The sequence below is a fragment of the Coregonus clupeaformis genome, unplaced genomic scaffold (genome assembly GCF_020615455.1).
Source record: "Coregonus clupeaformis isolate EN_2021a unplaced genomic scaffold, ASM2061545v1 scaf0976, whole genome shotgun sequence".
Taxonomy (NCBI): Eukaryota; Metazoa; Chordata; class Actinopteri; order Salmoniformes; family Salmonidae; genus Coregonus; species Coregonus clupeaformis.
Genome location: NW_025534430.1, coordinates 1 through 53,777, shown reverse-complemented (window position 1 = coordinate 53,777; position 53,777 = coordinate 1). Strand labels below are relative to the sequence as shown.

Below are 53,777 nucleotides of genomic sequence, written 5' to 3'. Positions count from 1 at the left end.
TATATATATATACACATATATACATACATTTATCATAGGTACACCTCAACTGTGAGAGATGGAATCTAAAACAAAAATCCAGAAAATCACATTGTATGATTTTTAAGTAATTAATTTGCATTTTATTGCATGACATCAGTATTTGATACATCAGAAAAGAAGAACTTAATATTTGGTACAGAAACCTTTGTTTGTAATTACAGAGATCATATGTTTCCTGTAGGTCTTGACCAGGTTTGCACACACTGCAGCAGGGACTTTGGCCCACTCCTCCACACAGACCTTCTCCAGATCCTTCAGGTTTCGGGGCTGTCGCTGGGCAATACGGACTTTCAGCTCCCTCCAAAGATTTTCTATTGGGTTCAGGTCTGGAGACTGGCTAGGCCACTCCAGGACCTTGAGATGCTTCTTACGGAGCCACTCCTTAGTTGCCCTGGCTGTGTGTTTTGGGTCGTTGTCATGCTGGAAGACCCAGCCACGACCCATCTTCAATGCTCTTACTGAGGGAAGGAGGTTGTTGGCCAAGATCTCGCGATACATGGCCCATCCATCCTCCCCTCAATATGATGCAGTCGTCCTGTCCCCTTTGCAGAAAAGCATCCCCAAAGAATGATGTTTCCACCTCCATGCTTCATGGTTGGGATGGTGTTCTTGGGGTTGTACTCATCCTTCTTCTTCCTCCAAACACGGCGAGTGGAGTTTAGACAAAAAATCTCTATTTTTGTCTCATCAGACCACATGACCTTCTCCCATTCCTCCTCTGGATCATCCAGATGGTCATTGGCAAACTTCAGACAGGCCTGGACATGCGCTGGCTTGAGCAGGGGGACCTTGCGTGCGCTGCAGGATTTTAATCCATGACGGCGTAGTGTGTTACTAATGGTTTTCTTTGAGACTGTGGTCCCAGCTCTCTTCAGGTCATTGACCAGGTCCTGCCGTGTAGTTCTGGGCTGATCCCTCACCTTCCTCATAATCATTGATGCCCCACGAGGTGAGATCTTGCATGGAGCCCCAGACTGAGGGTGATTGACCGTCATCTTGAACTTCTTCCATTTTCTAATAATTGCGCCAACAGTTGTTGCCTTCTCACCAAGCTGCTTGCCTATTGTCCTGTATCCCATCCCAGCCTTGTGCAGGTCTACAATTTTATCCCTGATGTCCTTACACAGCTCTCTGGTCTTGGCCATTGTGGAGAGGTTGGAGTCTGTTTGATTGAGTGTGTGGACAGGTGTCTTTTATACAGGTAACGAGTTCAAACAGGTGCAGTTAATACAGGTAATGAGTGGAGAACAGGAGGGCTTCTTAAAGAAAAACTAACAGGTCTGTGAGAGCCGGAATTCTTACTGGTTGGTAGGTGATCAAATACTTAAAAATCATACAATGGGATTTTCTGGAATTTTGTTTTAGATTCCATCTCTCACAGTTGAAGTGTACCTATGATAAAAATTACAGACCTCTATATGCTTTGTAAGTAGGAAAACCTGCAAAATCCGCAGTGTATCAAATACTTGTTCTCCCCACTGTACATATACACATATATATACATACATACACACACACATACATACATACACACATATATACACATACTTACACATACATATATACATACTTACACATACACATACATATACACACATACACACACATACACACATACATACACATTCATATCCCTTAAAAAAGTATATATATTCCCCTTTATTACTTTCCAACCCCACCACCCTTTCCCTACTTGGAGTAAACTCGTGAACAACAATGCTTAGGCCTCTACTTCCAGCTTATACCTACTATCTACATTTTATGGACACAGTGTGTTAATGTTTGTGTTTCAGGTGCAGGTGAATTAGAGGGTGATGCCTCTGGAATTTATACACTGATTGAGTAGGTGAAGTTATGGAGAATGTACTCCTGTTAGAGAGACGTGAGAGAGAGACAGTTCCTCAGTTTAGAGTTCTTTAATGTTGATTGGAGATTAACAACGTTTGCAATTCTGTGCCATGTCACTCAGCTGTGATTATCCAACTAACTGTCCATTTATCCATACAAGATGTGGTCTGAAAATAATAAACATGAATACAATGGCATCAATACTAAGATAAGGCACATTCATTTAGCAATAACAAACAAGATATACAACTCTCATCTGTTATAATAATCCAACGACTGAAACGAAAATACAAGTAGCTAGCAACATCAGACTAACAATGACAGGCGAAAATGTAGCTAACAATGTTAGATAGCTAGCATAAAAACGAGATACATAATTCTGTAATAATGATGAAAATATTCTTCAACTATTGACAACTTTGTCAGTAAAACAGGGGAAAACATATACAGTGGCTTGCGAAAGTATTCACCACCCTTGGCATTTTTCCTATTTTGTTGCCTTACAACCTGGAATTAAAATTGAATTTTTGGGGGTTTGTATCATTTGATTTACACAACATGCCTACCACTTTGAAGATGCAAAATAATTTTTTTGTGAAACAAACAAGAAATAAGACAAAAAAACAGAAAACTTCAGCGTGCATAACTATTCAACCCTCCAAAGTCAATACTTTGTAGAGCCACCTTTTGCAGCAATTACAGCTGCAAGTCTCTTGGGGTATGTCTCTATAAGCTTGGCACATCTAGCCACTGGGATTTTTGCCCATTCTTCAAGGCAAAACTGCTCCAGCTCCTTCAAGTTGGATGGGTTCCGCTGGTGTACAGCAATCTTTAAGTCATACCACAGATTCTCAATTGGATTGAGGTCTGGGCTTTGACTAGGCCATTCCAAGACATTTAAATGTTTCCCCTTAAACCACTTGAGTGTTGCTTTAGCATTATGCTTAGGGTCCTGCTGGAAGGTGAACCTCCGTTCCAGTCACAAATCTCTGGAATAATGAAACAGGTTTCCCTCAAGAATTTCCCTGTATTTAGCGCCATCCATCATTCCTTCAATTCTGACCAGTTTCCCAGTCCCTGCCGATGAAAAACATCCCCAGAGCATGATGCTGCAACCACCATGCTTCACTGTGGGGATGGTGTTCTCGGGGTGACAAGAGGTGTTGGGTTTGCACCAGATATAGCGTTTTCCTTGATGGCCAAAAAGCTCCATTTTAGTCTCATCTGACCAGAGTACCTTCTTCCATATGTTTGAGGAGTCTCCCACATGCCTTTTGGCGAACACCAAATGGGTTTACTTATTTTTGTCTTTAAGCAATGGCTTTTATTCTGGCCACTCTTCCGTAAAGCCCAGCTCTGTGGAGTGTACGGCTTAAAGTGGTCCTATGGACAGATACTCCAATCTCCGCTGTGGAGCTTTGCAGCTCCTTCAGGGTTATCTTTGGTCTCTTTGTTGCCTCTCTGATTAATGCCCTCCTTGCCTGGTCAGTGAGTTTTGGTGGGCGGCCCTCTCTTGGCAGGTTTGTTGTGGTGCCATATTCTTTCAATTTTTTAATAATGGATTTAATGGTGCTCCGTGGGATGTTCAAAGATTGGATATTTTTTTATAACCCAACCCTGATCTGTACTTCTCCACAACTTTGTCCCTGATCTGTTTGGAGAGCCCTTTGGTCTTCATGGTGCCGCTTGCTTGGTGGTGCCCCTTGCTTAGTGGTGTTGCAGACTCTGGGGCCTTTCAGAACAGGTGTATATATACTGAGATCATGTGACAGATCATGTGACACTTAGATTGCACACAGGTGGACTTTATTTAACAAATTATGTGACTTCTGAAGGTAATTGGTTGCACCAGATCTTATTTAGGGGCTTCATAGCAAAGGGGGTGAATACAAATACACGCACCACTTTTCCGTTATATATTTTTTTGTTTTTTTTTAAATTTCATTTAAATTACAGTTGTAATGCAACAAAATAGGAAAAACGCCAAGGGGGATGAATACTTTTGCAAGGCACTGTACAGTACCAGTCAAAAGTTTGGACACACCTACTCATTCAAGGGTTTTTCTTTATTTTTACTATTTTCTACATTGTAGAATAATAGTGAAGACATCAAAACTACGAAATAACACATATGGAATCATGTAGTAACCAAAAAAGTGTTAAAAAATCAAAATATATGTTTTATTTTAGATTCTTCAAAGTAGCCACCCTTTGCCTTGATGACAGCTTTGCACACTCTTGGCATTCTCTCAACCAACTTCACCTGGAATGCTTTTCCAACAGTCTTGAAGGAGTTCCCACAATGAGCACTTGTTGGCTGCTTTTCCTTCATTTTGCAGTCCAACTCATCCCAAACCATCTCAATTGGGTTGAGGTCAGGTGATTGTGGAGGCCAGGTCATCTGATGCAGCACTCCATCACTCTCCTTATTGGTCAAATAGCCCTCACACAGCCTAGAGGTGTGTTGGGCCATTGTCCTGTTTAAAAACAAATGATAGTCCCACTAAGTGCAAACCGTATGGGATGGCATATTGCTGCAGAATGCTCTGGTAGCCATGCTGGTTAAATGTGCCTTGAATTCTAAATAAATCACTGACAGTGTCACCAGCAAAGCACCCCCACACCATCACACCTCCTCCTCCATGCTTCATGGTGGGAACCACACATGCAGAGATCATCCGTTCACCTACTCTGCGTCTCACAAAGACATGGCGGTTGGAACCAAAAATCTCAAATTTGGACTCATCAGACCAAAGGATAGATTTCCACTGGTCTAATGTCCATTGTTTGTGTTTCTTGGCCCAAGCAAGTTTGTTCTTCTTATTGGTGTCCTTTAGTAGTTTTTTCTTTGCAGCAATTCGACCATGAAGGCCTGATTCACACAGACTCCTCTGGACAGTTGATGTTGAGATGTGTCTGTTACTTGAACTCTGTGAAGCATTTATTTGGGCTGCAATTTCTGAGGCTGGTAACTCTAATGAACTTATCCTCTGCGGCAGAGGTAACTCTGGGTCTTCCTTTCCTGTGGCGGTCCTCATGAGAGGCAGTTTCATCATAGGGCTTGATGGTTTTTGCGACTGCACTTGAAGAAACGTTCAAAGTTCTTGAAATGTCCCGTATTGACTGACCTTCATGTCTTAAAGTATGATGGACTGTCATTTCTCTTTGCTTATTTGAGATGTTCTTGCCATAATATGGACTTGGTCGTTTACCAAATAGCGCTATCTTCTGTTCACCACCCCTACCTTGTCACAATACAACTGTTTGGCTCAAACGCATTAAGAAGGAAATAAATTCCACAAATTAACTTTTAACAAGGCACACCTGTTAATTTAAATGCATTCCAGGTGACTACCTCATGAAGATGGTTGAGAGAATGCCAAGAGTGTGCAAAGCTGTCATCAAGGCAAAGGGTGGCTACTTTGAAGAATCTCAAATATAAAATATATTTTGATTTGTTTAACACTTTTTTGGTTACTAAGTTTTATTTCATAGTTTTGATGTCTTCGCTATTTTTCTACAATGTAGAAAATAGTCAAAATAAAGAAAACCCCTGGAATGAGTAGGTGTGTCCAAACTTTTGACTGGTACTGTACCTTACTTACAGATTTGGAATTTACGCACATTGATGAATAAATTGGTCACAAAGGAAATAATGTCAAAAACTGAGATTTGTGTTCACATCAGTAGGTGGCGAGCTACACTTGGTAATGAACAAAAAAACTCTGCCAGCTTGTGATAGCTGTGACGTCATCACTGAGTTCTTAAAGGGACAGTATGAGTCACCTTCCCAACAGGCCAACGATGAAAACCACTTGATCCACAGTAAGTTCCCTTCCCTCCTTCCTCCACTTCTGTCTTTCCTGTAGACTTGGCAAGTAATAGCGAACGAACTGGGACCAAAAGTGATCGGCAAGGACTTGGCTTCAGTCACAGTCTGTTTCTTGAGTATGACCTTGAGAGCATTCTTCACTGATTTCACCTCTCTTTCCCACGTTCTACCAAAGTGAGGAGCGCTTGGTGGGTTGAACCGGAATGTTATCCTCTGTTCGGCCAACTGTTTCTTCAGGTGGGAGGCCATCGCTTTGAAAGTCTCTCACAGTTCTCGGTCTCCTCAAATGAAGTTCGTGCCATTGTCCAAAAGAAGCTCGAAAGGCATGCCTCGACGTGTAATGAAGCGTCTTAGAGACATCAGGAAGGCATCGACATCCAGGCTCTCAAGGAGGTCCAGGTGGGTGGAGTGGCTGGTAATGCATTTGTAGACAATGCCCCATCTCTTTTCTTTGCGATGTCCGATGTTTATGTTGAATGGTCTGAAACAATCCACTCCGGTAGAGTAGAAGGGTGGCTTGTACAATCGCAGACGATCAGGAGGTAGGCCTGCCATCTTTGGGACTTCAGGTTTGGCGCACCATCTTTGGCATTGCAAACAGGTATCTACGATGCAGTAATGCAAGAACCCTCTCTGAGCCTGGATGGAGGAGTGTCTCGTCGAAATCTTGAATGAGTAGCTTGGTCAGTGGACGATGCGGATCCAAGACGATGGGGTGCATAGCATCCATCTCCAAGTGCTCTGCTCTTCACAGTCTACCGCCAACTCTAAGGAGTCCTGAATCCTTATCATACTCAGGAGACAAGGGACCCAGACAACTGTTAGAAGGTATAGACCGGTTTGACATGAAGGCCTTGACCTCTTCAGAAAACGATTCCATCTGAGCTTGCTTCAGGAGGAGGTTCTCTGCGGCTATGTAGTCTGCTGCTTTGCTGGGTGAACTGGAGAGTGGATCGGCCGCCCCGTGTAGGGATCTAGTTGTTGCCTTCATCAGGTCTTTCCATGTATCAAACTTGCTGATATCTGGAAGCTGAGGACTGTAACTGACATACACATGTCCGCAGAAGGCTGATTTTTTCAGTTCACTGTCATCAGGCTCCAGGTCAGCAGAAGACATTGAAGGCCACTGATCTTCTGAGTGGTGGAGGATCTCAGGGCCTTGGTGCCATTGATGTGGTTGGGCCAGCTCTTTCAAGGTCTTGCCCCGAGTGATGTCATCTGCCGGGTTGTTCGAGGTATCCTGTGGCGTACTGCATTAGCATCGAACAGCCCCCGCGATATGCAACTTTTCAGGGAAGTCAGGAACCAATATACACAATCAGTTAGGAAAGCAAAGGCTAGCTTTTTCAAACAGAAATGTGCATCCTGTAGCACTAACTCCAAAAGGTTTTGGGACACTGTAAAGTCCATGGAGAATAAGAGCACCTCCTCCCAACTGCCCACTGCTAGGAAACACTGTCACCACCGATAAATCGAATAATCGAGAATTTCAACAAGCATTTTGCTACGGCTGGCCATGCTTTCCACCTGGCTACCACTATCCCAGCCACCAGCTCTGCACCCTCCACTGCAACTTGCCCATGCCCCCCCGCTTCTCCTTTACACAAATTTCAGACAGCTGATGTTCTGAAAGAGCTGAAAAATCTGGACCCCTACAAATCAGCTGGGCTAGACAATCTGGACCCTTTCTTTCTAAAATTAGCCGCCGAAATTGTCGCAACCCCTATTACTAGCATGTTCAACCTCTCTTTCGTAACGTCTGAGATCCCCAGAGATTGGAAAGCTGCTGCGGTCATCCCCCTCTTCAAAGGGGGTGACACTCTAGATCCAAACTGTTACAGACCTATATCCATCCTGCCCTGCCTTTCAAAAGTTTTTGAAAGCCAAATTAACAAACAGATCACCGACCATTTCGAATCCCAACGTACCTTCTCCGCTATGCAATCCGGTTTCCGAGCTGGTCATGGGTGCACCTCAGCCACGGTTAAGGTCCTAAACGATATTATAACCGCGATCGATAAAAGACAGTACTGCACAGCCGTCTTCATCGACCTGGCCAAGGCTTTCGACATTCTTATTGGCAGACTAAATAGCCTTGGTTTCTCAAATGACTGCCTCGCCTGGTTCACCAACTACTTCTCAGATAGAGTTCAATGTTCTTAAACACTAGTAAAACGAAATGCATGCTCTTCAACCGAATGCTGCTTGCATCCGCCCACCCGACTAGAATCACTACTCTTGGCGGGTCTGACCTAGAGTATGTGGACAACTACAAATACCTAGGTGTCTGGTTAGATTGTAAACTCTCCTTCCAGACTCACTTTAAGCATCTCCAAACAAAAATTAGATCTAGAATTGGCTTCCTATTTCGCAACAAAGCCTCCTTCACTCATGCTGCCAAACATGCCATCGTAAAACGGACTATCCTACCGATCCTTGACTTCGGCGATGTCATTTACAAAATAGCCTCCAACACTCTACTCAGCAAATTGGATGTAGTCTATCACAGTGCCATCCGTTTTGTCACCAAAGCCCCATATACTACCCACCACTGTGACCTGTACGCTCTTGTTGGCTGGCCCTCACTACATATTCGTCGCCAAACCCACTGGCTCCAGGTCATCTATAAATCACTGCTAGGCAAATCCCAGTCTTATCTTAGCTCACTGGTCACCATAGCAACACCCACCCGTAGTCTGCGCTCCAGCAGGTATATCTCACTGGTCATCCCCAAAGCCAACACCTCCTTTGGCCGCCATTCTTCCAGTTCTCTGCTGCCAATGACTGGAACGAACTGCAAAAATCTCTGAAGCTGGAGACTCTTATCTCCCTCACTAACTTTAGGCGTCAGTTGTCAGAGCAGCTTACTGATCACTGCACCTGTACACAGCCCATCTGTAATTAGCCCATCCAACTACCTCATCCCCATATTGTTATTTATTTTGCTAATTTGCACCCCAGTATCTCTATTTGCACATCATCTTTTGCACGTCTATCATTTCAGTGTTAATACGAAATTGTAACTATTTTGCACTATGGCCTATTTATTGCCTTACCTCCATAATTTACTACATTCGCACACACTGTATATATATTTTCTGTTGTATTTTTTACTTTATGTTTTGTTTACCCCATATGTAACTCTGTGTTGTTGTTTTTATCGCACTGCTTTGCTTTATCTTGGCCAGGTCGCAGTTGTAAATGAGAACTTGTTCTCAACTGGCTTACCTGGTTAAATAAAGGTGAAATAAACAAATAAATAAAAAATCACATACCTCCAGTTGGCTATATCCGTAAGATTCTAAATCTCTGCAACACAAGTTCCTACGAAGACCTTGTATCTACAAGATTCTGACTTGAGCCAATGAAGGACTGTGGTGGAATCGGACCAGAGGATGACTTGTCCGATGAGCAGGGTGAGTTCTGCTTGGAGGACACTGGCCAGCTGAGCCCCAGTGAGTGCAGCGCTTAGCTCCAAGCATGGCATCGACAGCTGCTTCTTTGGTGAAACGCGAGACCTGGCCAGAACAAAGGAAATGTGTACCTGGTTCTGGTCATCCACAGTCCGCATGTAGGCAACAAAGCCATATGCTGTCTCTGATGCATCACAGAATATGTGGAGGTCTCTGGTCGACTTTGGATTGTCAGCATATGGTGGTGCGTAAATTCTGGGGAGTTTCATCTGGACAAGGTCAGGAATCTCTTGTTCCCAGACAAGCCATCTATCCAGCAGGCTCTGAGGCTGAATGGGGTCGTCCCAACCTATCCCTCTTTACACAGGTTCTGGACAAGTACCTTGGCTCGGGTTGTGAAAGGCGCGATGTTGCCTAGCGGGTCGTATTGACGGGCGAGCATGCTGTAGATATTCCTCATTGTAGGTTTAGAGCGCTCCACAGTGCGGTACTTGTATCTCAAGGAGTCTCTGAGGCAGTTCCTGGAGATCTGTGCTACTTTGGGAAATCCACAGTTTGCTGCTTTCCGATCTGGCCTCAGGCGGTAGGTGCTCGATGACAGCTGGTACATTGCTAGCCCCCTGGCGTATCTCAAAGCCTCCGATATGGAGCAACGGAGGCAATCCATTAAGGAGGTTTCTTGCTTCATCGGCAGAGGGGATGCTTCGAAAGGCAGTTGTCCATGTAGAATGACTCCTCAACTGACTTCACAAGCTCTTGGTTGGCTCCTACGTTGTCCTGAATGTGTCGCTGCAGAGCGTAGATGGCGCAACAGGGACTACAAGTCGTGCCGAATGGCAAGACCTGCTACTCATAGATGCTCGGTTCTTCAGTTCTATTCGTGTTCCACCAGATGAAGCGTAGCACCGGTTTGTCAGCTGGTAAGAGGCGGATCTGATGAAACATGCCTTTGATGTCACCACTTACAGCTATGGCATGTTGACAGAATCTGAGGAGGACACCGAGCAGGGATGGTCCCAAGGTCGGTCCAGGGAGGAGAAGGTCATTGAGCGACTGTCCTTTATGCTGGAACAAACAGTTAAACACAATCCTATCATTTCATTTGTGATGCACAATATGGTGGGGTATAAACCAGGACTCAGTAGATTGTTCAGCTACCTCGGGTGGCACCAGTGACACGTAGCCTGCCGTCTGCAGCTTCTTGATCTCCTGGCAGTACACCTCAGCGCGTTTTGGGTCTTTGGCGAGACTTTGCTCCATGCTACGGAGGCTTTGCAATACAGCTTCCTTTGGAGCATGGAGAGTTCTATTTTTGTTTCATCAGACCCCCACAGCATGATGCTGCCAACCCCGTGCTTCACGGTTGGGATGGTGTTCTTCGGCTTGCAAGGCTTCCCCTTTTTCCACCAAACATTACAATAGTCATTATGGCCAAATAGTTATATTTTTGTTTCATCAGACCAGAGGACATTTCTCCAAAAAGTATGATCTTTGTCCCCATGTGCAGTTGCAAACTGTAGTCTGTCTACTTTATGGTGGTTTTGGAGCAGTGGCTTCTTCCTTGCTGAGCGGCCTTTCAGGTTATGTCGATATAGGACTGGTTTCACTGTGGATATAGATACTTTTGCACCTGTTTCCTCCAGCATCTTCACAAGGTCCTTTGCTGTTGTTCTGGGATTGATTTTTACTTTTCACACCAAAGTACGTTAATCTCTAGGAGACAGAATGCGTCTCCTTCCTGAGCGGTATGACGGCTGCATGGTCCCATGGTGTTTATACTTGCGTACTATTGTTTGTACAGATGAATGTGGTACCTTCAGGCGTTTGGAAATTGCTCCCAAGGATGAACCAGACTTGTGGAGGTCTACAAATTTTGGGCTGATTTCTTTTGATTTTCCCATGATGTCAAGCAAATATGCACCAAGTTTGAAGGTAGGCCTTGAAATACATCCACATGTACACCTCTAATTGACTCAAATGATGCCAATTAGCCTATCAGAAGCTTCTAAAGCCATGACATCATTTTCTGGAATTTTCCAAGCTGTTTAAAAGGCACAGTCAACTTAGTGTACAGTGGGGAAAAAAGTATTTAGTCAGCCACCAATTGTGCAAATTCTCCCACTTAAAAAGATGAGAGAGGCCTGTAATTTTCATCATAGGTACACGTCAACTATGACAGACAAAATGAGAAAAAGAAATCCAGAAAATCACATTGTAGGATTTTTAATGAATTTATTTGCAAATTATGGTGGAAAATAAGTATTTGGTCAATAACAAAAGTTTCTCAATACTTTGTTATATACCCTTTGTTGGCAATGACACAGGTCAAACGTTTTCTGTAAGTCTTCACAAGGTTTTCACACACTGTTGCTGGTATTTTGGCCCATTCCTCCATGCAGATCTCCTCTAGAGCAGTGATGTTTTGGGGCTGTCGCTGGGCAACACAGACTTTCAACTCCCTCCAAAGATTTTCTATGGGGTTGAGATCTGGAGACTGGCTAGGCCACTCCAGGACCTTGAAATGCTTCTTACAAAGCCACTCCTTCGTTGCCCGGGCGGTGTGTTTGGGATCATTGTCATGCTGAAAGACCCAGCCACGTTTCATCTTCAATGCCCTTGCTGATGGAAGGAGGTTTTCACTCAAAATCTCACGATACATGGCCCCATTCATTCTTTCCTTTACACGGATCAGTCGTCCTGGTCCCTTTGCAGAAAAACAGCCCCAAAGCATGATGTTTCCACCCCAATGCTTCACAGTAGGTAAGGTGTTCTTTGGATGCAACTCAGCATTCTTTGTCCTCCAAACACGACGAGTTGAGTTTTTACCAAAAAGTTATATTTTGGTTCCATCTGACCATATGACATTCTCCCAATCCTCTTCTGGATCATCCAAATGCACTCTAGCAAACTTCAGACGGGCCTGGACATGTACTGGCTTAAGCAGGGGGACACGTCTGGCACTGCAGGATTTGAGTCCCTGGCGGCATAGTGTGTTACTGATGGTAGGCTTTGTTACTTTGGTCCCAGCTCTCTGCAGGTCATTCACTAGGTCCCCCCGTGTGGTTCTGGGATTTTTGCTCACCGTTCTTGTGATCATTTTGACCCCACGGGGTGAGATCTTGCGTGGAGCCCCAGATCGAGGGAGATTATCAGTGGTCTTGTATGTCTTCCATTTCCTAATAATTGCTCCCACAGTTGATTTCTTCAAACCAAGCTGCTTACCTATTGCAGATTCAGTCTTCCCAGCCTGGTGCAGGTCTACAATTTTGTTTCTGGTGTCCTTTGACAGCTCTTTGGTCTTGGCCATAGTGGAGTTTGGAGTGTGACTGTTTGAGGTTGTGGACAGGTGTCTTTTATACTGATAACAAGTTCAAACAGGTGCCATTAATAAAGGTAACGAGTGGAGGACAGAGGCGCCTCTTAAAGAAGTTGTTACAGGTCTGTGAGAGCCAGAAATCGTGCTTGTTTGTAGGTGACCAAATACTTATTTTCCACCATAATTTGCAAATAAATTCATTAAAAATCCTACAATGTGATTTTCTGGATTTTTTTTCCTCAATTTGTCTGTCATAGTTGACGTGTACCTATGATGAAAATTACAGGCCTCTCTCATCTTTTTAAGTGGGAGAACTTGCACAATTGGTGGCTGACTAAATACTTTTTTCCCCCACTGTATATATAGAATTGTATTCAATTTAGAATTCTAAATTAGACTGCAGTAATACATGCAGGTGTGGTTGACTGTGAGGGACTATGATGTCAGATGTATCCTATTTCCTGTCTTTATAAGTAGATGTCAGACAGAGACAGACAGCAGTACACAGCCAGCTGTGGTGATGGTGATGTCACTGCTGAGATGTTTGCTGTTGTTCTACTTCTCATTCAAGGAATTGACCACAGCAGCAGGTAAGGCAAACAGTTTTTTCCCTCCAATCAAGATTAATTCTGTTTTTATGAAGCATTCTCAATTGAATTCTGAATTGAGCCCAACCCTGCTGGGAACAGAAAGGCACAGACATAGCCTAGATCACTATAATTTTTTGGGGGGGAAATGTTGAAATCTACTTGAAAAAGTTTTAGAATCAAAGACCAGTTGGAGTACAAGAAGTGTGTTAAATTAAATTGAAGAGCGGGGTACTGAATACTTTAATCCCTTGATCATTGCATGACTTTTCGCATATGCAGGCCTATTTCATGCATCTTTCCATTAAAGGTCCTTCCAGGAGCCTTCACCAGGGAGGAACAAATTCCTTATTATCCCATTGCAGCTGTTTATTCCTTTGGGCATTCTTCAGCTGCATTGGCTGCAGAAGCAATGAGGATATTGTGGGGGAGAATAACTCCAACAGCTTTAGTGGCCACTTTAATTAATTTAACAGTACTGTCATCTCCCACACCGTTTCCTTAATAATAGAATGTGTTTCCTTCAGTGTATAAAAAAAAAGCCTTTTCTGAAATAACACTTGCACTTGACTTTTTCCCGCCTTACTAGCTCTGACTTTGCTGATAGCTACTTTATTGAGGAAACATGTATTTACTATGACTGTGATATGTGGTTGTCCCACCTAGCTACACTACATGACCAAAAGTATGTGGACACCTGCTCGTCGAACATCTCATTCCAGAATCATGGGCATTAATACGGAGTTGGACCCCCCCTTTGCTGCTATAACAGCCTCCACTCTTCTGGGAAGGCTTTCTAGCAATGTTGGAACATTGCTGCAGGGACTTGCTTCCATTCAGCCACAATAACATTAGTGAGGTCTGGCACTGATGTTGGGGGATTAGGCCTGGCTTGCAGTCGGCGTTCCAATTTATCCCAAAGGTGTTCAATGGGGTTGAGGTCAGGGCTCTGTGCAGGCCAGTCAAGTTCTTCCACACCGATCTCAAGAAACCATTTCTGTATGGACCTCGCTTTGTGCATGGGGGCATTGTCATGCTGAAACAGGAAAGGGCCTTCCCCAAACTGTTGCCACAATGTTGGAAGTACAGAATTGTCTAGAATGTCATTGTATGCTGGAGCATTAAGATTTCCCTTCACTGGAACTAAGGGTCCTAGCCCGAACCCTGAAAGACAGCCACAGACCATTATCCTCCTCCACCAAACTTTATAGTTGGCACTATGCATTCAGGCAGGTAGCGTTCTCCTGGCATCCGCCAAACCCAGATTTGTTTGTTAGACTGCCAGATGGTGAAGCGTGATTCATCACTCCAGAGAACGTGTTTCCACTGCTCCAGAGTCCAATGGTGGCGAGCTTTACAATGTTTGTCTATGTAGAGTGAATGGCTGTGTGCTCGATTTTGTACACCTTTCAGCAACAGGTGTGGCTGAAATAGCTGAATCCACTAATTTGAAGGGGTGTCCACATACTTTTGTATATATAGTGTATCTTAAGATGAACTGTTAAGTCACTCTGCTTAAGAGTGTCTGCTAAATGACTAAAATGTAAAATGTTATGCTCTTTTGTCTATTTGTATAATGTTCACATTTTATTGCATTTGTCTGCCAGATAAATAGTTGAAACAGGCATGTTGACAATCTAGATGTGAGGTGACCAGTAGATAGCTAAATAGGGGACAGTTGCCTGTTTTGCCTATGTTAGGCCCTCATTCACAATGTACTTACACTGAACAGAAATATAAACGCAACATGTAAAGTGTTGGTCCCATGTTTCATGAGCTGAAATATAAGATCCCAGAAATGTTCCATACACACAAAAATATTATTTCTCTCAAATTTTGTTTTAGGGAATTTGGCAATACCACCAACCGGCCTCACAACTGCAGACCATGTGTATTGCGTCGTGTTGGCGAGCGGTTTGCTGATGTCAGCGTTGTGAACAGAGTGCCCCATGGAGGCTGTGGGGTTATGTATGGGCAGGTATAAGCTACGGACAACGAACACAAATGCATTTTATCGATGGCAATTTGAATGCACAGAAATACTATGATGAGGCCCATTGTGAGGCCCATTTTTTTCTTAAAGGTATCTGTACTCCCAGTCATGTGAAATCCATAGATTAGGTCCTAATGAATCTATTTAAATTGACTGATTTTGTCATATGAACTGTAACTCAATAAAATGGTTGCATATTGCGTTTATATTTTTATTCAGTATAGTTACATTTACGTCATTTAGCAGACGCTCTTGTTCAGAGTTAGTGAGTGCATACATTTTTCATACTGGCTCCCCGTGGGAATCGAACCCACAACCCTGGCGTTGCAAGTGCCATGCTCTACCAACTGAGCTACAGGAGGGCTAGTTAAGACCTATTCAGTACTTTACTTTAGTCGATCTGGATTTGTTTCTGTTAGCAACTTTCTATTTCTTTATTTTCAAATGACAGTCCAGAGCCATTGAGTGACAGGCAGTCTAAAGACCTACCTCATGCAGTCTATAGACTTACCTCATACTGCTGTGACAAGTGTTGTCATTGTACATTTCTCTCTTCTTTCTCAGGAACCAAAGATGACTTCAGCTACCAGCTTGCTGTTTCTTGCAATCTATTTTGCATGTATCAGAGCTGGAAATTCCTCTGAGAGTAAGTTGTGCCATAAATGCCATAATAATGGTTATAAAATGTTATATTCAAAAACACAAAAATAGATATATTGTTTTCAGCTGATTGTTAACTTTATGGTTTGGGAGAACTGTATATTATTTTTTACTAAAAGTTCAATAAGATTGGTCACATTATGATAAAGCTGACTACTTTAACAGTAATTCTCTTTTGTATTAATGTCAATTTTTCTCTGTAATGATATTTTACTTACAGCTTTTGTCTAACTGGAGTGTAAAGAAGAATACCATGGGGTTCATGATCAGCAGTCACTGCTGGAGTGTAATGTCAAAACTGTTCAGAACGTGACCATCTTGACAGTGACCTGGAAGAGAGTGGGAGGTGATGCATCTTTGTTGGAATACCATAAAGAAGAAAATAACTCAACCCTTGGATTTAAATGTGCTGTGCCATCTGGGAACAAGAAGAATATGAATGTGTCCTTGTTGTTAACAAATACCAAGATGGCCGACAAGGGGGAGTATGAATGCATGGTGGAAACAGACAGTGGTGATGCCACAGCTACAACCAGCCTCAGTGTCACAGGTGAGTCCTGTACTGTCTACAGTTCAACCAAGTGTGATTACAAAAAGATAAACACCTTTCAACACAGGTTCATGAAAGAAGCAAACTGAACATGTGAGATATTCAGCCACTCTTGGAGGGCAATAGAAGAATACAATACAATACAACAACTTATTTATTTTCATGTGTTTCGGATCAAAGCCTTCATCAGGTGTTATGACTGATTTGAGGACTAGGCTGCCGAAGTTCTATCAACATATCGACTATTGTACTCGCGCAGCTAAAACCCTCAACCATTACTCCGCAAGGCAATCAAACAGGCAAAACGTCAGTATAGAGACAAAGTGGAGTCGCAATTCAACGGCTCAGACACGAGGCGTATGTGGCAGGGTCTACAGACAATCACGGACTACAAAAGGAAAACCAGCCACGTCGCCGACACCGACGTCTTGCTTCCGGACAAGCTAAACACCTTCTTTGCCCGCTTTGAGGATAACACAGTGCCACCAATGCGGCCCACTACCAAGGACTGTGGGCTCTCCTTCTCTGTGGCTGATGTGAGTAAGACATTTAAGCTTGTTAACCCTCGCAAGGTTGCTGGCCCAGACAGCATCCCTAGCTGCGTCCTCAGAGTATGCGCAGACCAGCTGGCTGGTGTGTTTATGGACATATTCAATCTCTCCCTATCCCAGTCTGCTGTCCCCACATGCTTCAAGATGGCCACCATTGTTCCTGTACCCAAGAAAGCAAAGGTAACTGAACTAAATGACTATCGCCCCGTAGCACTCACCTCTGTCATCATGAAGTGCTTTGAGAGACTAGTCAAGGATTGTATCACCTCTACCTTACCTGTCACCCTAGACCCACTTCAATTTTCTTACCGCCCCAATAGATCCACAGACGATGCAATCGCCATCACACTACACACTATCCCATCTGGACAAGAGGAATACCTATTTAAGAATGCTGTTCAATGACTATAGCTCAGCATTCAACACCATAGTACCCTCCAAGCTCATCATTAAGCTCGAGGCCCTGGGTCTGAACCCCACCCTGTGCAACTGAGTCCTGGCCTTCCTGACGGGCCGCCCCCAGGTGGTGAAGGTAGGAAACAACACCTCCACTTCGCTGATCCTCAACACTGGGGCCCCACAAGGGTGCATGCTCAGCCCACTCCTGTACTCCCTGTTCACCCATGACTACGTGGCCAAGCACGCCTCCAACTCAATCATCAAGTTTGCAGACGACACAACAGTAGAAGGCTTGATTACCAACAATGACGAGACAGCCTACAGGGAGGAGGTGAGGGCTCTGGGAGTGTTGTGCCAGGAAAATAACCTCTCACTCAATGTCAACAAAACAAAGGAGATGATCGTGGACTTCAGGAAACATCAGAGGGTGCACCCCCCTATCCACATCGACGGGACCGTAGTGGAGAAGGTGGAAAGCTTCAAGTTCCTTGGCGTACACATCACTGACAAACTGAAATGGTCCACCCACACAGACAGTGTGGTGAAGAAGGCGCAACAGAGCCTCTTCAACCTCAGGAGGCTGAAGAAATGTGGCTTGGCACAAAAAACCCTCAGAAACTTTTACAGATGCACAATTGAGAGCAACCTGGTGGGCTGTATCACCGTCTGGTACGGCAACCACCGCCCGCAACCGCAGGGCTCTCCAGAGGGTGGTGCGGTCTGCCTTATGCATCACCGGGGGCACACTATCCGCCCTCCAGGACACCTACAGCACCCGATGTCACAGGAAGGCCAAAAAGATCATCAAGGACATCAACCACCCGAGCCACTGCCTGTTCACCCCGCTATCATCCAGAAGGCGAGGTCAGTACAGGTGCATCAAAGCTGGGACCGAGAGACTGAAAAACAGCTTCTATCTCAAGGCCATCAGACTGTTAAATAGCCATCACTAGCACATTAGAGGCTGCTGCCTATCGACATAGACTAGAAATCACTGGCCACTTTAAGAAATGGAACACTAGTCACTTTAATAATGTTTACATATCTTGCATTACTCAACTCATATGTATATACTGTATTCTATAATATTAGACTGTATCTTAGTCATTGCTCGTCCATATATGTATATATTCTTAATTCCATTCCTTACTTAGATTGTGTGTATTGGGTATATATTGTGAAATTGTTAGATATTACTTGTTAGATATTACTGCACTGTCGGAGCTAGAAGCACAAGCATTTCGCTACACCCGCAATAACATCTGCTAAACACATGTATGTGACAAATAAAATTTGATTTGATTTGATGCCCACATGCCGAAATGCGTTGGAATGAAGTTCTATTGAACATCCATTGTTGTCACACACACCCAATTTCATACAGTTATGATATAAAGTTGATAAGGATGTTTATTCTGGAATATTCTCAGGGGGAGTTCAGATCTATTTGTAAGTGTGTGATTGGACAGCACAGCAGGAGCATTGTTTACTTTCTGTTTCAGAATGACAGTGCTCAAATGGTACACAGTAGTACAACGTCCACAAATAGCCTCCATAATGCCATTCTGCCCATGGCATGCAATCAGTGTTTACAAATAATGTACACAGACTCAATTAGAACATCTGAGTGATAAAAGAAAGGTCATTCCAGTTTATTAAAATCACTCCTACTGTAATCTCATTCCAAGTTATAATCGTTGGATTGACGTTGAAAAGGTGCAAAGTCCGTCTAGACAATGTTTACCCACTGACGTTGTATAACTACTGATGTACCAAATAGCACCCACATGTATAATATAATTTCCCCTTCCTCTCTCTCTCTTCCAGCTAAGTACAAAACTCCAACCATGAGCTCCTTCCCTGACACCAACATCCAAGAGAACACGAATGTGACCATTTACTGCAACTCTACAGGCGGGCACCAGAAAGGGTTGATCTGGTGGTTTGACGAGTTTGGCACAAACTGCACAGAGAGTGCTGAACTGGTGGCCAAAGAGACCGACGACAAACTGTTTAGCCTCTCCAGTAAACTAACAGTTCTGAATGCTACATACAGTGGTTCCACAAAATACTCATGCACAGTGCACAACACCAATGGAGTCCAGGAAGGGAAGGCATCATTTGAGATCCCGTTTGTACGTTCAGCAGGTACGTTCTGCCATCGTGGTTGGTATACACAGTGTGTATGAATGATGTTTTTGATGTCATCCTTTGTGAAAGCAGGGCCAAGTCCAAAACCTGCCAGTCTCCCTTATTACCTCATCCTGACCCTGATAATTGTAAACAATTCAGCCTCAATCTAGTCTAGTCTACTTTTATTAGCATAGGCCTTTTTACGACGTCTTTATCACGTGTGAGCACAATGAAAGTCAGCCTTATAATGAGAGAACAACATCACAAGAGTGGAGTAGATCAAAGAATCCTAACACTGCCCTAGATCAGGCCAATCTGACTGAGCATCTTCCTTGAAACTTGAAAACTTGGTTTGGGTAAGAAACAATCCATGCATGTTTCAACATGAATCCAGAAGATCTTCAATGTTTGCTTAACCTAGTATGCTTGTCATCTGATGAGACTCTAAGACATTACAAGGTTAATAATGAAATAATGATAGTGGAGTTGTAACTACCTGCGCTAGTTGACAAATCAGAGCTGATAGTCTCCAATCTGTCTCTAATGCTCCCTCTTATCATGATTCAGTGCAGTCATAATATCTTCTTACCAGAACATTCTGCCTCTGCAGTTGTGTTTCTCACCTCCGGCAGCCATTTTGACTGTATTTTCTGACCTGCCTTTTAATAAAAAAATTTAAAAAATGTACATGCCTGGCTGGGAATTTCCAAATAAAAATGATCCATCTGATGCCAAAACAAATTAGTTTTAGCAATGGGAAGTAAATTAAGATTATATTTAGATTAGAACAGCGCTTTAGTATGTGTGTTTATTTTAAGATATCAAAATAATCAGAAACTTTACTCTGCAGAAAATGAAGTTGGAACAAGAGAAATGCCCTGATACTGACTTTGACCTAGCATAGCTAACCTTTTCCTCTGGATTTGATATTTGAGAAAATAAATGTGTATACACACACAGATGGTAATTAGAACTTCTATTTAGTAGAATTGACAGTGAACTCTGGTTGACTGAATCCAGGTCTGCTGGATTAGATTTGTAAAAATAATCAATCTGATTTGAAAAAAAGTATTTAGTCAGCCACCAATTGTGCAAGTTCTCCCACTTAAAAAGATGAGAGAGGCAAGTAATTTTCATCATAGGTACACGTCAACTATGACAGACAAAGTGAGAATTTTTTTCTCCAGAAAATCACATTGTAGGATTTTTAATGAATTTATTTGCAGATTATGGTGGAAAATAAGTATTTGGTCAATAACAAAAGTTTCTCAATACTTTGTTATATACCCTTTGTTGGCAATGACACAGGTCAAACGTTTTCTGTAAGTCTTCACAAGGTTTTCACACACTGTTGCTGGTATTTTGGCCCATTCCTCCATGCAGATCTCCTCTAGAGCAGTGATGTTTTGGGGCTGTCGCTGGGCAACACAGACTTTCAACTCCCTCCAAAGATGTTCTATGGGGTTGAGATCTGGAGACTGGTTAGGCCACTCCAGGACCTTGAAATGCTTCTTACGAAGCCACTCCTTCGTTGCCCGGGCGGTGTGTTTGGGATCATTATCATGCTGAAAGACCCAGCCACGTTTCATCTTCAATGCCCTTGCTGATGGAAGGAGGTTTTCACTCAAAATCTCACGATACATGGCCCCATTCATTCTTTCCTTTACACGGATCAGTCGTCCTGGTCCCTTTGCAGAAAAACAGCCCCAAAGCATGATGTTTCCACCCCAATGCTTCACAGTAGGTATGGTGTTCTTTGGATGCAACCCAGCATTCTTTGTCCTCCAAACACGACTGAGTTGAGTTTTTACCAAAAAGTTATATTTTGGTTTCATCTGACCATATGACATTCTCCCAATCCTCTTCTGGATCATCCAAATGCACTCTAGCAAACTTCAGACGGGCCTGGACATGTACTGGCTTAAGCAGGGGGACAAGTCTGGCACTGCAGGATTTGAGTCCCTGAGCGGCGTAGTGTGTTACTGATGGTAGGCTTTGTTACTTTGGTCCCAGCTCTCTGCAGGTCATTCACTAGGTCCCCCCGTGTGGTTCTGGGATTTTTGCTCACCGTTCTTGTGATCATTTTGACCCCACGGGGTGAGATCTTGCGTGGAGCCCCAGATCGAGGGAGATTATCAGTGGTCTTGTATGTCTTCCATTTCCTAATAATTGCTCCCACAGTTGATTTCTTCAAACCAAGCTGCTTACCTATTGCAGATTCAGTCTTCCCAGCCTGGTGCAGGTCTACAATTGTGTTTCTGGTGTCCTTTGACAGCTCTTTGGTCTTGGCCATAGTGGAGTTTGGAGTGTGACTGTTTGAGGTTGTGGACAGGTGTCTTTTATACTGATAACAAGTTCAAACAGGTGCCATTAATACAGGTAACGAGTGGAGGACAGAGGAGCCTCTTAAAGAAGAAGTTACAGGTCTGTGAGAGCCAGAAATCTTGCTTGTTTGTAGGTGACCAAATACTTATTTTCCACCATAATTTGAAAATAAATTCATAAAAAATCCTGCAATGTAATTTCCTGGAGAAAAAAAATCTCAATTTGTCTGTCATAGTTGACGTGTACCTATGATGAAAATTACAGGCCTCTCTCATCTTTTTAAGTGGGAGAACTTGCACAATTGGTGGCTGACTAAATACTTTTTTTCCCCACTGTACTTACTACTTTTTAGCTACTTTGCAACTACTTAGCATGTTAGCTAACCCTTCCCCTAACCCTAACGTTAGCCACCTAACAACCTAGCTAGAATTTGTAACATATCATACGTTTTGCAACTTCGTAACATATTGTACGTTTTGCAAATTCGTTACTTATTACACGTTTTTGCAAATTCGTAACATATTTTGCATTTTGTAACATATAATAAGAATTGTAATTCGTAACATATCATACGAAATGGGCGATGGACATCCACAAATTAATACCATACGAAACGTAACATGTCATGCTAAATGAAGGTTCTCAAATGTACATACATAATCAAACTAAATGCTCTGAGACCAGGTTGGGCTGGCCAGCCTGGACTCATACACTAGACATACCATAGGAAATGTAAATCGGGACACTCAAATTTGTATGATATGCTACGCTTGGTATGGTTACATAAGACAGATGTAGGCAGGCTGCCCTCCAAAGTGATGGTGCGGTTCAGACAGAACATGCTTTCCATCAGATCCTGCAACTTCCGCTAAAAGTTGGTTGTATGATTTTGCCTGCTCTGGACTCCAGAGAAGTGACATGATATATCCCTAGTTGACATTGAATGCTAACATGAATCAATTTCTGCTCCAAATGTAGTTGTAAAACACAGTTTATTTCTGTAGCCTGTCTTGTGTTTTGAAAATGCATCAACATTTATGGCTGTAATGCTACATTTGCGCGCATGTTCGTGTGCACATGTGCATGTGGGTGCGGGTCGGAAGTTTTGTACCACTCCTTTTTTGGGGGTAGCGGGTCAAAAAGTTTGAAAACTTGCATGATAGTGGCAACAAATGGAGTTCAGTTGGATATAGTAATGTTAGGCTACAGTACTTCTTACAATCTTCTATTTTGACTTGAATTGTGTGGCCATTCTTAATAAATTCAGGATTTATTCCAGTTCAAAATACATTGAGCTCTGAAAGTAGTATTTGGTCCCATATTCCTAGTAAGGAATGATTACGTCAAGCTTGTGACTCTACAAACTTGTTGGATGCATTTGCTGTTTGTTTTGGTTGTGTTTCAGATTATTTTGTGCCCAATAGAAATGAATAGTAAATAATGTATTGTTATTTTAGAATATGTTTCTAAACAATTCTATATTAATGTGGATGGTACCATGATTATGGATAGTCCTGAATAAATCGTGAATAATGATGAGTGAGAAAGTTAGACACACAAATATCATACGCCACCCGCAAAAAAATGCTAACCTCCCCTGTTATTGTAATGGTAAGAGGTTAGTATAATATTTGTGTGTCTGTGACTTAATGACTCCAGACCACCACAATAAGATCCTCTTGAAAGCTCTATGTTTTTGAGGACTCAAAGCACTGACTTTCATTCCACATTTGTCACACAGAGAGACAATGCAAAGGCACAAGCACCCCAAATGAAAAACACAGCATTGTAGAAGTCTGGGAGTGTCACATCCGTGACAAATAGTTCTGGTAACTCATTATTCCCTGCACGACTAGCTGGAGCAATTAGAAGTCTTCAATCTATCATTCACGAGCAGGGGACCCACTGACAGTGCAGTCGTCTGCACCAGAGCATGGGGATTGGAGGACAGGTCTGCTCCGCTGATCCCACAAGGATGTGGCTGTGGTAGAGCTGGGACAATAAACTGAAAATGACAAGACGCCCACATTGCCTTCCTCTCACCGAATCATTTTGCGCATGTCGGATAATTATCTGTGATTTTTGATACAAAACGCTCCTGTTCAAAGGCACTTAAATATTTTGTCTTGTCCGTTCACCCTCTGAATGGCACACATACACAATCCATGTCTCAAATGTCTCAACTTAAAACTCCTTCTTTAACCTGTCTCCTCCCCTTCATCTACAATGATTGAAGTGGATTTAACAAGTGACAATAAGGGATCATAGCTTTCACCTGGATTCACCTGGTCTGTCTGTTATGGAAAGAGCAGGTGTTCTTAATGTTTTGTACACTGTGTACATTAAACCACAGGTTTTCATGGACAAACAAGACAGTAAAATAGGCATCAGACCTGTAAGAGAAACCATGACAGGAGCTTGAACAAGAACTCTGGATACTTTGCTTAATGTACCAAATTTCAGGGAGAGAGGAAGAGGAGGACGGGACGTAATTCCTGGACTCACAGATGAAAGGGTGCTATTCAAAACTTTGATGCACAGTCTGACAGTAATTAGAAAGGAATGTTACAACACGACTTTCACTTGGCCACAGCCAGGGTATTTTTCAGTTCATGTATATAGTATTATTATTAAATAGTCAAACTGAAACTGAAACTAAATGTATTTAGGTCATTGAATAACTACACAGAAAAATATTCCCATCAGAAATAAAGACATAGCCATGTATATTTTCCTTTGTGCTAATATTCCTTGAGACTTTCACAGTGATAAACCTGCATGAATTCAGATGAACAAGTTACGTGGTCATGTAGCCCATCTTGACCCTTCAACATCTTCAGAACAGCACTTCAACATGTGAATTCACTAAAGCCATGTGTGCAATTTCATTCAAATGACATTTGAACTAAATTGACCTGTGTATGTAAATACATACATTGAACCACAGGTTTTCCTGTACAAGGCAGACAGTAAGATAAGCATCAGACTTGTAAGAGAGACAACGACAGAAGTTTGAACAAGAACTCTGGATACTTTGCTTAACGTACCAAATTGTTGGTCCAACATCGAGAATTAAAAGATTATGCAAAACGAGAACTAGGCAGAGCTGTCATAAGGTCACTTGTCATTCTATCAGATGGAGTCCCATACACAAACAGGAATACTTTAGCTGTTGAGAAAGTTTCCCTTTTAAAAACACCTGGGCACTCATAACTGGCATTAAAGTTATAACATTGACATGTAAGGACAACAGATAAAATACAAAAACTGAAATCTGATTCTCCATTTCATGACATTAGAATGCCCATTCTCTGAACATATTCTCTGAATTTAGTCTTCAGAAATAATGACGCCAGTGTTTTTATTATTTTTTACAAAGGCTTCACCAAAATGTTTTGGTTGAGTCGGACTCAGAACAAACCAGGCGTGCATGCAGTCTTTGCCAAACAATGAACACAGTGCAAAAGCAACAACTTCATTGTATCCATTTTTTATTTGTATTTTTCTAAACCTTATCGATCTCGCATCGGAGCTTTTGCCATTGACACAGGGATGGAGTGAGAGACAATTTAAACCTCATGCCCTTTGACCAGCAGGCCTGTGACTACAGCACTACAGATGCCAGGGGCTTGGATCAGGTACATAAAGTGCTTCTGTCAAAAAACTCGTACAAAAATTTAAAAAGAGGGGATATCAAAACAATAGACTTAGGGAGGGAGGAAGAGGAGGACAGAATTCCTGGACTCACAGATGAACGGGTGGGGATCCTTCTTTTTTCTTTGATAATAGGAATAGTGGAGTTTGGAGAAAAAGAGAGATAGGGAAGGAAGGAGAGGGACCTCAACCCAGGATGAGGTCCGACTTGCCCTCTGGGGTGTTCCTGTGGCCAGACGGCATCCGTGTGGGCGAGCTGGGAGGCCCCTCCTGACGGCTGGTGCGTCTTGTCCCTCTGCTCTGGAGCGGGAATGGCTCTGCCTCCACAGCGTTATCTAAATATGGGAAAGGAGACAGGATAACATGCTTAAGACTTAAGCATTTCAACATGTGGTAATAACATACACAGAAACAAGCCCATATGCACAAACATTATAAATATTTAACATTTCAACATAGCCGTGGGAAACAGGGGTGCTGAGGGTGCTGCAGCACTCCCTGATAAATAAATATATGTTTTTTTATAGAAAATTACTGCAGTAGGCCTTTATTACTCCTGTATGAGAGGAGAAAAATACTAGTCAGCAGAGCGGAGAAAAATACTCCTCAACAGTGGAAGTTGGCAAGAAAAACACAACCTGTCCACACCATTCCCCATGTCATTGTCTCCATTCTAAGAGGAGATTAAGGTGAAAATAGTAAATTATTAGAAAACACAACAGAAAGGAGTAGGCCAACTACATGAAAGCAAAGTGAAAGAGAAAATCCTCTACAAGGAATGGCTATTGTTTAACTTTGAGGAAATGTCAACATGGGAAATTCTAGATTTATCACCTCCACACACACAAACACAAACACACAGTGTTAAGCCGTCATCTCACCCCGGCGTTGGAGTCTTCAATGTTGTTGGAGGAGGACTTGGCAGCACATCTCCTCAGTGGGGCCGAGGGCTCTCCACACAGCACTCCAGTGGGCTTCCCACCTTTAGATACACAGAATTGACACAATTAACATTGTTTGATTCTCATTTATTCCCCGTGAATTGTCTGGCTAATCACCAAGTGATAGAGGGCTACATTCTAATCTACGGACCTGTCTAATGTCAGAAATGATAAAGTTTTAGATGCTTGATAGCGTTACAAGCAGCCGAACACCACATCTAATGAAGTAGAATGAAACTAAAACTACTTAGCTTTGCCCTTTCACAGATTGACCCTCATTAATTTTTTATTGCTTAATCACAAGGGGTTGGGAGAAACTAAAGTTTGGAGGAAGAGTGAGAGTTCACAGCCACAACGACAGGGAACACTCCAATTCAACATCCTGCCTGGGGGCAAGCCAAAAACCCCTCCGTTTCCCCACCTGACCTTTCAGATAACATGCAGAACTCCCCTATTCAAGTCAGTTGGATTTATCGCATCATATATCATCGTATTATTTACGCTGATCGTATTATTTACGACAAAGCATATGCGATCAATATCACTATCAATGGAAACAAAGAGACAAGCAGCTTCAATAGGTTTCAGACAAAGAGCCCTTGAGAGAAGGGCTGTCCATTGATGTCCATAGAGCAGTCAGTGTAATGTAATAAACTGACATAATAACTATAGACTCCACCACAATGAGATCCTCCTGAAAGCTCTATGTTTTTGAAGACTCAAAGCACTGATTGGGTTAGTACAGGGTGCTTTGCTTGCTTTCATTCCACATCTGGCACACTGAGACAACGCAAATGCACAAGCACCCCAAATGAAAAACACAGCATTGTGGAAGTCTGGGGGAGTCACTTTCCAAACAAATGATATTTTGAGGACATCAGTTGTGGCATTGCACCCGGTAGTTCTGCTAGCTTATTATCCCCCACACAACTAGCTCATCAAAACAGCCCAACTTGCTGGAGCAATTAGAAGTCTTTAAACATGTACAAGTGGGGGACTCATTGACAATGCAGTCGTCCGCAGCTAATCATAGGGATGGGAGAACAGCTCTGCTCCCACAAGGATGTGGCTGTGGTCTATGGTCCTCCCACTTCACCTGGCACACAAGGCCTCAGTAGCGGTGTGTGGGTAAAATCACCGGGGAAGACAAGCCAGGAAGAAAATGGCATATAACAACCTTTGTTTGCTCTATAACCTCTTAGTTCATATGCCTTGCCACCGTGATATATAGGCATAAGGCCGAGACAATAAGGAGACACAGTGGCAGAATAAATTCAACCACACCTTTGTTTCATCACAAAACCGGAGAGCAAGATCTGTCCGGTGAAGTCCACAATGCATTTTGCATGTAACAAACAGTTAGGAGGGCCGAGTGTCTGCAGGTTTTCGCTCCTCCCTTGTACTTGATTGATGAATTAAGGTCACTAATTAGTAAGGAACTCCCCTCACCTGGTTGTCTATGTCTTAATTGAAAAGAAAAACCAAAAACCTGCAGACACTAGGCCCTCCATGGAATGAGTTTGACACCCCTAACCCACAGCATGGTCAAGCAAGTTAATGTTTCCTACATTTTCGGACTACTAAACTACCATTGATTTAGAACCACAGAGAGTTACCGCAAGTCGAAATGAAAACAGGGGCTGCCTCCACTATTCCAGCACCATTTCAACTTCAACATTTCAATATAATGTGTGTGTGGTGTGTGTGGTGTGTATGTGTATGTGTGTAAATACGTGCAAGTAGAAAAAACATATGTTGACTCACCCTATTTGTAGAGCAGGTGTGTCAAACTCATGACTGTCATACAGTACACACTTTTAGTTTTTGTTGTCCTAGGCTACCTGGCTAAAATGCTTGCTCGCTAGCCTAACTTCTTTTCATTGGCAACGATGCGCCGGGCCAGCTAGCTAATTAACGTTAGCCTACTACATATTGAACTTCCATCCTCTCAGGCCAGGGGCACAATGTATGAATTTATGGTTGGATCAGAATCGGCGTTATAATCATTAGCCAGTACGGAGAATTAAGTAAAACCACAAGTCCAAATCCCTTCCAAATCCATCCATGGCTAATTTAGGAAAGGGAAGATTTTTTTGCTTGCTAGCCCCAGAGGAAAACGACACAATAATTCAAGTTTTTTCTGTAAATGACGTTATGCCTTTGATGTGAAGGCAAATCCAAAATGGCTTCGCTTAACACTTTTTTTGGTGCTCCAGGACTATTCACAGTTGAGCTCACCCAGTTTAGCTCAACGCTGATTGATTGGCTATTTATTTATTTTTATCAAGGGAGACCAAATGCTCGCTGGCTTCCTTTGCATTCAATGCTATGAGCAGCAATAATGTCATACTCTTTTTGACCTGAAATTTTGCACAGGACAAAGGGTATCATGTCCATTGACCAACCTGAAAACCAATCAATCTATTGCCTGACGACTCAAACTGAATTCTTCCGCTGCTTTAGGTTCGCTACATTCTTCAGTCTGAGACTGCCATCTTCTTCTTCTTTGGGGTTTAACGGCAGTTGGCATCTAATATGTTGCATTGTAAATCCATTATACTTTGTAATACAAAATGGGGAAAGAGGAAACTTTTAAATGTAAAACAAATAAAAAATAACACCCTTCCAACTAACCCTACACTCATAAACCCACTACCCCATTCCGCTACTTTGACCCTATCTGCTCCTGCACCATGCCAACGGCCTGAGAGGACACGACACCACCACTGAACACACCCTGTAACGCTTCTGAAGTAAAATCTCGTATTCCCAAATATTTCTCTGCAGCTGCCACCACCACATCTATGTTCTGTGATTTAAGTTCCATTTCTGCGGTACAGTTCATAACCATTGCTATGAACGCTAAGAAGCCAACCTTGAAGCATATATCACTTGTTGGCCTATCCCTCTGTGCTGACACAGATCTACTACTCACAGGGATCCTCTCAGGATCCCTCACCCTTGACCCATCCTCCTCTACTTTATTCACTGCCTCAGCATACACCACCTTCTGCACCACTTGGACTCTGGCACCCCTACAGTTGACACACACAACTTTATCCACCAAAACAACACAATCCTCTGTCCCAGGCCCTCCTGCACACTTCCCACATCTTGGAATCCCCCTCCTACACACTGCTCCTACACACCGTTGCACCTGAAACACTGCAGTGGATTCGGCACAAAAGCTCTAACAGGATAACGGATATATCCTAACATGACTTTGTCGGGTAAAGACTCTGACTCAAAACTCAAAAGGACTGACAGCAACTCCTCTGCTTCACCACGTTCACCACCGTGTCTGCGTCGCACCAAACAGCGGGGGTCACAAAAAACGTCATTTGCTCCACCTCCACATTCATGCTACCCCAAACATCACTCCCTTCAATGGTGCCCTATTCCTAAGCAAGATACAGATCTTCACCCAAGTTGTATGACATGGAGCACCCGCTCCCTCTGTTGAGAAGAAACACAAACAAATATCACAAGTCCACTACAGGTTACCTTCACTGATTCAACTGCTCAAAACTCCTTTCCCCCCCACCCTGAAACAACAAATGGATCCACCAAAAGGCAAGGATCCACTTTATCCCAAAATGTCACTTCTACTGGACCAGATTCTTCTTTATCATGTCCATCGATACCAGGCTCGGGTTCCAAGCTCTTCACCACACCTTCCACCTCAATTAACTCACCCTCACCTCCAGAACTCGGTCTGGCGTACGGCTCACTGTTTGCACTTGACACCAATCTTCTTCGATACCTCCTCCCTCTTTTCCACCATCTTCAACAGATTCAGACAACCTCTGCCTCCCTCATTCTCTTCATCCACTCTTTTTCCCTCCATTCCTCCTCCGAAATCAAATTAAACGACTCCATTTGAATATATTCCACTTTTTCGCATCATAATCTTTCTTGCCTCCTGGAGGGATGCGATCACTCTACCAGTCCCCCATTTCCACCCCCTATTCTGAGACTGCCATCGTTTAATTTGTTTGTGGTGACTTCAAAATAAGGGTTATTGTACAAAACAAAGTCATCAGCGATTGGATCATCTCTAACCAATCAGATTATCAAAGCCAATGACGAATTTTCAAAATGCCGCTTTATCCACGTTTGTTCTGGCTCTGGCCCAACCCATCGGTTTCTGGGACCAATCAGAACGGTTAGAATGTGTTGCATTTTAGAAATCGTTGGGGAGGTACTCAGCTCCAGACTCATTGCGGAGAAGAAACTAACATCCATGGACGTGGTGTAGCGTTTGGCCGAAGAAAGGAGTTTGGGTAGCCAGGCAAATCCATCTAGTCTGATGAAACTAGTAATTTCCATTGAGGGCAACCTCATTATGGTGGTCTGGTTAGCGGACACACTGACTGACTGGAGCTCGCTCATCTATGCTGACACAGAATGCTTTGAATTCATTTTAGAGATGTGCTCCTGCTGGCTCCACTATCTCTTCCTGCAGTGAGTGAACCCACCTTTAAAAGGAAAAATCCACCCAAAACAGACACTCACCATGGAGACCAAGCATGAGGATTTTTATACCATAAAATAATATTTGAACTGGAAGCTTCTCTTAGAGATGCTACAAAGCAATACCCTCCAAGATTAAGAATTAAAATGTTAGTTTTTAACCCACTCTAGGTTTGCATAAATGTAAACCAGGTGCAGGTTCACTTAATCAATTTTCACCAGAAGACATTTCAGGTACCCCACCCACACATGCCCTTTGGCCAGCAGGCCTGTGACTACACCACTAGATGCCAGGGGCTTGATCAGACACAAAGTGCCTCTGTCAACAACAAAAAAAGGGGGGGGATCACAACCATGGAGTAGGGGAGGGAGGAAGAGGAGGCCGGGATGGAACAACTGGCGGTAGGCTATTCAAAAATGTTGAAGCAGTCCGACCATGATTGAAAAGGAATGTTGCAACGAAATGCCACCACTTTCACTTGGCACACGTTTGCACTACAGAATATTCAGCCACAGCCAGGGCATTTTGCAGTCAATATATATACAGTAGTATTAAATAGTCAATGTAATTAAGCAATAAGGCCATAGGGGGTGTGGTATATGGCCAATATACCACGGCTAAGGGCTGTTCTTAAGAACGACGCACCGTGGAGTGCCTGGATACAGCCCTTAGCCGTGGTATATTGGCCATATACCACAAACCCCTGAGGTGCATTATTGATATTACTGTATAAACTGCTTACCAACGTAATTAGCGTAATAAAAATAACTGTTTTGTCATACCCGTGGGCTAGAACCACCCAATTCATAAATGTATTTAGGTTATTGAATAACTACACAGCCAACTGCTCCATAGTCATCAGAAATAAAGACGTAGCCCTGTATGGTCAAAAGTGACATTTAATTTGTGCCAATATTCATTGCGACTTTTACAGTGATAAACAAACCTGCATGAATTCGGATGAACAAGTAACGGTCATGTAGCCCATCTTGACCCTTCAACATCTTCAGAACAGCACTTCAACATGAATTCACTAAAGCCATGTGTGCAATTTCATTCAAATGACATTTGAACTAAATTGACCTGTGTATGTAAATACATACATTGAACCACAGGTTTTCCTGTACAAGGCAGACAGTAAGATAGGCATCAGACCTGTAACAGAGACAATGACAGAAGTTTGAACAAGAACTCTGGACACTGCTTAACGTACCAAATTTTGTCCAACATCGAGAATAAAAAATTATAATAGGCAAAACGAGAACCAGGCAGAGTTGTCATAAGGTCACTTGTCATTCTATCAGATGGAGTACCATACACAAACAGGCATAATTTAGCTGTTGAGAAAGTTTCCCATTAAAATAAGAAAATCATAAAAATCACTCAAAACTGGCACTGAAGTTATAACTTTGACATGTAAGGACAACAGATACAATACAAAACTGAAAACTGATTCTCCATTTCATGACATTAGAATGCCCATTCTCTGAACATATTCTCTGAATTTAGTCTTCAGAAATAACGACGCCAGTGTTTGATTTGATAGCTTGGCTCCCCCGTGTGGATTTTAGTTTCCATAGAAATGTTCAAGTTCAAACTTCATGCAACACTAAATCATGTATCCCAACAATTAATTAATATGACTCACAATTTAGTCCAGCATAACCTTAAAAATAAAATAACTTTCACAGTAAAACTTTTCCTTTTTTTTAACAAAGGCTTCACCAAAATGTTTTGGTTGAGTCGGACTTGGAACAAACCAGGTGTGCATGCAGTTTTTGCCAAACAATGAACAGTGCAAAAGCAACAACTTCATATGCATCCATTTTTTTCCCTTTTTTTTCTCTCAACCTTATCGATCGCGCATCAGAGCTTTTGCCATTGACACCGGATGGAGTGAGGGACAACTTAAACCTCATGCCCTTTGACCAGCAGGCCTGTGACTACAGCACTACAGATGCCAGGGGCTTGGATCAGGTACATAAAGTGCTTCTGTCAAAAAACTCTTACAAAAATTAAAAAAGAGGGGGTATCAAAACAATGGACTCAGGGAGGGAGGAAGAGGGAGAGGACGGGACGGAATTCCTGGACTCACAGATGAACGGGATTCTTCTTTTTAAAAAGAGAAAAGGAGTTTGGAGAAAGAGGGAGAGGGACCTCAACCCAGGATGAGGCTGGACTTGCCCCCTGGGGGGTTCCTGCGGCCTGACGTCATCCCTGCGGCGGGCTGGGAGGCCCCTGCTGACGGTTGGGGCGCCTCCTCCCTCTGCTCTGGAGCAAGAACGGCCTCTACCTCCACAGCGTTATCTAAACATGGAAAAGGAGACAGGATAACATGCTTGAGACTCTTAAGCATTTAAACATTACATTTACATTTTAGTCATTTAGAAGACGCTCTTATCCAGAGCGACTTATAGTTAAGTGAGTGCATACATTTTTCAAACATGTGGTAATACTGCCACTTGAAGCTTTTAAACATCTGGTAATAACAAATACCACAATATACACAAACACTATAAGTGTTCAACATTTCAACACCACAAACCATACTAAAATCATGTTTTTTCCTATGTCTTAGCTATGATTTAACTAGCATTATTGTGAGTAAAATTAACCTTCTTAGAAGTTTACAGACATGAATATGTAGTCTTAAATCTGGACAACTTGTTTAACAGTGGAAGTTAGCAAGAAATTAATCAAAATTGTCCTCACCAGCATTCCCCATGTCATTGTCTCCATTCTAAGAGGAGATTATGGAAAAGGACATAAGTTATTAGAAAACACAACAGAAAGGAGTAGGCCAACTACATGAATGCAAAGTGAAAGAAAATCCTCAACAAGGAATGCCCATTGTTTAACTTTGAGGAAATGTTAACATGGGATATTTCCAGATTCGTCCCCCGCACACACAAACACAGCGTTGAGCCATCTCACCCCGGCGTTGGAGTCTTCATGATTGTTGGAGGAGGACTGGGCAGCACATCTCCTCAGTGGGGCCGAGGGCTCTCCACACAGCACTCCAGTTGGCTTCCCACCTGTAGATATACAGAATTCACACAATTAACATTGGTTGATTCTCATTTATTCCCTGGGAATTGTCTGGCTAATCACCAAGTGATAGAGGGCTACATTCTATTCTACGGACATCTCATGACAGAAGTGATAACATTTGAAATGCTTGATAGTTCTAAGCAGCCAAACACCTCATCTAATCAAGTAGAAAGAAACTAAAACTGCTTAGCCTGGCCATTTCATGGATTGACCCTACTGCTTATGAATTTATTGCTAAATCACAAGGTTTTGCGAGTTATGACGTAGAAACTGAAGTTTGGAGGAAGAGTGAGAGTTCACAGCCACAAAGACAGGAAACACTCCAATTAAACACCCTGCCTGGGGGCAAGCCAAGAACCACTCAGTTTCCCCACCTGACCTTTCAGACAACATGCAGAACTCCCGTACTCAACAGCTGCAAATCAGATAAGTCAGTTGGATTTATCATATAAATGCAACATCCAACAATTTCAAAGACTTTACTGAGTTAGAGTTCATAAGGAAATCTGTCAATTGAAATAAAGTAATTAGGCCCTAATCTATGGATTTCACATGACTGGAAATACAGATGAGTCTGTTGGTCACAGATCTTTATTTATTGTTTCAAAAAAGGTAGGCGTGTGGATCAGAAAACCAGTCAGTATCTAGTGTGACCACCATTTGCCTCATGCAGCGCGACATCGCCGTCGCATAGCGTTGATCAGGCTGTTGATTTTGGCCTGTGGAACGTTGTCCCACTCCTCTTCAATGGCTGTACGAAGTTGCTGGATATTGGTGGGAACTGGAACACGTTGTCGTACACATCAATCCAGAGCATCCCAAACATGCACAATGTCTAGTGAGTATGCAGGCCATGGAAGAGCTGGGACATTCAGCTCTCAGTAATTGTGTACAGATCCTTGCAACGTGGGGCCATGCGTTATGCTGAAACATGAGGTGATGGCAGCGGATGAATGGCTTGACAGTGGGCCTCAGGATCTTGTCAAAGTATCTCGGAATTAAAAATTGCCATCCATAAAATGCAATGGTGTTAGTTGTCCATAGCATATGCCTGCCCATACCATAACCCCACCATGGGGCACTGTTCACAACGTTGACATCAGCAAGCCGCTCGCCCACACGACGCCATACACAGGGTCTGTGGTTGTGAGGCCAAATTCTCTAAAACAACATTGGAGGCGGCTTATGGTAGAGAAATTAACATTAAATTATCTGCCAACAGCTCTGGTGGACATTCCTGTAGACAGCATGCCATAAAACATGGGACCAACACTTTACATGTTGCATTTGATATATATATATATATTTTTGTTCAGTGTATCACCGTATTATTTAAAAAGCATGCGATCAATATCACTATCAACGGAAACAAAGAGATGACAAGCAGCATCAATAGGTTTCAGACAAAGAGCCCTTGAGAGAAGGGCTGTCCATTGTCTATAGAGCAGTCAGTGTATTGTAATGAACTGACTTAATGACGCCAGACTCCACCACAATGAGATCCTCTTGAAAGCTCTATGTTTTTGAGGACTAGGTTAGTACAGGGTGCTTTGACCGCTTTCATTCCACATTTGGCAAACAGAGACAACGTTACGGCACAAGCACCCCATATGAAAAAAACACAGCATTGTGGAAGTCTGGGAAAGTAATGTCCTCAAAATATATAGTGACGCAGCCAAACCGGAAATGTGGCATAGCGACAATCTTATTTTGGGAAAACTTTGGCATAGTGACCATATTTTGATTTTTAACACTTGATATGGGCACTTCCGATTTTTGCGGTATTTCTCGGGCTAAATATAAATTCTTCCCGGTATTGAAACTTGGTCAATTTTTAGGAAAATATGAATCCCTGGTGTATATACACGCATCGTTTGCATTTGGATTACAGATAGTATTATTTAGGTTGTTAACTGGATTGTTCTGACATCTGTGATTTCTTGTTTCTGATTATGTGTACTTGTTTGAGATTTTTACTGCAAGTAACATAAGCATTTCACTGCACCCGCTTATAACATCTGCTAAACTGTGTACGCGACCAATAAACTGATGGGGAACTGATCAAACAAGGACATGGCTGTGGTCCTCCCACTACTCCCGGAACACTAGGCCTGACAGTGACACGGGGGGCGGGGGGGGTGATTGGAGGCCTGACACGGGAGCATTCACTGCAGGCAATGCAGAGATCCTCATAAATATTTCAGCATGGCTCAGACTCAGTCCTGCTGGGATTCAGTGTAGGAACGAACTGTGTCAGTAACAGAAGATCAATAGTGGAAGATCTAATGTAGTGACTATGGATTGGAGGAGTTAATTGGCCATTTCCTACACATGGTGACCAAACATATGGTGACTATGCAAGGTGACCTGTGACTAAGCAAGCTGACATGTTGATTGAGCTTTTCACATAATATCTGGGAAGCGAACTTGAATCACAGCATCAAACATGAACATGATCTGCCCTCTTGTGGAGGAAGTTGCAACTTGCATCCCACATACAGGGTATCCGCAGGTTCCATGAAGTTGAATTTAAGACCTTTATAATGCCACTTGGAATGCAATTTAATACCAATTGTGACGTCTGCACACACCACACCTGCTAATATTTCCCTCCAGAAATGAGCCAGTTAGCAAAAAGTAGTATATTTATGGCTGGCTCTTAAAGTGGAACTGACAGCATTAACACATTTGCAAATATCAAATGCCCACTTTATGCTACAAAATCAACTTTAAGAGGTTTTACAAATAGGTTATATTTGACCAAAATAAATGTACATGTTATTCAACAATTTCAACCAAACTGATCACGCGCGTCAGACTTCTGCGTAGCCAGGCGCTAAAATAGAACTTGGTTAACCTGGGTGTCGAACGCATCTGGTAGGGATAGACAATCAACATGCACGCGCGGAGCCGGTTTGGTCATTAAGATAGAAAGTCAGGCAACCAGTAGGCCTAGGCTATATAAAAATAAACATTAAAAGCAATGAGTCTGATGCAACAGATCAGAACCTTTAACTTAAAAATGTTGACAAAATTAAACACTACATTGCCAAAAGTATGTGGACACCGTTTCAAATTAGTGGATTCAGCTATTTCAGCCATACCTGTTGCTGACAGGTGTATAAAATCGAGCACACTGCCATGCAATCTCCATAGACAAACATTGGCAGTAGAATGGCCTTACTGAAGATCTCTGTGACTTTCAATGTGACACCGTCATAGGATGCCACCTTGCAAACAAGTCAGTTCATCAAATTTCTGCCCTGCTAGAGCTGCCCTGGTCAACTATAAGTGCTGTTATTGTGACGTGGAAATGCCTAGGAGCAACAACTTGATCAGGACCGCTGAAGTGCATAAAAATCTTCTATCCTCGGTTGCAACACTCACTAGTGTTCCAAACTGCCTCTGGAAGCAACGTCCGCACAATAACTGTTCATCGGGTGCTTCATGAAATGGGTTCCATGGCCAAGCAGCTGCACACAAGCCTAAGACCACCATGCGCAATGCCAAGCGTCTGCTGGAGTGGTGTAAAGCTTGCCGCCTTTAAGACTCTGGAGCAGTGGAAACGCTTTCTCTGGAGTGATAGATCCCGCTTCACCATCTGGCAGTCCGACAGACGAATCTGGGTTTGGTGGATGCCAGGAGAACGCTACCTGCCCCAATGCATAGTGCCAACAGTAAAGTTTGGTGGAGGAGGAATAATGACTTGGGGCTGTTTTTCCATGGTTTGGGCTAGGCCCCTTAGTTCCAGTGAAAGGAAAGGCTACAGCATAGACATTCTAGACGATTCTGTGCTTCCAACTTTGTTGGAAGAATGGGGGCTGTTATAGCAGCAAAGGGGGGGGGGACAAAATCCAAATTAATGCCAATGATTTTGGAATAAGATGTTCGACAAGCAGGTTTCCACATACTTTTGGTCATGTAGTGTACTTTCATTGCAGGAAGCAGGATAATGCACATTACTGTTGACCAAATAATGGTTTTAGAACCCAAAGAAATCTGCAGAAATGTTGTGTAGCCTAATCACCAAGATAAGCAAAATTGCGTCGTAAGAAGAGGGCAACGTCTGTGTCAGTAATTTTCAGTTTACCTGCTCTAATTAGTGTTGTCTATCAAATTGTATAGGACTTTCAGCATGCTTATAGAGAAGGGCACTCAACATGTACTGCACTGACACATAACTGATGATCGGTTGAAAGAAATTGATAATAAAGAAGATTGTGGGAGCTATACTGTTAGATTTCAGTGCAGCCTTTGATATTGACCATAACCGGTTGTTGAAAAAAACAACATTGTTATGGCTTTTCAACCTCTGCCATATTGTGGATTCAGAGCTATCTAACAGAACTCTGAGGGTTTTCTTTAACGGAAGCTTCTCCAATGTCAAACATGTCAAGTGTGGTGTACCGCAGGGCAGCTCTCTAGGCCCTCTTTTCTATTTTTACCAATGTCCTGCCACTGGCATTAAAACAAAGCATGGGTGTCCATGTATGATGATGATTCAACCATATTCGCATCAGCAACCACAGCTAATGAAGTACTGAAACCCTTAACAAAGAGTTGCAGTGTGCTTTAGAATGGGTGGCCAGTAATAAACTGGTCCTGAACATCTACAACTAAGAGCATTGTATTTGGTACAAATCATTCCCTAAGTTCTAGACCTCAGCTGAATCTGGTAATGAATGGTGTGGCTGTTGAACAAGTTGAGACTAAATTACTTGGTGTTACCTTAGATTGTAGACTGTCATGGTCAAAACATACAGATTAAAATGGTTGTAAAGATGGGGAGAGGTCTGTCCGTAATAAAGACATGCTCTGCATCTTGATTATTGTCCAGTCGTGTGGTCGAGTGCTGCAAGGAAAGACCTAGTTAAGCTGCAGCTGGCCCAGAACAGAGCGGCACGTCCTGCTCTTCATTGTAGTCAGAGGGCTAATTCTTAGAATTGTGTTGAAAATCCCAAATAGTTTGCATAGTCAACCTACACACAGCTCTGACCCCACCAGACATGCCACCTGGGGTCTTTTCACAGTCCCCAAATCCAGAACAAATGCAAGAAAGTGTACTGTATTATATAGAGCCATTATTGCATGGAACTCCGTTCCATCTCATATTGCTCAAATGAAACGCAAACCTGGTTTCAAAAAACAGATAAAGCAACACCTCTTCCCTATTTTACCTAGATAGTTTGTGTATGTATTGATATGTAGGATACATATGCCTTTTATTTATTTTTATTGATGTAGTTCTGTCCTTGAGCTGTTCTTGTCTATTAATGTTGTGTACTGTCAAGTTTCATGTTTTGTGTGGACCCCAGGAAGAGTAGTTGCTGATTTTGCAACAGCTAATGGGGATCCTAATAAAATACCAACAAAAAACTGGTATAGGCCATCTTGCTCTCTCCTCTGGCAACGGCCCGACTCACACATGACGTGCACAGACACATAGGTGCACATGTGGTTGGATAACTAACATTTTGAAAGTGCGCCTCAAGTATTATTTGATGTTAAAATAATAATAATTGCCGCAGTGGCAACAATTACGCAGCGGCACTATAACGGAAACACTGTAGTCATCTCAGTCGCATCTTTTAAGACCTTTGAAAACGGATTTTAAGGCCTTTAAATTGAGATAAATTAATTTAAGATTGAAAGACTTTAAGGACCCACACATAGAGGAGTTCTGATACATTACATAGGCTACAGACAGCTATAGAGGTACAGTATAAGTATTATACAAGAGGCTGTGGTAGGGTGATAGGTTACCAGGTGGGTTGTTCCTCCGATGAGCATGTGGGTCATCTGGTTCAGCAAAGATGTTGGAGGCCATCTTGTTCTTGCGATTGGGGGGCTTTTCCTCGTCATTGCCGAAAGAGATGTTGGAGGCTCCTCCAGGGGGGCGCAGGACCCTAAGAGACAAAGTAATCAGAAAAGTATTGAGTAAAATAAATAACTAGACTAACTTACACTTTTTTTTTTTTTTTTTATCATTTAGCAGACGCTCTTATCCAGAGCGACTTACAGGAGCAATTAGGGTTAAGTACCTTGCTCAAGGGCACAGACAGATTTTTCACCTAGTCGGCTCGGGGATTAGAACCAGCGACCTTTCGGTTACTGGCACAACACTCTTAACCACTAAGCTACCTGCCGCCCTTTCAATGCCTTCCTGACTCCTGTCATTATAGTGGTCTGGTTAGCTGACACACTGAGTGACTGGAGCTAATCTATGCTGACACACAATGCTTTGAATTCATTTTAGAGATGGGCTCCTGCTGGCTCCACTATCTCTTCCTGCAGTGAGTGAACCCACCTTTAAGCCGAGGACTTAGAATAGGATGAAAAATGGGTGTGACATAAAACCATGGAGACCAAACCTGAGGATTTTTAAAACATGAAAGAATCTTTGAAATGGCAGCTTCTCTGCATTTAGAGATAATGATAGAAAGCAATACCTTCTGCTAAGATTAAGAATGTAAATGTTTTTTCATTTGCATGCCTTGTGTTTGCATAAATGTAAACCAGGTGTAAACCAGGTGCAAGCTCACTTGATCGAGTTTCACCATAAGACATTTTAGGTTCCCCCAGCCCACTCGCCCAAAAAGGCACACTACAACCAGCGGGTCATTAAATATCCAGATGTCATTGTAGCTAGTTGCCTCTGTACATGGGGCAGCTGCTTCGGCCTGATATTAACATCAATCAAGCCGGCTAAACCAACCAGATGCAAGATAATTTAGGTCTGATTAGCATAGTTGGTTTTGCAAGTCAGTAAGTAGCTAGCCTAATAGATGTTTAGTGAATATTTAATTTCAGCAAATCTGATTATGAACGTGGGCTGCATGGTCGTGGTTGGCAAAGTGGATACTAGTAGTCGGCTAGAAAAAGCATCCTCCACAGGGGGCCCCACCCAACCATAAAATTAACTGCCATTGATTTGCTAGCCAACGACAAGTTTCATGTTTGGCTCTAGGGTCATGCACCTTACATTGATAAAAGAACATGCGAATGTTGGTTCCTTTGAAGGCAAGCAATCAGTGAGAACCATTTGCTTGCTTTTACACACCTACTAGCACGTTCGCTAGCTATATTCACTAGCTAAATGCTAGCAAGCTAACGTTAGTTAGCCTGTTCCACATACAAAGAGAGGAAAATATCAACAGTGGTTGTGGACACAGACGCATTTAACAGATAATACATCCACTCACAAATAATTTAAAATTCCATTAATACGGCCAAGTTAAGAAAATAGTGTATATTGTTTGACAGTTAGAGTTCACTAGCTAGCTAAGGTTAGCTAGCTAAGGTTAGCTAGCTAACTTAGCTGTCTAGAGGAGGGCTGCATCATTTGACATTTGGCTGAAAATGCAACTGCAAGGCTCTTGACATGATGCTTACCTGGAGCTGCTTTTTGCTCCGGCTTCCATGCCTGAATATATAGTTGTCGTCGTCATTTTGTGACAGGCAAGTAAGAGTTGATAAGCTATTGCTAAATAACACGATGATTTTGGCGTTTTTAGACCAATATTCACCACCTCATACTCGTTTTACTCCACCCGGTACAAGCAAAATGATCAATCGGCTTTGAAAAAACGTGAGGGCGTTTCCATCGTTGAATTGCCACCCACAAAAGGACGATTCGTTACTCTGATTGGTTCCTGACTCATAAATCATGCATTTGATTGGAGAATCGGTGTACGACCTGCGAGCTCAAGGAAAAGCGAACGGTCCTCAGCAACACAAAAAGGATCCACATGATAATGTCTGAATCTAGAGATTTTATAACCCTCCTTCCTGTACAATCAAACATTTTGAGATAAATCCTTTCCTGACAAATACTTCTGTTTTTACACCCCATACAGAACCAATCAGTCGATACAATAGAGAACAATCATAAAAAAATCTGACTATATGAATCAGACAGGTCACCTAGTCTGTCTGCATTTACACAGGCAGTCCAATTCTGATCTTTTTTCCACTAATTGGTCTTTTGACCAATTATATCAGATATTTTCACATCAGATCTTTTTCAGACCTGATCTGAAAAAAATATCAGAATTGGGCTTCCTGTGTAAACAGCCCTACTGACCCACTAGTAAGTCAGATGGTTGATAATCACCTATTCATATCATGTTCCACTAGTTAGTAGGCCAGAAGGTTGATAATCATGGATTCATATCATGAACTAGTGGATCAAGATATAAATCAGTGATTATCAACCTTCTGACCTACTAGTGGGACAGTAGATGACCTGTCATTCATATCGTCAGATTTTTTATTGTTGTTCTCTATTGTATTGACTGATTGGTTCTGTATGGGGTTAAGCAGTAATAATTTTTATTTTGTATTATCATTATGTCACGATTTGGATTTTAACCTTTATTTCAAGCTTTTTCATCAAACATCCCCTTTTCTTTTTATGTCAGACGGTCCAGGACCATCCTCAAGTCAATTGCTTTAATTTCTGGAAAAGGCTTAAAATCCAAGTTAAAATCCAGGTCATGTGACATGATTAACCAGAACACAGGGCCCTAATTATCTTTTACAGTCTGTGTGAGATTGACACACAGGCATATCAATAAAATGGCACTTTTCCTAACAAAATTAATTGTGACATCAGCTTCCCACCATCAAGAGTACATGGAGGGATAAATTCAATAAGCCTAGCGTGCATACATCTTTGAATGTCAGGATTGCTGTAAGTGATGGCATCATCAATCTCCTCTCTACCATCTGAACATGCACAGAGGCCTATATATCTATGACAGAGACAGATTTAAAAAAGAATCAATTTATTTCAACAATAACAGATGCGAGTCAATTGAAATGCAGGCTTATTAGAGAACATCAATACAAGTTGCATCGCAAACAAAACCTCTACAACATAAGTATAAAAAAAAAGGATCAAGAATCCATCTCTGAAAACAAAAACTGAAGTCTGCTGACCAGCAATCGTCAAAACTGATGAATTAGACGTAAAGAATTTACACTCACCTTCCAAAAAAGACATTGTCCAGAATTGTAGGCTTTGATTGCTGGATTAGTTCGGCACATGAAACAGGATCTGACAAAAATGGGTACCCTCACTCACAACCCTTACTTACAGATGTTTATGTACAGAATAAATGCAAGGATGATATAATATACAACAGTATGTTATGTGCATTTTGTGAAAATATCAGAGTGAATGGTATTAACAGTTGTAAAAATAGGTATGCTGAATCGCAAATCGACCCCAAACTCTTACTCCCTAGGCACTTCTGTGGACCTGAAAGGATTGGATGTATCCAATATGGCCATCATACAGCAAGTCAGAGATATTACCATATTGGTCAAACCTATCCAATCGTTTCAGATCTGCATGAAGTGCCTAGGGATAGGAGTTAGAGGTCAATTTGGAATTCAAAAGCGGAGTTTCAGAAAAGAAGACATTATTAGGGAACGTAGAGGTGAGCTGATAGGGGAGGTAGGGGTGTTGGTGGGGAACATAGGCCCCTAGTGAAGAAAACCTCCCGTTTGCTGCTGGAACACATCAATTGTGTCTTCATCTTCCATTTCCAACTGACAAAACAAAAGTCATAGTCAATATCAGTTATAGCATCATAGCCATTTATAAGCATGTTTCTACCAGAGTCAACATGCTTCAATGGGCAGGATAAAACAGGTTTTAAAAATATATTTTTTGGGGGGGTATTTTTAAGTTTTATTGACAGGTTCAGATCACAATGTTAAATGGGGAGACAGATGAGAGGATTACAGGAGAGAAAGTAAGAGGAGGAATGGGGATTGAACCTCTGCCTCCAGGGGCATATGTTGTCCTGGAGGCAGCCCCCGGCACAGGGTAAAACTGTTTGCCAATGAACGGTCAACTCAACCATATGATATGAGGAACCAACAATAACAAACCTTATCGGCCAACTTACTTGTGCTGGTGTGTCCGTCTCGTTGATGGGTTGACCATCAAACCGGAACCGTATTTGCCTAATCGTCAGGCCCTGTGGAAAGGCATCATAAGACACTTAAATATGCAAATACTATAAAATACACAATACTTCAATCAAGGGAACTTGTGCATTGTAATAAAGCCCTCCGTCTGGGTGCATGTGTACAGGACGTCACGTTGCTTGCTTAGTGAGTACCACTTCCTCCCGATTCGGCCCATACCTTGCGGGAACTTGGGACCTCTGCCTTGTTAACACACATGACCGCCCTCCTGAAGCGTCTTACCAGTCGGCGCCACGCGAAATGCTAGCTATTCGCTGGCGCAAGTGGGGACACTTCAGGCTGAGGAGTCAATTTCACACATCCCCATGTGCTACACATGCATGTTTGTCAGACAACGGATGCTGCTGGTGCCTTACCTGTCTTTCACAATATGCCTTCATGAGTTTGCTGAGAGGTGTGTGCCTTTTGATCTTGAACTGCACCACTGAGCCGTCTTGTCCTGCAACCTTCAAGTTGATGTGGTCATTGTTCTCGGTCTTCACTCCTTCCTAAAAACAAATAAAACAGATTCCATGATTAGAGAAGGGAGTGGATATTTGGAACATTCTCTAGTAACTTAACTATCATTCACATCTAAACAAACTTTCAAATCATGGATGATGATATTTGGATAGAGACTTTAATGTGAAGTGCAATGGTCTGCACAGAATACTCTGATTCATAACAATGCAATGTTTACAACAAGCTAATTGATCATGTTAGCATGCTAGCTACTGTATGTAGCTAGCTGCCATACTGTTTTTCGGGCACGGGCCCTCGACGTTAGCCATCTAGTCATCTCGGTAGCATCCTTGCATCATGACGAGAAAACACTTTAAAATGAATATGAACAATATGAATATTACATTTAAATTTGAAAATTAAACTGCTTATATTGACTGCCAAAACATTAATAAATCACAAAAGGCACTGTTTACTGATATTATTCACTAGCTAGCTACATGCTAGCAGTTAGGCTAGCTGTCCAGACCGATTCTGAAATATTTCCTAGTAAATCAACCGGTTTAGTAAATTAACTGCTATAAACCTCAAACCTTTTCTAAATATCATACAGACCAACATAACGAGAATACATTTTCACTGTAAATATTGCGAATAAAAGACGTTTCATTGCTCACCTTGGGTTTTTCGTCTGCCATTGCTGCTACACTTCAGCAACTGTGCGCTTTCTCCACGACGCTTGGCCAGGAGCGGCACTTCCATCTGCGCCAGTTTGGAGAGCAGTCTGTGCTGCGCTTTTTCCATGACGATACATTTTTGAGCACTCACAGTGTGTGCGCGCATTGTGTTGCTTGTCGGTGTGTAACTAAACTTAAAAATACAAAGTAAAATGACATTTTCCAAGAGGGTTGATTATTTATAGGTGTTTCATCGCCGGTAATCAAAGTCAGTGTAGGCGCAAGGGGGTTAGGGCAGTCTGGCAGGCATATGCACATACAGCATATGGCAATTCTTAAAAATTAAGACTAATTCTTCATGCGGTGAAACAGCTCTTCGAAAATACATATACAGTACATACTTCTGTTAAATCTCATTAAAGAACCACACATTAATGCACATGAATTAATTTGTCAATCTCTAAAATGGACAATAAATACAGCAACAATTTATATCTAGGTCTGGAAGAGTCCTACTCCCATTGTAACATGACACTGGTACTGATAACAGAAAATGGCTGCAGAATGCAGACAGACAGAATACAGACAGAGATAGTCAGACACTCCTGTTACATACTAGTACATTGCAAGGGACATCCATAAGCCCTATTTTGAGTGACTGATTCATGTCCTATTGTCCCACTGCAGGCAAAGCACATTCAACACGGGCTGTTTGAATGTGGATGCAAGGTTTAGGACATCGCAGATAGAAATTTAATGTATAGAGCTGACAAGCTTCCCTATTCAAACAACTTTGTTCTACTCAATACAGGTCTATCTCAAAGTGCTGTGATATTTCACCCTCCTGGATAAGCCCCTGGTTTCTACAAACTAATATTACATTGCTACCAAGCCATTCAAAGTCAAGTCCTACAGGCTTGGACAAAGAGTACTGACGAGTGAGACTGCAAATTATATGTCACGAGTATGCAGGGAAAAATTCAGCAATAAACTGTGATCTCAAAACAGTAGACAGAGCCTGCTTCGCTAACACCATCTCTGGAAACTAATACCTTCATGACAAGCACCTAAAAATAAATAAATAAATACTGAAGGATTCACAGTCACACACCTTGGCAGGCCACCCCCTCCCATAACTGAAACATGTCATTATAGCACTAATATAAATATATAGATAGAAATAGAAAAATCCCACCTGACCAGATAAATAGTGCTCTGCTTTCAAAATACTAATAATTAATTTGAATATATTCACAAAGTGCTTCTCAACACATTATGCAAGTGTTCAGCATTTAGCTATCTGTACTGTCAGTTATCTGCACCATCAGTTTTTACTGAGGTATTGGAATAGAGTGAAAGGGGGCAGGTGGAAAAGAGATACATGTATACCGTATGCTACTAGTCTAGGGCTTCTTTTCCATTAACAGTGACAAGAGGGAGATTATCCCTGTCCATTTCCCAGTAGTTCAGTGTAACCGCGTAATCTTGTGTAACTGCATGATATATCATGTGATAACTTCCACTCTTATCACATGCTAGGCTGGCTCTTCTTGACCGTTGAAAGTTATAAACTTTACAAGTGTATATGACCACTCTCAAACCAAACATTGTAAGTCTGTATGGCATTTCTAAAGTGCAGCAATTCTGTAACAATTCCATTCAGAGAAGATTGGGCTTGAAGTGGAAAAAAAAATCAACATGACACCTAACAGAAGAACAATGTAACAAATGGCATAATGGTATTAGCGCTTAATAACTTACTAGTATATGAAACATTCACAAATACATTGATTCTCCCCCAAATACCGTCTTTGTAGCGTCAACTGACTCAAGCTCAAGCTGTCCCCACCATGTGTTACTGTATTGTCTCTGGCACCATTTTGGGGTTAGGGGGGCTATAGAGCCCCCCATATCTCAGCTGGGGGGAACTGGTCCACCTCCCCAGTCTCTGTGCACTGCTGCTCTCCCAGTGTGAACGTCAGCTTGTATCTCATCCGGACCTTCTCCTGCAAGAGAGAGAGAGACACACAGGCACAGAGTTAGCACACAGGAATCATAAAGACCAAGTAACAACTGTAAAGGATGGAATAATGGATCCTGAACCTTAGCATATACAAAAAATGTATGCACTCACTGTACCATAACACATCTGCTAAGTGGTATATATTATTACATCATAATAACCACATTTTCAACTCATGCAAATATCAGATTGCTAACTCTCATTGACTACACTAGGAGGACTCTCACCAAGAGTGGGTTGGCCAGCAGCATGACTTGAGTGATGGCGGCGGGGGGAAAGATGGGGTTAAAGGGCGCCAGGTCAGTTCCCGAGGGCGGTTGTAGCCTCACCTTCATCGACTGGCACGGAGGAAGGAATGAACAGGGAGGAGGGGGGAAGAGTTATCAGTGACAGTTTGAGGACATTTACATTTTAGTCATTTAGCAGACGCATACATTATATTTTCATACGGCCCCCCGTGGGAATCGAACCCACAACCCTGGCGTTGCAAACGCCATGCTCTACCAACTGAGCTACATCCCTGCCGGCCATTCCCTCCCCTACCCTGGATGACAGTGGGCCAATTGTGCGCCACCCCATGGGTCTCCCGGTCGCGGCCGGCTACGACAGAGCCTGGATTCGAACCAGGATCTCTAGTGGCACAGCTAGCACTGCGATGCAGTGCCTTAGACCACTGCGCCACTCAGTGGTCTAAGGCACTGCATCGCAATATTATAGTTTGAGCAAACTTCACTGCCTTCAAATGTCATGAGTTCTGTTCCTCAACTACAGCAGGGTTCCCCAACTGGCGGCATTGGTTTTAATTGGCCCCCCAAGTTTTTGGAAATCTGTTCCTAAGTATTCCCACACATAATAGAGAGATACTGTATACTGTATGTGATCGTATACAAATGTAAGCAAGGTTTGAAAATATTATGTTTTAGTCAAATATTATATCTTCTTGCGGTCAATTTGCAGTCTACAAATTATTTGTAATTATGTTCCGGCTCCGACCATCAGCTCAAGAAGAAAAATTGGCCCGTGGCTGAATCTAGTTGATTATCCCTGTACTACAGTGTAAGTACATACTACAGTGTAAGTATAGACTACAGTGTAAGTGAATAGGTTGTTACAGTGCGAGTGTCCACTGTCCAAGTCAGCCTTACCTTGGGTACAGCAGCCTGTAGGACTATGTTCCTGACGGGAAGAGGCGCCGTGTTCAGCATGGACACCACTATCACCAGCACGTCAGGCCGGCCCGGCGGACAGTCGGTGGCAAAGTGCAGGAGAACACGGACCCCGTCTTTATCATAGGCCGTCACAGGACACACCTTGCCTTAACCATCACAGAATGACAGAGAGAGGAAGAAAACACTCAGTATCTGCACTTCCAGCCACTGTACTGATCCATCTGTGTTGACCAGACTACAATACCCAGAAATCCCTGAAGGCAGGCTAGGTCTTCCTGGAACTCACTTGGCTTGATGGCTTCCAGGGGGACGTGGACGTTACTTAGGGAGATCTCAGGGACCTTGGCTGGGCTGGCCTGCCCCAGCGGGAGAATCAGGATGGGGGACAGGGAGCGGAGAAGGGGGCTGTCATCAGCCTGGGTCTTAGGGGACATGGTAGGGGCTGCAGCAACAGATGGTAGGATGCCCAGAGGGAGAGGGCTGGATCTGGAGGCAGGGATCCCAATTCTCGGGGAGGCAGTGGCACCCATAGCCTCACCCATCCCAAACAGGTCGCCAGCGTTGATCACACCAGGCATGCTATAGTAGATGATGAAAGATGGATGTACATTAAAACACTACTCTGTACCGCCCATCCCTACTGCATACACTCGAATGAATAGATCAAGAAATATTCAAGCAATTGGTTATTATAGTTGGTGGCATTTAAATGCTACTTCAGTTATCCACTTTCAAGCCTCCACAGTTACATGGTGTGCTACATGCTAGCTAGCATCTAGCCTCCACAGTTACATGGTGTGCTACATGCTAGCTAGCATCTAGCCTCCACAGTTCCATGGTGTGCTACATGCTAGCTAGCATCTAGCCTCCACAGTTCCATGGTGTGCTACATGCTAGCTAGCATCTAGCCTCCACAGTTCCATGGTGTGCTACATGCTAGCTAGCATTTAGCCTCCACAGTTACATGGTGTGCTACATGCTAGCTAGCATCTAGCCTTCACAGGAACAGAACATATGATTGGTAGTGGAGATGAGCACCTCTTGGGGCTGCCCAGATCCAACATGGCCAGGTCCTGCAGACTGTGGTTCAGGGAGGCGGAGACTGCCTGGGCAGCAGCACTGGGGTAGGGGAAGGAGGCCGCCGCTGACGATTGTGGGTAACTGACAGGGTCGGCTGTCTTAGAAGCAGGCTCCGTTGTAGAAGCTCCTAACAGGTCCAAAGTGGCGTCTGTCGTAGAAGCTGCAGAGAATACAGTAGCTTGAAGGGCGCTGCCAAACAGGTCCAAAACTGGGTTGGGAGCCTGGAAGACAAGGGGTTTAACATCAATTGTTTAACAAAAACCCATGACAATTACCATTAAACAATGTGTGTCAAGCTAATATTGTTAAGATCAATATTTCCAGGAAGGATAAATATTTCTACCAGATAAATGCTTCTGAAAGTGTTGACTGGTTAGGACACTTGAAAATGGCCATTTACCTGCAAAGATGTCGTCCACAGATTATTCAAGTTGTCATCTTTTGCAGGAACTGGGTCATTAAGTCCTGAAACAAACAAACAAATAGTCAATATATCAGTCAATATATTCTCCTATTCTATCAAGAAAACCCTGATTTCCCAGAAGAGGGAGAGACTTTGGCAATATATGTGGGGATTAGGTAGGTCCACTATGTGAATTCAAGGTCAAAAACATTAATCACAAAGACCCACAGAAGACTAATGCTTTTTAATCAGAGACATAAAGGTGCTACTACAGGATGTGCTTTACCTAGAGAGAGGAGCTCTTTGTCCAGTAGAGACAGTGCGGCAGACGGTTTGGTGGGGCTGGGGTCCTCCAAGGCAGGGAAGACCTGAAGGTCCTGGAGGGGGGCAGACCCATACAGCATGTCGGCTGGGATGAGGTCTGGGTGCTGGGCTAGAGGAGGATGCTCTGGTGGGGAGGGGCTCAGGAGTTCCAGACCAGCCAGGTCTATCAGGATCTCAGACTGGTTGCTGTCTTTGGTACCTGGCCAGGGAGGGAGAGAGATTGAGTTTCACTTATTTGTTGCTGCTATCATGATTTGGGAAGTTCACAAGATGAGGGTGAAACAGTCCAACATGGTAAATACAATAAGACACCAATGTGATCTCAGATGAAGGGGGGCTTACACTTTTGTAAAGAATCCCCAGACCTGGGCCTCAGAAAATAAAAGGTTGAATCTGTGAACACTCATGTTCTTACATTGTGTAGTAGTTGATGGTCCAAATGGCTCCATCTCTCCATTGACAGTCTGTCCCTCCACAATCCTCTTATAGGAGTTGATGACACGAGACAGGTCATCGCTGGCCTGCAATATGTCACCTGGGGGTCATGAGAGGTCAAAGGTCACAATGAAGGATCATCCAACCAATCAATATGACCAATGGGAGGGATTCAACTATTTTGGCCAATAAGATGGCAGGCCTCAGAGGGTGTTGGTTACCTAAGCTGCTGTCATTGTCCTCTGTCTCTGTGGCCAGCTTGAACACAGTCCCCCTCAACTTGTCACAGTCACCGTAAAGCTCCTGAAATAAATAAAAAAACACCAATAATAATATTATGTGATGACAACACATTTCATATATGCTTCCAAAGTGTATTAACAATGTGGTTTTAACAACAAAATATTGATTTTCAAGAAAACTTTCATTGTGCTGTAAGCTATCTTTTTATTTTCCACAAAGTCAGTCTACAAAAATATGTCTATCTATAAAAATAAAAAAATTAGAAGAGTCTACAATAGTGATAGTGATGTAAGATGTGCAACAACTTTGATAAGTTCCTTGTCTCCATCCGTTGATTGGTCCCTGCTGAAGTGGCTGAGCATCTCGTTGAGCAGTTTAACACTGTTGTTGACCTCCTCCAGGGTGCCGCTGCGCTTCGATGCTCTCTGCAGCCTCACCTCATCCTGAAACACAGCACACACCTGCCTTAAACCCACTGGGACACAGTGACTGACAGAGGGACAGATTCAATCACTTGTCGTCATCATGATGTTTGTGTAGCAGCTCTGTTTATTTACACAACTGCTGCCTACGTCACGGGATGCATATCTGTATGATAATGCATGTAGGCTAACCTCTTTGACCATGTTTTTGATGAGGCGGTTGGCCTCCTGTAGATCCTCAGGCTTTTTGCTCTTCAGAAGCTCGGCCAGTCGCTACAGAGAGAGAGAGAGAGAGAGAGAGAGAGCGAAAGAGAGAGAGGGGAGAATAATCAGTCAGTGTCTCTAGTACTCTAGTCTGTTTCCCACAGTATGGTCCAGTCACAGCAGCCAAGGCCTGTGAAAGATCCCAGGGTTTGAGAAAACATCTTTGATCATAGATCAACTTGAAGCTCAGCAAAGCAAACATGCCACGACCAATGAGAAAGAGGATGGGATAGTCAGGTGGTTTTTATATTGTAATTGTTATTGTAATGACGTAGCCATAATCTATCTAGCCTATGCTATTTGTATCCCAAAGACAGAAACATATATTTTTTTAAGATGGCACAAATAACATGTTCTTCACAAAGTCCATTTCTAGCATCCGTATACAAAGATCTTCAATCAAACATCATAAGACGGAAGCATCTCACCTTGCTCTTCTCCTCGTTCTCAAACACAGGGTTCTTGGGCCGGGAGGGCGGCGACGGCATCAGTGTCTTATCCAGAGGAACCTCAGGGTCAACTGTGACAATTCCTGAAAAAAGGCAACAGTTAGAAGTGCCATGGCGACTTTACAGTATAGGCTAAAAACCAATGAAAAACTGAAATAGGGTCATTTTCAATGTTGAAATCCTACCTTGTTTCTTCAGCATTTGATAAGCGTCACTGATCTTGGCCTCATTGGGTAAAGAGAGCGTCCAGCTGAAGAGCATATCTACCACTCTCTTCTTCACTACCTCCGACACTCTGTCACCTAGATACTGGAACAGGGTTCAGTTGGATGGATTCCATTTTAACAAAGCCACAAATTACACTATCATATAGAACTATGGGACTAAGGACCAATACAAAACAGATATCATCTACTTACTTTAGGTGACACCACTTTGATGAGTTCATTTAGAAACCTAAATTTCCCAACTTCGTTATGAAACCTTTTCCCGCAGTTCTTCATGCAAGCCTCTAAAACCTGCAGTGAGTGGTCAGTGTTAAAGCTCCTAGAATTATAGGCCTAGTGATAAATGATAAATACTCAATGTAAGAGTGGGATGTTACGCACCATCAAAGCCTGTATTGCCTCCAATTCTTGTGGGGACTGGATTTTATGGCCTAACAATCTCACAGCAATCTGTGGGCTTAAGTTAAAATGGAAATCCTATCATATCAGAACAAATCTCAAACAATTCAAGGATTCGACAGTTCCAAATTAGCCTAATTTGAGGTTATGCAGTTGACAATGGTGACAACAGTAAAATGTTAAAACCATTACAACTTCAGAAAACCCTAACGATTACAATGAGATTACTACCATAACACTGCAGAAATGAGTTCAGCTTCTGAAATATGATCCAGTGGACATGCTGTAACGTTACTTGAAGAGCAAAGAAAAAGCATCCATACCCTTCCAATTCCTTATTGATTTGGTCACAGAATCCTATAATGTACTCCCAGTCCTCCTGCCTGTTGGATGGGTTGGTGGCTTTGTCTGCAAGGGGGGAGAAAAATCACATGAATATCTATCCCTGACTGTGTTTTCATAGCCTTCTTTAGAAAAACTGGTGATGGCTGACATCTGAATGTGATAAAAGCCAAACATGTCATGTAAGTTACAGCACATTTGTCTTGACGCAAGCACTGCAAGATCTAGTCGAATGCAGGCAGCCATTGCAGTAAAATTAGGTAGCTAGGTTGGCAGCTAGCTAGTCATAGAGTTGTGTAGCCAGCTGGTGGTGAATTTGTAAACAACTAACGTTCCAGTAGTTGCTAAGCTAGCTAGCCAACTCCAAAAATCTTGACAACTAGTAAGAAATAGCTAGCTAGCTACCTAACAAGTGTCCATAAAGGGTCGAAGTTAATGGGCATTTTGAACATGAACTGTTGTCAAAACAGTTTGACAGCTAGCTAGCTAGCTAACGTTAGCTAACATTGCAAGCCACCTCTCATGACCCAAACATTGACTCAAAACACAAATAAATGAACATAGACATTGTTGCCATTTGTATAAAATGTACATTCTAACTGGTGATGTAGAAGTTAATTGCCAAATTGTTGAATATTAAAACGATGCATAAAGAAGTACATATAATTGAATTTCCAAGCATGCAACTCACTGAGCCACGACTCCAGCGACTCCCCTTCCGCATCGGCCATATTCACTGCGTTAGGGAGACACCAATGGGCAAATTCGATTATGCTGAGCCACGGGGCACCGATCGTGAACGGGCAAAAGCGGTGAGGGAGGAGCTCATTTTCAAATCGAACAGTAATCTACTGCGATCGGTCATGTTGTCTACAGCATGGTGCATACAACATCCAGTTTCCTTACAATATTTTCATTGGGAAGGCAGATAAAACGTTTTTATCGAAAGCAAATCACTTTTGCATGTCAAAACAGAATCCTACTCATTAATCCACCTGCTTAATAATGTCACTTTTGTTTTGAGCCAACTTCGCTGGGGCTTTGAAAGGGGCACCTGGCTCACACCCGGGAGGCAGCCCAACGTTATGATAATTTGTTGGCGCAGATGGTT

At 42.7% G+C, this 53,777-nt stretch overlaps 3 protein-coding genes and 1 long non-coding RNA gene across 7 annotated transcripts; all 4 read right to left on the bottom strand.

The window, feature by feature from the left end:
- Window positions 1-25,123: 25,123 nt before the first annotated feature.
- Window positions 25,124-30,226, bottom strand: LOC123486051. Of its 2 annotated transcripts, none has more exons than XR_006659229.1 (3): window positions 29,940-30,226; window positions 26,185-26,285; window positions 25,124-25,638 (listed from the first exon to the last, which is right to left on the bottom strand). It is a non-coding gene; the product is annotated as an uncharacterized LOC123486051 (long non-coding RNA). The 2 variants fall into 2 exon arrangements; XR_006659228.1 differs by having other exon boundaries at window positions 29,946-30,226.
- A 1,373-nt stretch (window positions 30,227-31,599) lies between these two features.
- Window positions 31,600-41,376, bottom strand: LOC123486050 (jupiter microtubule associated homolog 1-like). Its single transcript, XM_045217234.1, has 5 exons — window positions 41,162-41,376; window positions 39,533-39,675; window positions 33,653-33,753; window positions 33,431-33,458; window positions 31,600-33,025 (listed from the first exon to the last, which is right to left on the bottom strand). Exons 1-5 carry the CDS (start codon window positions 41,215-41,217, stop codon window positions 32,877-32,879), a joined length of 477 nt encoding a protein of 158 aa, XP_045073169.1. The 5' UTR covers window positions 41,218-41,376; the 3' UTR covers window positions 31,600-32,876.
- Window positions 41,377-42,538: 1,162 nt separating this feature from the next.
- On the bottom strand, window positions 42,539-44,993 carry LOC121554044 (small ubiquitin-related modifier 2). The gene is made up of 4 exons (XM_041867485.2): window positions 44,887-44,993; window positions 44,125-44,256; window positions 43,687-43,758; window positions 42,539-43,324 (listed from the first exon to the last, which is right to left on the bottom strand). The coding sequence occupies exons 1-4, from the start codon at window positions 44,905-44,907 to the stop codon at window positions 43,259-43,261; spliced, it is 291 nt and encodes a 96-aa protein (XP_041723419.2). The 5' UTR covers window positions 44,908-44,993; the 3' UTR covers window positions 42,539-43,258.
- Window positions 44,994-45,112: 119 nt separating this feature from the next.
- LOC123486055 (ADP-ribosylation factor-binding protein GGA3-like) lies at window positions 45,113-53,455 on the bottom strand. Of its 3 annotated transcripts, XM_045217241.1 has the most exons (17): window positions 53,358-53,455; window positions 52,648-52,732; window positions 52,307-52,382; window positions 52,118-52,216; window positions 51,884-52,007; window positions 51,678-51,781; window positions 51,178-51,258; window positions 50,869-51,006; window positions 50,542-50,623; window positions 50,301-50,420; window positions 49,848-50,084; window positions 49,559-49,623; window positions 49,117-49,379; window positions 48,365-48,657; window positions 48,055-48,224; window positions 47,137-47,247; window positions 45,113-46,892 (listed from the first exon to the last, which is right to left on the bottom strand). In XM_045217241.1, exons 1-17 carry the CDS (start codon window positions 53,395-53,397, stop codon window positions 46,782-46,784), a joined length of 2,199 nt encoding a protein of 732 aa, XP_045073176.1. In that variant the 5' UTR covers window positions 53,398-53,455; the 3' UTR covers window positions 45,113-46,781. The 3 variants fall into 3 exon arrangements, with proteins under 3 accessions (XP_045073176.1, XP_045073177.1, XP_045073178.1); XM_045217242.1 differs by lacking the exon at window positions 53,358-53,455 and having other exon boundaries at window positions 52,307-52,375; window positions 52,648-52,717; XM_045217243.1 differs by lacking the exons at window positions 52,307-52,382; window positions 53,358-53,455 and having other exon boundaries at window positions 52,648-52,725.
- Window positions 53,456-53,777: the final 322 nt, after the last annotated feature.

Excerpts from the sequence above, each read along its gene's own strand:
- LOC123486050 (XM_045217234.1), bottom strand. The coding sequence starts at position 41,217 with ATGACGACGACAACTATATATTCAGGCATGGAAGCCGGAGCAAAAAGC. Across the intron at positions 39,676-41,161 it reads GGAGCAAAAAGCAGCTCCAG|GGTCCTGCGCCCCCCTGGAG; the intron begins GTAAGCATCATG and ends TTTGTCTCTTAG. Across the intron at positions 33,754-39,532 it reads TCGGAGGAACAACCCACCTG|GTGGGAAGCCAACTGGAGTG; the intron begins GTAACCTATCAC and ends GTATATCTACAG.
- LOC121554044 (XM_041867485.2), bottom strand. The coding sequence starts at position 44,907 with ATGGCAGACGAAAAACCCAAG. Across the intron at positions 44,257-44,886 it reads TGGCAGACGAAAAACCCAAG|GAAGGAGTGAAGACCGAGAA; the intron begins GTGAGCAATGAA and ends ATTTGTTTTTAG. Across the intron at positions 43,325-43,686 it reads AGACGGACACACCAGCACAA|TTGGAAATGGAAGATGAAGA; the intron begins GTAAGTTGGCCG and ends TTGTTTTGTCAG.
- LOC123486055 (XM_045217241.1), bottom strand. The coding sequence starts at position 53,397 with ATGGCCGATGCGGAAGGGGAGTCGCTGGAGTCGTGGCTCA. Across the intron at positions 51,782-51,883 it reads TCAAATGCTGAAGAAACAAG|GAATTGTCACAGTTGACCCT; the intron begins GTAGGATTTCAA and ends GCCTTTTTTCAG. Across the intron at positions 49,380-49,558 it reads TGTGGACGACATCTTTGCAG|GCTCCCAACCCAGTTTTGGA; the intron begins GTAAATGGCCAT and ends CTTGTCTTCCAG.